We start from the raw sequence: 72089 nt of genomic DNA, 5'->3' as shown, positions 1-72089 counted from the left end.
TGATGTTGACAGAAGTTTTGCACACAATAAAGGATTTCAGATTTGGTTAAAATTGTGGCATTCACTCTTCTGTCAAGAACCAAAGTGCAAACTTAGTCTCCTGACGCATTTCTCACCTATCACGTACTGTAATACCTATTTTCTTCAGACAAAAGCCTGATAGTGGCACTGCAAAGTACTCCTGCCTGGAAGGATAAAGTGCAGTTCAGAAGTAAGAGATGATGAGAGGGAAATAAAGCATGGGATGGTTTGATGATAGCCATGGGGAGAGCACTGATGGGACGAAGAACTTGAAAAGCACATATCCTTGTTATTTAATAACATGGGGTTGTTAAATTGAAAGAAAATGGAAGGAAGGAAGGAAGGAAGGAAGGAAGGAAGGAAGGAAGGAAGGAAGGAAGGAAGGAAGGAAGGAAGGAAGGAACCTGAGCCAAAGATACCTCCAGATTGCACAGTGCAATGAGAAACTGTCCAGGGCCACAGAGTGGCTCCGCTTTCTGCCGTCAGTCCCTCGGTAGGGCTTGTTTTTCCCTACCCGTCTCTGAGCGAGCGGTGTATGGTGTCCACGCTGGGGCTGGTGGGCTCCAGCCAGTCCCGAGGCCAGGCACAGTGAGGCTGGGGCTGTCTGCACCCTCTTTTGCACGGAGCAGAAACATTTAAGCAGCGTGCTGCTCCGCTCTTCACATTTCCCACTGGGCCAGTGAAGCTTTGAGATACTTTTCAGCTCTCAGTCTCTTGGGAACCAGAGCCTGCTTGCTGCAACCACTTCTTCTGAGTCACTCTTTGCATCACCCTACAGCTGCTGGCAACTTCTCCCACTGAAAGATCTTTTCTTTTTTTTTCATTTCCCTATTCAGAAGCAGGGAAAAACAGCCCTGCCTGGAGCTGGGTGTCAGGAATCATGACTTCACACCTATCATGCTGACTTGACGTTTGGGAAGATGCTTTTTGTTGAAGCCATTGTCTTTACTTTTCTTGCCCTGGTGGCAGATGTTTCTGATTTACACCCGTACCACATACAACTTCAGAAATACGTGTCTCTTCAATTCCAAATGATATCACCATATTCATCAGGTTTTAGATTCACTATGAAACTATGCATTGTGTGTTCATTAAATGGAGTGTTTCTTTGCCCATTTGAGACTCCATGGATTTGGCTAATTGTCTTGTTGTTTGTTCATTTTTAATTGCTATTGCAACCCCCTGATTTCACCTACTAGAAAGAGTCTTGAAGCATGTTCTGGAAATCTGCAAGTTTTAGGACACTTTTTTCTTCACTGGCAGTTCTTCTCCCGGGAAATACCCTTTTCTCTGCTTTTCGTGCCAGTCATTGTCAACTGTTGCACTCAGAAAAGCAGAACAGGCAAGGGTAGGTAGTATGTGACACAAGTAATTCCTGTAAGCACCAGCAGCTCAAATTAGCACAAGAAATTACCTGGCAATTTGTGAGGGACAGGCTGCCTTGGTTTTATGTGTTTTTGACACATGGCAGTGTGTAACTTGAGTCACAGTGCGGGATGCTCTCCAGCATGGAAAGAAGGAGCAGAAGGAGTGTGTAACTGAATTCAGGCAAAAGACAGGAGCTGGGTTTCACTGTAAGATGGTGAAGTAATGTACCGTTGTCCCTAATTTTGTCGGAAGCCGAGAGTGCTCTCTATGTGGACAGTGAGAGTCTCTGGTGTTGAGGAACACCATATACTAACTTGATTTCTTTGTCAGTGTCATTCCCACCTGTGCAACAGCTCCTGTCCTGAAACACCTGAGCCACCATTTAAATCAGCCCAGCATGTAATCTATCTCTTCTTCTTCACTGTGTCTTTTTTTCTGAGACTGCTGAGAAGTACTGAAGTGGAAGACACACCGATGAGTACCTGGGACCACTGGTCTCAATATAGCGTGAGGTATCCCAGACCCTTGGCACAGATTTGTGAATGGGCTGAATGTAATTATGACTTTGTAGAAGATGAAAATAAGGGACTGATTGAAGTACACATTGAGGTTAGCATAACATAACAATGCTGATCCACCTACAGGATGCTTGGAAGAATCTGAAGGAGAATATTTAACCAAAATTTCCAAATTTATATTCCAAAAGTTTACGATGTCGATCTATTATCAGCATATGATTTGATTTCAAAGGCCCTCTTGTTGATGTTAATGGACAGGCTAATGCCCACCCTTAACCTCAATATATGGGAGAAAATCAATAGGATTAAAAATCCTTCTCTCCTGTTGCTGCTTTTGAGGAAGTCACAGACAGACATAAACAAAGAACTGTAATTCCCAGATTTGCAATAAAAGCCTAAGTGACATGAATCTCAGGGCTTGGGTCCAGTCTGTCACTGCTCCACCTGTAAGTTTTGCTCTGGGTTGAACTGGGGGATGTATGGCAGCAGTTGATGGCAGCTGCCCATCCTTAACTACAAGGAAAAGTCAGGTATGTAGTCATAGCTCACATGAATACTTTTGCTGAAAAAAACCCCCATGGTTCAAAGCTGCCATAACCAGACGTAAGTGTCAGGGAATATTTTGTTGTTGTTGTTGTTCTTTGACCTTTTCTAATCCAACATAGACTTCCGGCATTCCAAACAACATCCCTGAGGAAAGGAGTTTCCTAACATGCTTCCTCAGTGATCTGAGGAATATTTTTTGTCTTTAGTTTGTTTAGAAACTGGGCTGTCCTGGCTTCATGCTGGCATTGGACAAGACAGTGAACAATCAGTCCCAGGCACTACCCTTGGATGGCAAGCAGCAGCTCAGATCCCATCATGTAATTAAAGTCAGACTCTTCCTCCTGCTTATCACTTTACATTTAAATGTATTGAATTTTATTGGCTGTATTAAATCCTGGTCACTGTGAGTTATTTTGATAGTTCTTCACAGTCAGCTTTCCTCTTAACCGCTTTGAATAACTATAAATCAGCAGCAAACTTTGTCCCCTTAGTATTCAGCCCTCTAGTGTTTGCTTGCTTTTAGTAGCTTCCCATATTCTGTAGCTAGCTTCTTTCTTCATATTTTTAAAAGTCTTTCCTGATAAGAGCTTTGCTCTGAGACCCGATATCCTTTTGCACCAGAAACAGGTTTCTTTAGATACTTTCCAGTCTGCTTATAATGATTTTACTCCTTTGAATGTACTCCTAGTGTACTGTTAACAGGCGTCTACATTTTCCTGTAGTTCTTAAATTTTCTTTTTCAAATCTGCCTTGTTTTTTGGAGCTCCAGTGTGGACACTGAACAGAAGTATATTTTGGGCCCTATTACAGGGCATCTCTGCAAAAGTAGCATTTTGTCTGTAACGAGTAGGGCTGCAGCACTTCTCTTTTTCACTTATGGGTGCTTGCTTTCTGTAGCTGCTCAATCTTGGGCATCCAGTCTTCCCATCATTTATTATTTTATTAAATAAAAAGTGAAATAGTCCCACAGTTCCAGAACAAGCTTCATCCCTAACCCTAGTCCTTGTCTGGGGCTGAGGCCAAGCCTACTACTCCCAGCCATGGTCCAGAGGATAAACTCATTTGGGGACCTGTCTTTGGGCAGTGCGGCCTCTCCCTCGGTGGCCTCCAACCAGCAGCACTCCAACCCAGCGCCAGGCTTTGTCTGTCTCCCAGCCCCATCCCTAACCCTAATGGGATAAGGGCAATGAAGGCCCAGTGGGATCACGGCCGTCTCAGAAGGCAGCAGGCACGGCAGCCGGTATGGGGAAATCTGCACCTTTCTGTCCATGTCTCTTGTCTCACAGTCGAATTACCATCCCTCTCCCTAGGAGGAGGATGAGTAGAGCCATCCATCTGTTCATTTGCCTACCAGTCAGGCCTAACTCCAGCACGGCAGTTTTATTTTCTTCACTCCCACTGTCTTGCTCCTCTTGTTTACCAGAGAAGTCCTTTAGACCGGTCCAAGCTGTTGGGTTTTATTCAGTCAGACTTTATTTCTGCCCTTCACATTGTTCTGGATTTTTGCAGCCACAGTGGCAGGCTGAGCTGGCCCTCGGTTACTGGCTCTCCGAGGAGCAGAGACCCCATGCTGAGCGTAGCTGGCTCCTTGCCACCTGCTCCTGTGATAGAGGATGGGTGTCAGAACAAAGCTGGCGGCATGAATTGGCATGATGAGGTGAGAAAGTAGGGTGCACGGTGCTCCAGCTGATGCTTGCCAATGTAATTGCCCTTCAGGCAATAATTCTTGCCAGTGTGATGGCCTCCAGGGACCTTCTGCAAGCCAGCGTAAGCCAGAGTCGCTTCTGCTTCCCCATCACTCAGCTGCCATGAGTGTTAACCTTATATTAATTCAAGACTGAACCCCTAGATTCACATTAGCCAGTTTTTCATAATAGCAAATTGAAGGAAATTACCTCTTCTTTCAAAACCCTTAAAGTGGAAGGAAAAGAAAGCAGTAGCAACGTTTGGAAGCATGGTCTTGGGAGAAAAACCTTTTGTACTGGTGCACAGTATAAACACCACAAGGAAGGTGTACTCATCTGGTGCTTGCAGCCTGCCTGGCACTTGCTACAGTAACTTGGTTGCTCTTAAACCAGCAGAAGTAGCTCCCAAAGCCACTTTCCCAATGTGTCCCTAACAACATCTGGGAACGGCAGAGTCAGTTGTATGGCAACAAAAGGCGGAAAACAGGGACTACCATAAATTCAAGGCAGAAAACCAAAATGGGGACGAGACCTGAAAAGAGCTCCCTCAGTTTTCTGCAATGAAAACAACAAAAAACCAATCTTAAATCTTAGATTCCAAGAGACAGCCAGATCCTCACAGTAACTAAGTCAGCTCTAGCAGGTCGGAGCTGGTAGTATCCACAGGGACTTTTAAACCTTCCCTTCTTCAGAGCTTCATGTTTCCCAAGCGCTTGAGTCTTAGGGCACTGCAAAGACCTCATCCACTCCCTTCTTCTGAAGAGCTGGGGGTTGAATACCAAGGACTGGCTTGTCCCTACACTTACAAATTGCTCTCAAATAAGCTTCTCAATTGATTCTTGTTTGTGAGTGTTTTTATTTCACTTGTGTGGCAAATGTTCCTCAGCTGTGGATGACTGCTCTTATACAAACAAATTGGGTTGAGTCACAAAATGTACCTCCTCTCTTTGTGGAAGGTTGAAGTTGCCCCTCTAAATGGAAGTTTGAAGTTTCCCAAAGGCCAACCAGCAGATAGAAGGTCCACCACCCTGAGAGAGTGAGCAAGAAGGTCCCTCATGAAGTAGTAACTGCCTATAGGGAGCATCACTGTGATGGATGGGGCAGGTGAGTCAGGAAGTGCCTGGGCTGGGGGCTTAGTGCCATGGGAGCTCCCCATGATGCTTCACTGTGCCAAACTCCCAGCCTGAATCCTGGCCTGATTGGAAAAAAGCCTGGTCATTTTTAACCAGCTCTCCAAGCACTGCTGCTGACGTTTTAAATTGTTAAATGTTGAAATAGTCCACAGCAAGGAAGTGTTGGTTCCTCCCAATGCAGTCTGTGGGACTTGGCAGTAGTTTTGTAGGATTCCCAGCACATTTGCAGGTCTACAAAGCATAAATCTCAGCAATTTGCATGAACCATCCCTCTTTGCAGTTTATGGCTCTGTAAATGTCTTTAATAAAAACCCTACCATAGGAAACATCTTAAGATGACTGCTATTTCACAGCTTCACTACAGATTCCTAATGTAAGTTAATAAGGCAACCACAATACCTGACGTTTGCGATGGTAATTGCACAGGCTTCACTTTGAATGCTGGCTAAATCCGATTGTGTGTGACTTCCTTTGCAGAGCGTCTGAATTACAGCATAGGTTGAGGCCTGGAAAATCAATGGCTGCTTTAATCACTCAATTAAAGCCTTTGAAAATCATTAGCAATTTGGTACATTTAAAATATTTATCCATACGTCATTTTTCCGCAGACAGTACCAGACCGGCACAACTCCATTTGTTACACGGGGGAACTGCTGCTGGAGGGGTAAAAGGAGCAGCACTAGTGCACTGTGGCTGAGTGGGAAAATGTAGCACTGCAGCTGAAAGGCTGAGAAAGCCACAAGTCACCTCTGTCAGCTTTACCTGATTTACAGTGTTTAGCTGAGGTTGCCCTTCAAGTGGCCAAATCCAAGTTGAGGGCCAGAAGAAGCCTCGCTGGCTTACAGAGCAGTAGTCCCCCACAACTGCCCCACATTTGGATAAACTCCTCCGAGACCTGACCGGTGGAACAGACCGTGCCAAGGAGCAAAGGAAGCAGCGCCGTCGGAATCCTTTGTTACTGAAAGAAAACCAGCTGTCTGCGAGGCCAGTTTTCCGAGGGGGACTTGTGAATGAATATGGCCTATAAGAAGAGGAAAAAGAACGTTGTGATGCCAGGAGCCTAATATTTAATCTAATAAAGAAAACAGAAACTGAACATGATATTTCAGTCCATCTGGACTAAATCTACCCATCTGCAAAGATTTAACTTTGAATGATAGTTGAAAAAAATTCTCGCTTCTTAACTTGCATATTTATTTTCTTTAACTGCCTCTTCTTTGGAAGCTGTGGTGTCAAAGTGCAGCACCGCTATTCTAAATATATGGTCCCTCTGAGAGAAAAAAGTGACGCTCAGAGAGGAGAAACAAGCAGGCTGAGAGGCACTGACCAGCACACCAACGCTCCACGTCCCTCTCGGGCTCTTGGGCTTATGTAAATGACATTTAATTTTGTGGAGCCTAAGGCACCCCAGTGAACTTAGGAGAGATGCAGGACTGGGCTGGCAGTAGCTGATTTCAGATCATCTGTTGCAGTTTCTTATTTTTGACTATTTGGGGGTAAAAATACACTTTGAAGCGAATTGTCTGTCCTTAGAGTGCACCGCAGTGGCTGGAGGTAGAAGGCGGCAGCGAGGCACCCTGCTGGCATCCCCACGAGGAGGGGAACCCCAGGGCCACCCTCTCCTGTCCCGCAGCACCCTCGCTGCAGCCCCCGCTGCTCCGCCGGGTGAGGGGACGGTGGCCGGGGCTGTCCCACCTGCACCCGGCTCCCGGGAGGTGTCACCCACCTCGGGAGGACAACCCCAGGCCGTGGGAACCCCAGCGGGTGGCTGGCCGGCCCTGGCCGCAAGTCCCCTCATCGCCCTGTCGCCTGCCCCGTGTCCCCCCACCGCCGTCGCCGGCGGGGACGGGCGGTGGCGGTACCCGGTGCGGCAGCGACACCCAGCGGGCACCCTAAAGATCAGCTAGTCCAACCCCCTGCCATGGGCAGGGACCCCGGCCACTAGCCCGGGCTGCTCCAAGCCCCATCCAGCCTGGCCCTGGACACCTCCAGGGATGCTGCGCTCTGCCAAGGAGCAGGCGCCTGCAGAACGCTCCGCAGGGCTCGGGGGGAACCAGTGTCGCTACCGCTGGATTTAAAAAAGCCTGCGCAACCAAAAACTTCTCAAATGTTTTATTTGGCTATTTCCTCGGCTTGTATTTATCTGTCCATTTATTTTATTTTATTTTATTTCCTCATGGAAATGCAGGAAATTAGCTGAGACAAGAAGGCCAGTGTTTGGTTTGATTTGTCCTAACTTTAGTTTTTCTTTAATGCAAAGTTCAGACATTTAATGTTTTTCATACATGTGGCAGTTTCTATTTTCCTTCTCCCTCACTACAACAAAACTCCACAGTACTTCATCTTTTTCATTTATTCTGTCTGCTGGTTTATAAATGCTTGGATCAAATATTATGCAGTAGGCAAAGGAAAATTGTAGTAAAGTCCGTGATTTACCTATATAATGTACTGAACTAGGTAACAGACCTGCCAATAAACAGCATAATCTTCCAGAAGAACTTCTGTGTAATTTAATTCTTAACTCTCTTAATTTAAGAAGGATAATTCAGGTCATTTTGCAGTAAAATACCAACTAAATCAACAAATGAAGCCTAAATGATACCGTAATGTTTTTAGTTCTTCATTAACTCCATACTTGCGAAAAAAATCGGCCGGAAACAGCAACACTCAGAAGTGAATAGGATGAAAAAATGTTGCTTGTACATAATAACTAACCATTCCAGCAGTGAATAGACAGCACGTTAGATTCACAGCTAACAGGGAAACCCAGGCAATGGCAGACAAGTACAGAGCGTACTAATATTTCCCTTCAGAAACTGACAACAAGTTTAAAATAATTTGTCACTTTAATTCCACTGCCTGCCTATAAATTAGGAACCATAAGCACTGGTAACCTCTTTACTTAGCACGCAGTCAAGAGAGTCCCAGCTTGGTTCAAATTTTCACAAATTTACACAGATTTAAAGTGCTGGAATACATAAACATAACCACAGACTTCTATGCTTGCAAGAAGCTGCCTTCCTCGGTATAAGAAATGCCATCACGCACCACTGTACTTTAACAGCTTCATTCCGTTTCCTTTTATCACCTCTGCATTTCCAGCCCCACTGTTGCTGCCTGACGCCACGAGAGAACACTGGACTGCAGGTTTCCAACCCAACCGTATCCTTCAGAGATACATCCAGTCGCTAGGTTCAGAGGAATGGTCTCCCACAGGATTTGCGATTCACCCCTGTCTACCTATATGATATCCCAGAAAACTAATCTCCAGGATGACAGCTCATTCAGCGCTCTGGAAAATTTACCCACGCTGAGCTCCTCTTTAAATAATGACCTGACATTTGTTCTGTAGAGGGAGACAAAGCCCAGACTGATGAAAACAGTTGGCAGCTGCTTTCACTTGTGCCATTCAGAAGCCAGTTGATAATTTGTCCTCGGGGACCCATCCCTTCTTGGCAGACAGACCTGTCCGGTGCACTTTGCTGTTACTTTTGCTGTTACCTCCCACCCCCAGCGTATGCGGCACACACAGAAACAATATTCCAGGCAGGCTAAACTAAAACTGCCTGCCAAGAACCATAAAGGATGTCACGATCCTGAGAACTGGGAGATAACGTCACAGATGAATTAGGTGATGATAAATACAAAGCGGTGGATATCGGGAAAGACAAATTTGTTAGACCTACATAAAAGGTTAAAATAGCTATTGCTCAAAAAAGAGATTCCAGCACCTCTGAACACAGCTTAACAGAGGCAGTAGTTAAGCAATAAGCAACGGTCAAAAAGGCAGAATAGTACAAATTACCAGGCAAGCAGACCGAACCAGAAAACATTATTCCAGATGAATTGTGAGTTCACCTTTTGCATACAGTGTGCAGCTCTCATTCCTTTAAATTAGCTGGAGCAGAATTACAAAATGTACAGAGAAGCATGGCCAGCAAAATCAGAGCATCTTCCATACAGGCAGAGATTAAATAAATGAGGACCTCCCAGCCTGGTAAAGGAGGTTACTAGGGGCTGATAATAATGATGGTACATAAAATCATAAATGGGATCAAGAAGGAGAACAGATGCAATTATTCATTAATTCTGAGAGTACAAAACTAGGAGGCACAAAACGGAGCATTCACAAAGCAGGTTACATGAAATAATCATGTAACAAACAAAGTATTTTTTCACAGAGTCCATAATTAAACTGTAGCATTCGCTGCCAGAGGATGTTGTGGAGGGTAATGATTCAGGATGGTTCAGAGATGTTTATCTTGGACAACAAAGTTATAAAATGCTTCCCAATACTTGGAAACACAACATAAACAGATATGGCTGTCCGCACCTTACCTGCAGATGAGCAATAATGACAACGAATGAGACAAATATACACATTTGTCATCCATGCACGTGGTCCCACCACATCTTACATCCCTAGAGACGCAGAGCCTGTGCTCAGACATAGTCACCATGAGGGTGTGAGATACGTATATTGCTCATACATACTATGCCTCTTATTCTATCTATTCCTGGCAGTTTTTATTTTTAAGGATCCCCCAAATTGTTGCGAGTATGTTGCGTGCTTTCTGTTCTACCCAGCGACAGAGGCAGTCATAACTGCACTCCAGAGAGACCTGCATGCAGAGAGGTGGGGGAAGACAAGCTGAAGCAGGTTTCCCTCTTTAAGGATAAAAAAGCAAAAGCCCCTGCGTGCTGCAAATGTTCCAGCAATTATCTTCCAAGCGCATTATCTGCTCTTCCACCTAAGCTACAGTTGAACGTGTCTCATTATCATCGACATCAGCAAGGTCAGACAGCAGAACAAGCAGCTGCGCTGTCGTCTCACTTCTTCTCCCTTTAAAACACGTGCTGTATTACACGATCTCTCCTGTTGTCCTGGGATCCTCTCCAGCCACTTTCAGCCAGGGTGGTTAGGGAGGGAAAGGGAGAGGCGGTTTGGAAGTTACCGTGCAACACAACTGCAAGCGGTGCCACCATGCAGACGTTGAAGGGACACTGTACACGAAGCAGCGCCGAGTTCTCAAATGCATGTTTCCCTGGCTATAGCACGGGCTGCAGAAATACAATGCTGGTTTATGGCTGAATCAAATCTCATTTTAGTCATGCTACTGCCACCGTCCTTTGAAGCTGTTTTAGTTCAGGATGCCTGCATGAGCCTTCCTCCTTTCACAGCGCTGAGTTTTACTGAAGGAAGTGCGGGAAAGGTGAAATTCACTCTTCACCCTAGAGTCAGAAGTCCTTCCTTTGCTGCCTGTGCCCACGCAGATGAAACCCCAGGGGCAGAAGACCACAAGATCAATGTAGAAGCTACTGTGGTCTCCAGCTTCCTCCCCTGCGGTGCTGTGGTGACCCGGGCAGGGCTGCAAGGAAGCTGGGGCAGCAGCAGCAAAGGGGTGGCTGGGGTTGCCCTGCGGCTTGGAGCTGCACCCAGCCAGCGCGAAGCCCCTCGGCCCGAGCCCTGCAGCTCTCTCATCGTGGGGACACTGCTGCAAGGCCACAAATCTGCTTCCCATGCATGAACGCGAAAAAAGGGAGAAGCTTGGTCCCACTGTCTGCAATACCCATGGCCACAACTAAGCTGGTGCAGAGCAGGAACCGGTGTGCAGTAAAGCGTGGCAGAGTTTCCTTTTCCCCCAAGAGGCAGGGAGGTAGCAGAGCGTGAACCAGACCTGGTTCAGTTCCTGCTTTCCTTACGTGGCTGTGCAAGCCCGTCCCATCCCTCAGGCTACCTTGCAGTCTTGCCCCATATGGCTCCCTTCCCAGCTACAGACTTCAAGCAATTGCTGGTCAATACTGATCAGTAAGCGACACTGTCTCCCCATAAGGTGCCCCACACATCAGTAACACACCACAGAACCTGAAGCAGCTCAGCCAGAACGCGTTCGTACAGAAATAACAAGGCTGATCTCTATTTGCCTTACCATTGTATTTAATATATTTATATTTAATACATTTATATTTACCTATTCCTTCTCATTTGATATGACAAAGTATTTCCTCTGAATGTAGCCACCACCTCAGCTGAAAAGTGGAGAGATGCGACCAAGTTTGCCCGTTTGGTTTGGCCCTCTCTGTTCCTCAGCAGGGTCACAGCTCAAAGGCTGGGACAGCCAGTTCCCAGGCGAGTGCTCCTTATGCCTGGAGATCACAGAGCCCAGTTCAGGCACCTTCCCACCAGCCGCATGTGCTCCCCACCCAAATCCCAAAGACAACAGAACAAGAAAAGCCCATCCAAAATGGAGACAAGGAGGGGATGTGTGATGTCTTCAGCTGGTCTGTTCACAAAAATGTCATTTCGGTTCACTTTTTTCCCAAATACAGAGCCCCCTGATTGGCAATAAGAAGATGGAACTGAAAATTAAAACCGTAAAATAGGATCAGTGCTGTGCTTTGGTAGTGTCCGGTATTCACCCCAGCACAGCCAGGAAGGAAACAGTTTGAAAACACCAGATGCTCTTTGCAACTGGTATTTGGGATATATTTCCAGCAGGGATTTCTCCCTTCCCCATGAAAACAGACACACATTCTCATTTAACAACTAATTGATTTATTTAACAATACAAATTTCTTTCTACTGCATGGTTTAGCAGAGAGAACTTGAGAAACAAAATTAGCTTCTTTTCTTTTTTTTTTAAAGTTTAAATGTTTACACAAAAACAACCTTTACTTCAGTAATATAAAATTTACACACAAAAAAACTACATTAAAAAAGAACAGAATCATAACAAACCAACAGAAAAAAAAAAAGGATGGGAATTCAGTGTAAAGGATCCAATTGCAAGGAAGGCAAAATGGGGCAACACTAAAAGGCATCCCACTTGTACACCTAGGTATCTGAAGTTGTAGGTATAATACAAAACCAAAATACATTAAAATTAGGATTAAAACCTGTATTTTTATACCATAATATTTTTATGATATAAATATCTGTAAATTCTGTAGGCAACACAGTTAACGTGTGAAATTACATAGTTTGCTCCTGACTGGAAAGTCACTGGAGTGGTGTACGAGCACCGTGTCACCCACGAGTGCGCTAATGGTCAGCAGTGAGCAGACTTTAGACGTCCCGCCCGGATGTGATAGCCCCTTGTTTCTTTGCCAATCTGTGCTATTTCTCACATGTCCAATGACATAATGAGAAACTCTGGTCACCTTCAGCAGTGATTTCCAGCACTTCATCTCCTGGCATTAGTCTGTTACCTGACTTAGGCATATTCACCTGCCAGATCCCGTTTCTCATTCCCTTTTGCACTTTATAACCTGAACTCTAAAGCTATCTTGTAGCTACCGAGAGAGACTGGCTTCTAGGTTGAGATATTTGGGATACACAGTTCTTCAAGCCACCTTCAGGAATCTGTAGAAATACTTAAAGTAGGGTGGACAATTCGTGGTCAAAAGTTATGCGATACAAAAACCAGGGACTGATATAGCGACGGCTAACTTTAGATCTACATCTTTAACATTTTTTCTATTGCTTTAATATTTAAACTTAACATTCAGTTTTTATATATTAAATGAGCAGAGCATCTTATTGATGAAGTGCTACATTATCTCCAAAAACACCAGGTAGGAAGGGAGACTGTAAAGTTTAAAATTAACTGTAATTTTAAAAATCATTTAAAGGGATCTAGTCTCTTTTTTATAATCGATATTGTGACTGGCAACCTATAAAAGCTTAAATTATAAAACTATTAGTGACTCTACTTTTTAAACTGTATGTACTATAAAGCTGTATATCTTTGTTACTTACAGATGTTACAAAATTTCCAAGCCAGAAAGTGAAGGGGGGGAAAACATAGTCTAAAAGTTTTACAGATTTCATTTTCACTAACAAAGGTTCATTTCCCCCACAACTGGTTTTTATGTCATAAAAATCTGATTAAATTTATTCTACTCCTCTCTTTTCTGGACAGATGATATAGTGTTCAATCATGCTTTGGAAGACCATTTTCAATGGATAACTGTAATTCTCTAGATCAGCAAGTCCGACTTGCTTTACTCAGAAAGGAAAGCACCAGACTATCTCTAACTTGGCCCTCGTCCTGCAAAAAAAAAAAATACGTTGCAAGACCCAGGCAGTCTGTTACGAGAGCAGGACTGGCCCTGAAGCGACCAGCCCCATTAACTTCTGAAGTAAGCATAGGCAATGCTCTCATTCCAACTTGAGAAAGAGCCGAAACTGTATTAAATTTAAGGAAATCGTAAAAATGACATTTGTTCTCTTAAAAACAAAACAGGGAAAACTTAAACAATCCACAGGTGCGCATTAAACATTTAATAGCAAGCCTTTGCTTATGTATATTAATTTAAAGATTATCCACAGGGATCTGTGATACATCGGCCCTGCCTTGTTACTATAATTAAATTTATTCAAATATTAATTTAAAATAGGAAAACGAAGAAACTACTCCTTGGGGAACATGTTTATTGTGTTTGAGATGATACACTGGGTGCTCTCTGAGCTACAAAGGGAAAAAGGAAATCCTTTCATTACAAACTGACAAAGGTAAAAGTTAAAACAGTTTTCACAACAGCATGTACCACATATTGGAAATAGATCTGGGTTTAATACAAATGACATAATTCCTAGTAATCTACAGCTACCTTTAATAACTTCATACAGATAATGAATTAGGCTAAAATGCACTATAATATTTGGTTGACTTCAGGAACAGTATCCTTAGTACATCACAAAATACATTTTGATATCCCAAAGAAGCAAGACTTGCAAGTAGGCATTTTAAACATAACTAATCTACAGCTACAAATTTCTACTCTTGATAGCATTTACCTTTTTGGGGGGCAGTATCCCAGTCTTCAAAAGGATAAAAGCAGAGTAGAATCAGTATAACATATACACAGAAGTCCGTATTGTAAAGGCTATAAAGATTTGTTGCACACTGCAAAGTTGCCTTCTGCACCTTCACACTGCACAAGTAGTTTGTCATTTATGTTGCATATCTCTTGGTCCACTGTCTGGCTATCCTGTCATGTTCTGCTCTGTTGGTCAGGTACTGAGTGGCTATGCTTCCAACCAGAGGGTCAGCTGCAAAAGGCAGGAGAAGATGCATTAGAAACCATTCCACAATAAAAAAAACAAACCAAAACCAAACACACACATAATTTAAAATACAGAATCTATTCCAAACTATAGTTTTTGTTAGGCCAGAAAATGCTTTGAGATATAGCGGGGCTCTTATCATACAAGACATTTCCCAGAGAAAGCACATAAGGCACAATGAACAGAAAAAGAAAACAGAAAAATCTGTTGTGGTTGCCTGCACATGAACAAATCTCGCCCCAGCCAGGTGCCCTGCTTTCACCCCTTGGAAGGGCCGCCGGGCACAGGGGACGTTTGGCGAGCGCAGCCTGGCACGCTGCCGTCACAGAGCTGGGCAAGACATGGGTACATTGGGTATCAGGACTGTAGGACACACACATAGAGGGGATCCAGTTTGCCTCAAGAGTCATCAAACTTTTGTATCAAAGAGGCTAATCCATTTCTCCCTGATCGTTACCAGCCTTCTGTAAATGAACTGTCATCTTAGCACTACTGCTCAGTTCCTGCCCTGACCACAGGCAATTAGCATTCATTGCCTAATGACACTCGTCACACAGTTGTTGCTGCAGAAGTTGTTGCTGCTTCTGGTGGAGTTCCTCCTCTTCCAACAGCAACAAGGAACTCTCTTTGAAAAAAGCAAAAAAACTCTCTGAACATCGTCCCCCTCACATTTGCAAGATTAAACATTTCAATTGCTGCCTTAAGGGAAGGGACTTCCTGCGGCCCCTTACAACCTGCAGGATTTATGAGTGTATAACTCAAGAGAACTTTGTTGCTTTCCTGGATTGAGTACTCACTTGCTGGAGCTCCTGCAATACAGACCTTCAACGACATCAGCTTATTTTCTCCACCATACCTTGGGAAAAAAAGGGCTTAATGCTATTTACTTTCTGTTTTGCCACAGGAGTGAAAAGCGCCATTAAACGTGGGACCGCATCCAAGCAGGAGTGTTTCATCCTCCATTTTAAAGATACTAATTTTTATTTAATCTGCCTACGATCAAATATAAAAATTGCATTCCATGGCAACTAAGTCAAACGGCTAAGAGTGGACGTTCAGTAAACTATCAGCTCCTTACCCGGGTTGCAGTCTGTCAGAAGAGAACAAATAGACAGCAGAACCTTTGAAATAGTCAAAGCAGGGCTCCAGTTGTCTTTCAGGATATCCAGACAGATGACTCCCTGACTGTTGATGTTGCAGTGATAAATTCTGGTACGGAAAGTAACCTAGAATCACAGCACAAGGGACAGAAAGAGAGTCAATCAGCGTTGCCCAGGGATGCTGCCCCTCGTCTCCGAGCAGCGGCAGCGCCTGGGGCGCTCCCAGTTCTGCAGAGCTTCTGTGGAGGCAGCTCCTCTCTGCTTATTTGCTAAAACACCATTATTTAACAGAAGAGCATGTATTTACTCTAGTCATGGCTACTTTTAAGAAACCTACCATGGAGATCTTTGGTGCACCACACAGGCCCTCTGTCTGGCACCCACAAAAATTAGGAGCTACTTTGTAGTTCTATACGCTATTTAATGAGCATATGGCATGTCAAGAACAATCTAATCACAAATGTAACTTTACTGTGGTTTCTGAAGGTGAAGAAGTAGACAGAATTTGGCTGCACGTGCAGTGTTATTTCATCTTTTCCTTTCTTTTAAAAGTCTAAATATAGACAATGAAAATTAATATTTAAAATTGGAGTATTGTATTATTCTTGTTCGAATTAGCAATGAAATCTTTGCCTTACCCTTCATGAGGTAGGACATAATATACAGCCAAAACAATGCTAGCACGCTAACTAACACCATCCTTGTTTTTAAATTATTTCAGACTAATATTGCCAGAGCATGTGAGCATCATTCTGCACAAATAAGAAGTTAGAAATATTTAAGTGTTTTAATTATATAAAGCACAAGAAGATGATGAAAATTTTCTTATTTGTACTGATGCAGGGGGGAAAAACCCATGATGTTTTCTGAAACTATTGAAAATACAAAAATGATCATGTTCTAAAAAAAATCTACAAGATTTTCATGAGGAATTTGTCTAAAACTCCACATCACTTCATGATAACAGTCTTAACTCAGAATATTAAATTTTGTGGGTTTCAGAGGAATGTGAAGCACAAAGAGAGAATATTGTTCTTTATTCCTTCTGGGAATGAAAAAAGGTATTTGATTTATAACAACAATGTTATAGCCACAAGAGCCATAAGTTGTAGAAACGTTGTGTGGTAGAGTGTATTTAGTCTTTCTGAATGTCAGCAGTGTTCTTTCTGGTGACTTGGTCAAAGGCTGTAATTCGGCTTTAAGGGAGGGGAGAAAGGAATAACCTTTAACTTCTTTGATATCTGTTAGTAAGTTATAATTTCTTAAGTGTCCATACTACTTCTGAGCAAGGAATTGAAATCTTAGTTTAAGATTAGTTTCATTCAATAAAAAGAGCTTTTGCTTAAAAATATTATCAAACAAGGTTGCCTTGTTGCCAAGGTTGCCACTTGGCAAGGCTTGAAAATCAGTATTGACTGTGGTAGTCAGGAAATAAATTAGACACAGGATTTTTCTGAAACCGCAAGCCAAGATTTTGGACCTTGTAGTTTTCAGGACACCATGAGAAATTTGATATTCAGAAAGTGATGCGCACTCACTCACTGCCAAGTTCCTACATGTGAAAAATGATAAACACAATAAAAACCTTACCCTTACCTTTGGTGGCTTGAATGGATAGTCAGATGAAAATGTGATATCCAGGAAAAAAACGCCTCCTTCATATACAGAACCTGGAGGTCCAAGTATAGTAGATCTCCATTCATAAATGTTATCTCCTTTAGGACCGGCACTGTGTAAAAAAAGAAGAGAGAGAAAGAGTGAGTCAGGTGTACCTTTGAGAGAGGCATTTTATGGAGCTCCTTCTACATTCATTTTGTTTAATACAAATCACTTGCCTAACTTTAACACCTGCCTAATTTCCCACTGATTTCAGTGGGCTCAGTGTTTTAAACAGGCACGAAAGCTGGGCACTCCGCTGTTCCTTTGGAGATACAGCAATGAAACGGATTGACCATGAAGTACTGGACTGTCACTGTTGGAAACACCCCCCCAGATCTGCTCTCTCGAGTATGCGGTTGCTCTGGGCTTCTGCATCATGCCCTTCCAATGACATCACATCCATACACAAAAGGAGTTGTCTGTCTTGACCACATTCGTCTTCTCCAGGCATTAAACGAATCATACCTTCCTGAAAAAAAATGTGACTTACACGTATATCAATACACATTTATTGCCACTTGTTTCACAGGCTGGAGTGAAATGTTACACCCTTGGGAAGGAAAACTGGGGATGGGAGAGACAGAATCAAATAACCTGGAACTGAGCTTCTTACAGCACTGTCAATCCAAATAACTGCTTTCTTCAGCATATATTTGTGTTATGCCTCCAGGCAATCAGCATTGAGACTACTAGCCAAAAATAGTTTATTTTAAGAAGTACAATACTGAAAGCATTTCTCTCTAGGGGAAGGGTTATTGCATAATTAATTATTAAAGTAAAGCTTTGAAAGAAGGGATAATGAACAAGCATTTTCTCGACTTCTGAGCCATCAGACTTCATGCTATTATCACACAGCAATCGTCTAACCTCCTCACAAAAAATATCGAAGCACAACCTCATTTCTGTAAGCAAGTCTCAGGGTAAAAACTAACCTAACCTTCTGCAAAAGGTCCTGAATCTGAAGTGCCGAGATCTGAACCGACCGCTATGGAGAACAACCCCGCTGAGCTCATGCAGGCGGGGTGGATTCATCACGTCTATGCAGACAAGTCAATAATGCAGTGCTGTAAAAGATCCTTTCAATTCTCCCCACCTCGGCAGCCTCCCAGGCACCACCGACATCTTGCAGACACAAGGTCCCCATCCTTCTCCCTCTGCGGTCCCAAGGAACAGGCATTGAGGACTGTCACATGTGATTGCACGAGGCAAGCGACAGGGCAGGGCATCAAGCTGTAGCCTGGGAGTTTGTGGTTTCTGGCGTTGCTTGACACTCAAGAGGAGTCTCCCTACAAGCCCTCCAAGTGTTAAGACTCTTCCCACATCATGTCACCTCATGTATTTGTCATACATATGTCGGCAGTCTATAACGTGGCACGCTGGACATTCATCCTTACTACATAGCCAAACGCACAGAGACACTCATCAGAGACAAGGCACATGAACAGTCTGCGCTATGCATCTGCAATTCCCACACCAAAAAATTTAGCTATTTTTACATTAAGATCATATTTGAAAAACAACCAAAAGCTGATTTTGATTATGAATTCCCTTTCAATTCATAATTTCCCAACGTGCTTTTTATCTTGCGGATGTTTCATGTACCAAATGTTTAAACTGTTGCAGGCCTTTCATTAACAGGACAAAATAATCATGGATTTTGGCTGACATCCTATTTAATTAAAAACAAAAAATTATTTGATGAAGCTGTAGCTATTTTCCTGTTGCCAGAATGAAAGTAGGTAACAATGGCGTGCCAGCCTCCAGAGGACAGCTAAGAAAGAAAAACTAGAAGTGCTGTCAAAATAAAGTTTGGGTCTAAAATCACTGATCTTACCTTTCTATTTGCAATGCATGCATAAAAGTAGAAAAGACCCCAGCAGATAAATTTTAGTGAAAAAAGGGAAATCCAGAGGCAAGGAGGTCCATTTTCAATGATGTAATGAACCATTTGTACCCTCAGCCACTCCAGAAGGTAATTCCATTCATGCTCTCTAAAAAGCAATTAGTGTAAGAACTGAAAATATTGGGGCAATAACGACAATATTTAAAACCCACTCAGGCCACTGAAATGTTTTAATTAATTCTTGACATTCATCAAGCTTCCAGCTAATTAGTATTGTGCGCAGAAACCAAATTTCTATGGAGCAATTCAATTTCAACATTAGATGTCCTAATGACTGTTTTACAGTTTAATGCAGAGGTTAGTGCTCTTGCCTCCTGTGTCAGGTACCTTTCGTTCATACACCTCTAACAGCTGGATGCAATTCAATCAGATTAATGAAATAGCTGAATTAAATTAGTGACATATTTCAGCCCAATGAATCAGTCACAATTAAGCGTGGCACCAGTCCGGTGCCAAACTTGCTGGTAATCACTCACCAAGTCAGAGCAAGGGCATCCATCAGCCAGAAGCTAAAGTGCAATAAGTCTCTGCCTGTTACTATCTGCGATCCTCTTCTATGCTACCGCCACCAATACATAAAAGGATTGGGCTATAACGCAAGAAGGGGAATTCCTAACCTTGTAAGAGGAAGAAAACACAATTCGAAACCCCTCCTACTGCTGAGAAAAGATCGCTGCGATGTCAAAAGTAACACAAAGCTGTAACAACAGCTGCACTCAGATAAAGGAGAAAATTGTTAAATCAAACCATTTCATTACACCTGACTGAGGTTTGTGAAATTTCTATTTAACAGCTGAAGTGGTGTCTCACTTCCACTGGTGTAAAAGATACCCCTGCTTCATTAGCAGCCTGAAAATGACTGGTGTGAGGCGACACCAGAGTAAAGAGCAGAGACAAGACATCACACTTGGCTTCTACCACCTGTATATTTCCAATGGGGATCATCCTCAGACAGCCCTGCCCTACTTTGTCTTTTGTATACATACCAAGGTATTTTTTTTGGAAGTAAAAAAAAACCCACTCTCTAAGGCTCAGCAAAACATATCAGACCTATTCACGGCAGTCTTGGCCTCTCATTGATTTCCACAAGGACAGGACAAGTTTACACCCACTTGGACGACTGTAGAGAAGAGCAGAAGGCACAGTCCTGCCTCAGGCAACACCTCGGTTGTCTATCGAGCTGCCGGAGCCCCGCTGGAGTCACCGCAGAGCATCGTCTCGGTGCTGCACAGAGCCACGAGGGAACTGCCACTCCCCGGTGCAAATCTAACACCTCTGTTCCCACAGAAGACAGCAAAAATCCAGGGCTGAAAACTGGGAGTGATAAAGCTTTACTCTGCAATTTTCTATTTCATTGATATACCCAGAAGAAATACTCTCCTCCTTCTCTGGGGCACTAAAGAGGCTGGCACAGGAGGTGCTTCTAGAGGCTGTATTTGAGCTCTTTATTCACAGAAGTTCTCCTGCTGTTCAAGAGACTCACTCTCCTATTACAAGCACAGGTTTCAAGCATCTCACCTTGAACCTTGAGAGCTGTGGTGAGTGACAGCCCAGGAATCTTTCTCGCTGTCTGCCATGCTGGAGAGAATAACCCAGGCAGAGCGCCACAACAGGGAAGTGCCATGGTTTTCTTCCCTTCCCTTTTTTCATCACCAAAAGACCCATCTCCTTCTGACTTCCCCCATGGAATCCACATGGACACAAAATCCTCCTCTATTCTGTCCCTTAAAACACAAAAACCTGACGGAGCAACGGAACTGAAGACAACTTCAATGTTTTGGCTACACAGCATACGTGTGCAGTTCATTGCTACCAGCCTCCTGTCCTCAAAAATCAGCTTACAGAACATCACAAATTCAGTTAAGGCACCACCAGTATATTCTCAATAAAAGAACTACTTGATTCATTTTTTACAATATGGGCTAAAAAAATCTCAGGCAAAATAACACAGCAAATTAACTAAAGTGACAAAACATGCTTTGCAAAATTAAGAGGTTTTTACTCCGTACATAAAAGATGGATTGATTTTTTTTTAAAATAAATTAGATAAATTGGCAGAATAAAGTTAAATGGCTACATCTGCTTCCTACCTAAATATTCATTATGCCATTTCACTGATGGATATATACCTGATCCAGATAAGACAAAGGATTTATAACCACACTCTATCCATGCTAGCCCACTGAACAGATTTAATTTACAAGTGTGACTTCAGGTGGTGAATTTGAGAAGATGCGAGGTTAAAGTCTAGGGCCCATGGGGTCACACCAGGTCCTTTAAACCTAACTCAGCTGAACCTTGGCTCTCAGGTTTCACAAAGACAAAGAACAGGCTTTCCAGCACAGTGTTATGAGCACTGACGTGGATGCAGCGGCATTCACACCAGCAAGAAGTCTGTTAGACTCCTGACGCAGTGGTTACAGAAATCAGAATTCAGCATTTGTTACAATTCACTAAAGCAAAATGCATTAAAGCTGCCCCATATGGAACTAGCTGCAGGATGAGAAACTAGGACAAAAAATTTCCAATCTACATGATGCTGGTAGCATGCTGCTTTCTGCTCTTGCTAAATGTGCTTCTCCTGTCAACAACACTCCTCTGAAACATGGGGCTCTAAATTTGGTGACAGAATGCAACTTCATAGTACTGAGAGTGTGATAATTAAGAAAAAAAAGGGTGAAGGAAAATGTAATTTAGCTAGATTTGATGTTAACTCTGTGTTATGCTTTATTATGAAAAACAATTTGGGTCTGTAATAGGATATAACTGAGGGGGAAAAAATAATATCTGTTTTTTAGGAAGCTTCCCGACAGTGAAGTCTGTCAGACTCTAAAACAGTCTTATGAGAAATGTCACTGGTACCATAAAAGTAAAGGTACTGGTCTATACCCCAGGATGGCCATCGGGGGGTGCCTACATAGCACAGATTTAAGTGGTGGACTATTTTCCTACATTCACCTTTCAAAGGCCCCCCCCTTAGGTCTGATACCCAGGCAGGTATCACAAAGGCAGCAGCAAACAAACTGAACGGGGCACCTGAAGGGAGAGCTAGGTAAAGAAAGAGGCCCCTCCAACCTCCCCAAACTTTTGTCGCAAGATGAGACTCAGCAAAAGTAAAACTTCTGAAGCTCTTCACAGACTGCTCAGCCACAGGGAATTTGTCATAATGGTATAGCTATAATTTTTACAGCAATGTAAGTGAAGACAGCGTTTTAAGAAAGGAGTAAGGTATCTTTTTTTTTTTTATTTTCTTAATTCAACTGAAGGTACTAAGGAAAGGAAGAGTGAATGCCCTCATGTTGCACAACCTCGTGCTTGAAAAAGCCACTTTATAAAGCTACATAGTGAATTTTGCAAAATCCACAACACAGCTTCAGAAATAGAGTTTTACAAATCCTGATGTAAGAATGGCACCCAGCATGTTACCAGCATGAAAGGCTTTGCTTTGGACAGCAATGTCTCAGCTAAAGCTGTTGGATGATGTTCGAATTCAGTACCATGCCACTAGAGGCTGACGGGGCTGCAACAGATCCTACCGGCGCATACAATTCAGGCAAATACACAGATCCCATCTGTAGTGAGTCTGCCTGCCTCGCCATCTGAGCTTCTGAGCTTGAGGAACTCATCTCCAGTGGAAGGAGAAAGCCCCAGGCTCAGGTAACTTCAAGTTATCACAGAAGTGGGGATTCATATCTACCATGTAGGGTATCTAGTGTGGATACTGACATTCGCACCTCAGACTTCCCAGACAATCAGGGTACAGAGATCAGTGACTCTCTGCAGCACAAGGAGCATCTAAATACTCCCTAATACCAAGGTTCTCCATCTCCCTCTGGTGACACCTACTTTTCACTGATGGCATGGGGAGCTTGGCTCCTAACTCAAGCCTCTAAGCTCAGTACTTCAGAAAATCCTCCTCGCCCTCCCTGCAGCGAGAAAAGGTTGTCTAGCTCTGTATTCACACGCTACCTTGTAGCACACTAGCTTTTTATCTAGATACAGATACACACTGCCATGCTGCTGGTAATTAGAAAAAAAAATAATCTCACAAGGAACCAAAGAATCTCCGTCTGGTACAAGCTGTCTGAGAATCAATTCAGTGCTACTCTGTGAAGCCTGGAGAGAGCACAAATCACTCACCAGTAGTTGTATTTTCACGTTAAACATGGGAACGGAGAGATGCTCAGATTATTTTCCTGCTTTGATATTTTCAACGTTTTGAAGAAAATCTATTACCTTTTTTTCTTAATCCTCTTTTCCCAATTGTGGATGCTCTCTTGTATTATTGGTTACAGAGCACAAGAAAGGAAATGAACATTAATTAAAATACATACACTTGTGGCTCTCAGTCCCGAGACCTTTAAAAACTGACAAGCATGGACAGAAATTTCCATTTTCTTTATTTTTCAATGCCTCATTTACAGGGCTTTCTGGAGTACTTACTCATATTATCAGCGCCACTGCCTAAGCACCTCTACATACAGAATCTGGGTAGCACATCCCCTATATGCAGAAAGCAGAGACTGCTTTCACTGTCAGGAGCCTCAGGTATAGCCCTAATTTTTGGTTTACAGCATTTTTCACATGTGTATTGTCTACAGCAATATATGAAATCCGTGTTGAAAACGCTTTTTGATAAGGTACTCGCTATTATTAAGGTTTCCAGGTTATGTGCAATTTCTTACAAAGAAAAAGTTTCAGTCTGTTGTGTTCTTTATATAGCTACAACTGTTCTTTCTTATTTTACCTGCCACTGAACTATTTGCTACATCTGTTTGCTGAAAAAGGTTATTTGCTGCTTCTAGCAGATCCACAGAGGCTCTGTGTAACTGAGGATACACGGAGTCTGGTTCACTGTACAAACGTTAGCTTCTGTCACTTCCTTAAAGTCTATCATGCCCTTAAAACTGAAATCTAGAAATTACTGCTGAAAAAAAAAATAAAAATAAAAAGCCTATTTTTAACTTGTGGATCCCCTGCTAATTCAGCTGGTTGTAAAGCAGTGCAGGACTTGTGCCTGAGGCCACGGTTCGATGCAACAGTAAATCCAACTTGAGAGCTCCTCCTCCCAGATCAAAAGCAGCGTGGCTACTAAAAGCAAAGTGCTGATCCAACCTAAACGAACTTGGCCAAACGGTACATGTTCCAAAAACGTCAACGGATTAGCTTTGTAACACCACGCTTTATGCCTAATCAGGTATCATTTGTCCTCCTGCAGCCAGCGTAAAGAGGGCATAAACTTTGGATTGCACGGTCTGGCTTGGAAATGTAATCATGTGGCTGTATTTGGTTCACGTCAAATTGTACCATTAGGGGAATCTAACCGAGTGCCAGTCTGCTATTAATCACCCTAAAGATGGCAGATTGTAGTGTTTTAGACGATTAAAACCTCCAGCGCTAAACTTGCCATTAGAAGATTATAGACTGTTGTTACCAAAGGAAACCGAGTAACAAATCATTTGAAAATTCCATCAAAGCTGTAATATGTAGATAACCCAAGTAATGCGTTTTGGAAAGTTGATAGTTTTTCCACTGCCAAAAGCCCCATTAAATTAGTTCATTGCTACAATAGTTCAACTTTACTTTCCTCTTTGTATTCCTGCTAGCTCCTAGGACCTTTCTTGCTGCTGTTAGAAATCTGCTCAGGTTCTCTCCATCTTCCAGAACAACCGTAGCCAATTATGGAGGCAGAATTCCTGCAATTTTTCTTGTGAAAAATAACTAACCCCAGAACATAGTTTTCTAAATTACAACAGAAATGCTGAATTTAAACCAGGTAACAAAATATATCAGATTGCTTCTGTCTATGCTCTTGACAGAGGAGTTGTAAATACATATATTACCCAGGTAACACATAAAAAGTTAAACAAACATTGGATGTTTTTGAAAACAGAGAAATCACAGGAGTCACAGGCATGAAGAAAGTTCATGCTTAACATTTGGTTTGTTTTAAATTTTAAATATCTTGAAATCTGCATAGAAGTCCCTCTCACGTGCCTGCGCCAGAGGAATTATCCATACTCCCTATTAAAACACAGAGCAGGTCAGTCAGTAAAGGGAAACGTTTCCTGCTACTTCACCACGTGTTCACAATAACAAAGCCATAATTTAGCATAAAATGAAAGACCAGCTCAGTGTTGAAACACCGGTAGTACTAGTGGCAAAATGTGCGCTATTTTCTTGCTGTTAGTATAAAACTCAATTTGTACTAAGGCCAAATCACTTTGCTGAAGAAATTTGTGTACCAGGTATAGAGTTCACATTTTCCTTCCACTCAAAATTACTGATGAACCTGTATTTAGCAAACATGGCAAATTTTGCTTTTCTTCCATGAGAGATGATCCTTTTCAACTCCCTAACACAAACAAAACTCATTTGCGATACTGAAGAATACAATATGTATGTATGTTACAGCCTCCACACTGATGCTAGCAATCCATACTGAAAGAATCGCAGACACCTGAGAAATCATGTGGCCTTAATTTAAGGTGTCTGCCCACGAATACACAAAATGGAGGCACTCAGACACAAGTTCACCTAACATCATCCAAAAAACGTGTGCTGTGGAGTATGACTGCAATGTAAATCTCCCAAGTCCCAGGCTATCACCTTACCCACTGGACTGAGATGACACTATTTAGTAGCTCATTCAATAGTTCTGTGGCATCCACGTGTTTTAGACATCAGTCACCTCCATCATTCAGTGCAAAATCTTCATGTCAAAAAACTAAGTGACACTGAGAAATCCACTTTACGATTTCCTACCAATATTTTCAATGACATTTTTAACGTCAACAAAGAAAATCTACTATCCCCAATGTCTTTTACGCACACACTTCAGATGGAGGAAGAAAGAACAGTTAAAACAATTAATTTCACTAAAGGATCTAATTAATCTAAAAATACAACTGGCTTTAAAACGGTAGTAAACTTATAAAGATTCATGCCTAGGAACAGTAACTGGGCAATTTTCCACAAACTAGGCCTGCAAGTCGGCTAGAGCTGTTCAAATGAAGTCCCCAGCTATCAATCTACCCCAAATACCGAAACATTAGCCAATTTCAAATACTGATTGATGTATTAAAAAAATCTTCTACCACTCTGTGGATTATATTTTGGTTTTTGAGAAACGTATCTTCAGTCAAAAATTAAAATGAACTCCACCTACAAGCAGTGCTTTTTGAGACAGAAAGCACATTAGTGATTTAGTCTGACAATTCAAGCCTAAAGGCAGACTCCATGACTAAACTTGTGAATGGTGTTAATGTTGTGGAAAAGCTCTCTTCTAATATCGTAAAAGGAGAATGTGCAATTTAGTGAACACGATTTATTCAGGTACTTCATGAAGGCCCAAGAAAGACAGAATTGCTGGGAAGTCACCTTCACCGAAATGGGGGTGTATCCACCTGTCAAGAAGGCGAACATCCTACGTGCCTGGTGCTAGTGGAACCTCCTCCTTGTACGGGATGTCCAGGATTGGGCTTCTCTGTATCACTTCACAGCAATATAGCTAGAAGCTGCCACCCCCCCTCGCCTCTAAAAATCAGCTTTCAGCTTCAGCAACAAAATTACAGCTTACCCACACAAAGATGGAGAAAAGACAAAACCAGTCAGTCAGCCAGCCTGCCTCCATTGATCACATTAACACTCTGAACGAGAGGCATCTACTTAGGGATTTCATGATCTTTAATACATGCATATTAGCTTCATGCTTTTAGTTGCTTCATACTAACTTCCTGAATGTTGCCCTGTAGCAAGCACTGAATATTTTCCCCCAAAAGAAGTCTGTATTGTCATCATCCAAATCAGTTCTTGGTTCCGTCTTCCTAACCTTCGAGCATACACTTTCTTCCAAATGTAATTCTATTATTACTTGTAAATACTTCCTCCCTCTTGCCTCCATCCATTTCCACATCACACTGTCCAGCCTGACAAAACAGAAAGTGCTGTGCCACAGCTCCCTGGATTGGATGCCTAACTCGAAGTCATAAAAGTCTGATGGAAATCTCTGTAACTAGGAAAAGGCTATATTTCTCAAAAATAAAATTGACCTTTCACAGTTCATACACAGAGACTTTCCCCACCTCCCGCACAATAAGGGTGACTTCTCAAGTCTGGCTCATTTCGGAACATGGCTGGGGTCACTACGCGGCTTTTGTCACGAGCTACTTCATCTGAATTGAATGAAGTTAGCTGTTTTGAAGGGGCGTGAATCTGGTCATCTAAAAAACAAGAACCCTGTTCAATGCCACAGTCCAACGTTCAGAAGGCCTGTCTTTAGTCCTGTTCCGACAGTGGTTAACAAAATTTCTGACACTGAGGATTGATTAAATGAGTTTTTCACTTTTTTCACAAGATTCATGGTCTGGAATGATCATCAGAACTCTGGCTACAGGCTTTAAACTCTGCTTAAAGCAAAATGATGACAAGCTTCACATTCAGTGCAGGGCATGAGTTTATCATTGTTGACAATTTTTCTATATTTAATCTATTCTTTGGTATTACATTTTTTACCTTTGCACTTTTAACAAAACCAGTTCTGCCAAATAAGCTTTTGCCAATCTGAACATAGAAAGCAAACCCGCGGGGTATAACACATTCCAGCAGACCTGAGCGCAAGGAGACTGGTGCTGTGCCAGCAAAACCAGCCCCATGCCTCCTCTTACTCCTTCCCCTCCCTTGACACCCACAGCGGTGCTGGCGAAATCCCACACTGAATTGCTCCGTGGTGCTGGGGGGGTTGAGAAGTAAGTGCCAGGCTGCCTGGGCTCCTGGAAGCCGCAGCTGGCTGCAGACCAGCAGGGATGCGATGCCGGCGCCAGCACAAGAAGGCAAGAAGGGGAGCGGGAAGCTGCGGTGGGCAGTAGGGCAGAGGCAGGGGGCTGCAGCAGCTCAACCTGCATTGGCTTAAAACACACTGGAATCATACTCCGCGAGGGCAAGCCTGGATCTGCAGTGTCCTGTTTATCAAAGTAGAGGCTCAGGATCCTCTCCCTGTTTCTTCGCCATTCCACTCTCTCCATTAAGTCCAGAAGCTGTAGAGTGACCCAGCATTATGAGCAGCAACTGTCCTGCACCGAGCATAAGGCAGACTCAATTTGGGTGCTAAAACATTAGCCCAGCAATGTACATTTCACTAGTTGAACAGGAATATTTAGAGAGTTTCAAAACAAAAGCAGTTGAGGATAGGAATCTGTTTTGTATAATGCAGAATTGAAGACAGCTGAAGCAACACTTGGTACAGAGTAGATATAAATGTAACTGGTGTATTAAAAGCATTAAAAAACCCTGTGAATACCAGCTTTAGTTCCAAAAGCACAGCAATTCAAAGGAATGGAGAAAGCATCATGCATACAAATACACAGAAATCAATGTCTGATATGAGTTCATTTTAGTCCATAAAAGTGTACTACACTAAAGAAAAATGTGAAAATAATAATCATTTCAGGGGAAAAAAAGTCAATAAACATTTAAGTGAAACAAGTCTCACTCAGTAAAATCTGTTTATTGGAAAGCCAGCTCCATCCCAACTATTGCTCCCTCTAACAATGCTAATTTAACGACTAACTCTTTCAAACAAACACTCTCTGTGAAGACAGCTGTAGCCTATGGAGCAGAAGCTGTTTGGGTCAGCCTTGGGAGCCGGGGCTTTGTAGCCCTCCTCTAAGACAGCTGCCGCCACCCAGGATGGGCCAAGAAATTTGTGACCCGCACAGAGCTTTGCTGTAGAGCTTGGACCACTGGTACCAGTGGACTAAGATACGCTGCAACTTCATTCCACCTTTTTACACATCTGTCTGTTCAGAACTATGATTAAAAAGGAACGTAGTTTCCCCCCACAGCCCAGATTCAAGGCAGCTGTTGGGAAAGTGGGACTTTACCGCCTGCAGAAGGATACATCAACTCAGACCTCGGGCAAAGCAAAAGCACATGGGCAGCACCCACCTCTTCTGGGGCGCCAAATCCTTCTCTGCAATAGATCAGGTTGCAGCACCAGATGTACTGTGTTCAGGAAACAGATAACGCTACAACACAGACACAGAACGGCTGTAGCCTCAAGAAGAAAAGGCTCAGACTGCGTATGGTTTTTATTTCAGACTATAAGCATGATTTATCAGTGGAAAGAATACGCCTAGTGGCTGCCATTGCAAAATTCATCAGGTTACATACAAATTAAGTATAATGACTTCCAACATGTCCTAATATTATATGTTGATACACAACTCTACTTCCTTCATATTCTCAGTCAGTCATAATTTAGTGAACCCCATTAACCACACATTTGCTTACATTTGCAATTTAAGAAAAATAATGTTCTTTCTGATAACTAATCTCAATAAAGCTCTTTCTTGCTGCAAATGCCTGATTTTAAAGTACAGCACTGCTAGAAAAATTAGCTTAAGACAGGCTGCCTGCCCATTGTACTTAATAGCTTCAGAACTAAAAGGATAAACATTTTTACTAGTAGTTAGCCTGCTGGGATTGATTACCACTGATGTTTAGATGATTAAATATTTGTACCAAAAAAAAAATAAATAAAAGAGGTAGTAGTAAACATATCATTTTGATCGTAACCATTTTTACTGCAAGTGTCTAAGACAATATCAATATTTTGTTTTACAGACAGAGTAATAAATGGGACAGGGCAATGACTTCCTACGAGTGACTCTTCCACCGCACCAAGCAAATGCCTGCAGAGGAGAAAATCCTGCAAAGGGTAAGATGCCGGGTATTTTTTTTTTTGTAGGGGGTAGTTTTCCAAAGAGGTACCCAGAGACTCTTCAATAGCCCACTGATAATTTGTGAACACAGACACCTTGTTTTTCAGGGTTACGCTTCAACTCCCTCCTGCTCCCCCTCCAGTGTGAGCAGCAGCAGCTTTCACAGGGCGGGACTCCATAGGAGCTGGAAACTAATTACCAGATGTCTTGTAAATCTTTCCAATCTGCGCAACTTCATCCAGTTTGCAATGTTTAACATCATCTCTTTTGGAAACTTTTCATCCTTATTTTTGTGTAACAAATTTTCAACAAGCCAGGAGTTCTTTGTTCTCTCCTAATAAAACAATCTAAAATGTTAACGGTTCAGCATGAAACTAATGAACTAAATGCACTTTTCTGGAGATCTGAGCAGAAGTACAGACATTTCCAAATTTACGTGAAAATTTATTAATTTTGCAAAAAGTGCTTCAGGCTGTTTCTTTAAAATAACTTTAGAACTACAAAAATGAATGCAAACAACGGTTGTAAATTCTTTATGTGTTTTGCAAAATACATGGCTGCTCAAATGCTGCCCTTATTGAGGGCAACTTATATGAAAATCTTAAAGGGGGCTGAAAAGAGAAGTGGACCCAAGTCGGAGGTTTGCTCAGATGCAACTGTACTTAGCAGAAACTCTGTCAGCAAAATTTTACTCTGAATAACTGCTAGTGGCAATGCAGAGAGATTCTGCAGAGCATTGAGTGTTCAAGTCTACAATTTACATGAATGGATATGATTTTCAATTGCCTCCTCTTGGGGAATAAAGTGAAAAGATGAAGAGTGAAGAGTTAGTTGAGTATTTCTGCTCCTGCAGTACTGCTGACACAGGGGACTGTCAGTTCTCCTTAACCTATTTCAGTGGGATCCGTACCACGGAACCGCATGGATTTAGTATGAAGCAGGAATATAGACCCCCACTCACATGATTCTTCCGGTTGGCAGAGTTGGGAGGGGTCTGCACCACCACAAGAGAAGTCTGGTAACATCTCCAGAGCTGCAGCTGACTGCGAAGCGAATGCCTGACCATGCTGTGACTGTGCTATGGAAGGAAAGATGACTCTGAACTACCTAGGAAACGTTTTCTATGCCCAGAGCCAAGAGAAATCGGTGACATATGGCTTTTTGCGAGCTGTATAGCTGGAATGCCCCGATTAACCACAAAGATGCTTTATTTAAACCTCTTTGGCCAAAAGAAACAAAGCAAGAACTTCCACCTCAGGCAAAACACCCAGGCTGCTGGATGCCACCTGCTCTGGAAAGACTCTGTCATGACTAAAACTGGAAGCAGTACCTTCGCTCTTATTTTGTACAAATTCTACCCTGTGGATGCTGCAGATTACATGGTGTAAAAATAATATTAAATGTATTTAGATACATGCATGATGATAAGCCTAAAACACACTGTACTTCTTTCCCTCTCAAACATACTAACTTAAGTACCTAAAATATTGTTCTCAGCAAATTATATTCACAAAAGCATTCAGGAAACATCAAGTTTATAGGAACTGCCACTGTAGAAGGAGCAGCTATGCCCCAAACCAAGTGACACTTAAATCACAATCTTCATTTGAGCTGCTGTTGCAAACAACCTCTAGTATTAACTACAAAACCTCTGTTGCTAAAAAGAAAAACTGCAAACATAGTATTAGAAACATAGAATCATAGAATAGTTTGGGTTGGAAGGGACCTTTAAAGGTCATCTAATCCAACCCCCCTGCAACGAGCAGGGACATCTTCCACTAGATCAGGTTACTCAGAGCCCCGTCCAACCTGACCTTGAATGTTGCCAGGGATGGGGCATCTACCACCTCTCTGGGCAACCTGTGCCAGAGTTTCACCACCCTCAGTGTAAAATGTTTCTTCTTTATATCTGGTCTAAACCTACCCTCTTCTAGTTTAAAACCATTACCCCTTGTCCTATCACAACAGGCCCTGAAATTAGTGGCTGTGTTCAGATGTGCACAACTATCCAGGAGGATTAGGGTTACATGAAGCTCCCATTTTGGCAGGCATAGAATGACATGATCCCTCCATCATCAATAGGCCACAGCTCCCAAGCAGCAGAATTCAGTGAGTAAGGACTGGATCCTTCTACCACATGTTACATCCCTTGTGCCTTCGGAAGAAAGGAAGCAAGAGGCCTCGTTCATTCAAAAGGATTCAGGACAACACGTAGAAGAGTTGTCCCCATTTACAGAATTGCAACTGCAGTACCTGAAAGACAGTGATGCTTCTGAACTACATGGCTGTGAGGAACTCGAGGCCCACGTGAGTATGCCATACGGGAGCCAAAAGCGTAACGTTAAGGCAGCAACAGTTTTTTTCCAATCAGACTAAAAGCAATAAACTGTTCAAAATATATTCTAGGAAGGGAAGTACTGCAAAATCTGGTATTATTCTCCTGCTGAGAGTCGATGCTGAAGTGATGACACCAGTAATTTCTATCTGGCTTTTTCCATATGCTGCTTTTGCATTCAACGGGAACAGTCACTCTTGTCAGCTCTAAAGAGCCCACCCTGAGTTTTTGTGTATTAAAGATTAAAAAAAAAGATTTATACTGTTTTCCTCTGGGCACTTGGGTCCCCGTGCTATCCTGAATGCCTTAAACACTTGTGAGCGCTTCTTTTCTTTAAACATTAACAAATTTCAGTCATTATTACAGCAATTTTATGAGCATGGTTTTGTGAACAGATAAATCTCCTAACATGTTCTGAAACTGTCAATCTACAACAATTCCATGTGCCTCTCAAACACTTCAGAGCAGGCACCTCCCTTTAAAGATCTGCCCCGGAGACACCCCCAGCAGCCAGCACAACCTCATTAACCACTGACTTGTCTGAGCCATGGAAGCAGCAGCAGCCCACCTTTAATACAAGGCACTAAACCACTGAAGGTATAAAGACAGTGATTAGCGATATGAAGTGGAGCATATCATGATGATATGTTCTTGACGATGCTTTCTTCTTTCCTTTTTAAAAGCTTTATATACGCTCTGCAGATTGTCGTTTCTGTGCTTCTCAGATCAATGAAGTGGCTACGCCAACCCTTCCTACAAACAAGAATTACATTAGTTGCTTAAACATCAACTGCCTACACAGCCATAAACTAATCCACTCAGCTCAATTATATTGCAGTTACACATCCTGACCAGACCTCCAGTCCGATGGCGGAGAACTTTGTGGAGCACTGAAAAGGATGAACTCACTGGGAAGCCGGTGCCATGGGGATGCACCTTGGAAACCCGCGCATCCTCCCCAGACGGCAGGTACGGAGCAGAGAGGAGCCATCTCTCAAATACCAGGACCTTGAAAATCTCAAGTGCTCTGAAGGTCAAGCTCCACCTTGAATCCGTCTAAAAGACAGGAGGCAATTTTATTGTCACTCCCAAACAGGAGTACAAACCTGTACAAACAGGTACAGGCTGTGTTTTAGCTTCTGAACAGCCTCTAGGCACAGCTCCGAGCAGCGTATCATGGAGTTAAGGCACAAGGTGAAGCAGGTACAGATAAGGGCCGCATTCAAAACAACATGGTACACTCAATATACAAAGCACAAACAAACTAAACATAGCTGACTATTTGGCATCAGAAAGCACACAACAGAAAAATAAATCCCAACTTTCAAACACTGACTTCCCCTTACCTTTATCTACTTGATCTTTCATTAATTTTGACATTAGGTCCACAAAACTAATGTACTACTTCTGCAGACTGTACGTTTCCAGCCCCCTCAGAGTTCAAATTTTCAATCTCTACTACACCTTCCCACTTCACAGTCTTCACAGCCTTCTCAACCTGCCTTCAGAAATGCAAGGAAAGTATGTCTTCCGCTAAAATCTCATCCAGCAGAAGCCGACCGCGGTTCTCCCAGAATGCGCCTACGTTTGCTCTGCCTCTCTCCCTCCATCTGGCGCAGCCAAACGCCTCCCATCCAGTCTGAAAGACATCTTCTTCTTCCCTTGAATATGCCCCTAAGTACTCCTTCAAACTGCTACTCTTCTTACAATGAAGCCAATCTTCATCTCATGAAAGACAGAATTCTCCTTGACAATCTAATAGACTCAAGGAAGAAATATTCATTATAAATGGCGTAGTTACCTGCTTCATATCTATTGAAAATATCCATCAGATAGACAGCCAGCAATACCCAAGTATCTTTCACCACCGCTGGTCCTAACACAGATTGAATTATTCACCTTAGACTCATATTCAAACTGGAGAAGTTTTGTTTATAAAGCTCTTGTTCTGAGCATGCCTGAGATAACCACATAACAACCAGAAAACTACTGAAAACTAGAGTATTTTTTCTCCCTGAATTTCTAGTCAAACGAATGCAATGATCCTCTTTGTGCACGGTAAAATACTTCTTAATTGGTTTATGCCTGTTGCATAATAATATAGAAATAATCTATCATGTTTTTACTATAAACTAAGTCTAAAGAGGATGATACTCTGCCTCTAGCTGTTTGCATGTTAATCTCAAACAACTATATTGATGCAAATCTGCTGTGCTTATATTTCTATTGTCAACATTTATTTCTCCTTAAAAAATCTTCCTTTTTAATCTAAAAATGTTTCAACAGAGAAGAATAGAAATAGAAAAGGAAAATGACAAGGACATATTAGAGGAGATTGATTAAATATTCATAAACTAAGAAACGTTAGCTAAATTTGAAGTTACACATGGCAACCTTAATTCTAAACTGTCTGACAAGTTCCTCAAGTTCCCTTTAACTACCTGACTGTGCGCTCTATCTTAAGTAATTTTTCAGAACTTTAGAAACACCACCTTTTAGTAAGACAAATATTTTGCATCTATAACCTCTAGAGCAAACTGTCTACACCCAGCTTCCTGCCAGTCAAAAATACCAAAATACCAGAGAACACCTATGGCTCATACGCTGAGCCAAGTTCTCCACTAACATATTCCCTGCAACCACTACGAGGAAGACTGTTCCACTGCTAAAGTGAATTATGTTATATGATTACGAACCTTGATAGGAAAGAAAAAAGTTTTGGAGAATAGCGTATTTTTTCCAGAAAAGACATCAAAATAATATCAGTATTATAACATAAAAATGATGCAAATATCTAAGAAAGAAAATATTACAGGATGTATTAAGTGTGTATGAAAACACAGGCAAAAGTAGCACCATCAATTTGAGAAACAAACAGGAATTTAAAGGGACTGTACAGCATAGAACAGTTGTACGTTCAATTTTAGAGATTCTGCAAGAAGTCTGCTTAACATAAAAAATGCATATGTATAAACATTCAGATTTGCAATTGTTTTACGCTTGGGCATTTGTGAAGTTATCCAAGCAGCAGCAGCAGCTGCATTCCTTCTGAGCTTAGCACTCTGAATCCTCGTTTTTTGTAGGAAAGACGAAAAATGGTAAGGCATTAAAAAAACCTCAGACTTTGCAGTAAATTCTCAGCCAAACGCTCTGAGAGTTTGCTTGCTCTCAGTCCCCTGACCATTACATTTTATACACTTGTCAAGCACAAGACTGTTTCGCTGCCGCCTCCTTCATTTCAGTAACATGACACTGCTGTTACTTTTCTGCAACTTGTAGCTAAATCAGAGCTTGAGACAATACATGTCAATACTCAAATATCCACGAAAAGGACATAGGATTGAATAATTTACTCTGCAGACCCCCAAGAGTGAGAAGGACTTTCATCTGTAACGAAATCGTCTTATCTTCCCTCTATCTCAATAAATAAAACCACCCTCTTTTTTTTTTTTTAATTTGGAACACGTAAACAACAAACATTTGCTTTCTTTGGATTTAGTTTTCTCAAACACTTTATTTTCACTTTATCCGAGGACCCAAATTCAAAATCTATCTGTATTACTGAAGAAGACAAAAAGTGATCCCAGAGGCAGCACGTCTAACACTAAACCAGGTCTCCCTGATGGACAAAGAAAGTTCTTCATCATCCTGAGGCCAGATATCCCAGTCTTACAGGACAGAAACACCCACAGAAGACACACTGGCAAAAGCACTCCAAAACCAATTAAAACCTACAAAAACGTTCTCAGGGATTTCTGCACAGCTACCCAGTCATGACCGAATCCTTCAAGAATGACCAGGCTCCAGCAGTAGAAACAAGCAACTAGTAAGAAGCAAGAGCAGCAGAAAACACCCCACCAGCATGTGGTGCGTGCAAATAATATGGACAAATATTAAAGTTGCTTTTCTCAAACTCACCTCAGTGCCACCACGCTGCCCTGCCCTGGGAACATATGCCACACCAGAGGCTCAGGCACAAGCTGGCTTTGTCCATGGTGACTCCATGGATGAGGTCTGGAAACAAGCCACCTTGCATCTACGTGTGGCATCAATCCATTTTTCCCTGCCCGGCATTAAGACAGGTAACGCTGAGGAGAAGTTAAAGCTCTCTATGTGGCATTTAATGATCCAGGCCCCTACCAGTGCCTGGGCTGTGCCTCACTCCCTAACTGAGAGGAGTTTTCAAAGCCAAACACCACCTCCAGACTTCAATGTGCCTTGTAACAACAAAAACCCAAGAACAAACCATAAAGACCCAACCCCCAAAAACTAAACCCCCAAACTCTATGTCGTTCTTTTGAATAAAAAATAGAAAAATCACACTTTCCTCAGAAACACCAAAAATAAGCTCTGCTGAGGTAGGCAGTAATTTGCTCATTAGACCAAGTAAATGGGACTGTGGTCAGCAGACTCACTGCATCCCAAGGAACCGTAAACAAATGAAGGTGCGCGCACAGGATTTTAAAGATAAATGTGTCTGGAAAGAGATCAGTACTGTTCCCTCAGCCCTGGCGGCCTGCACCCATATGTCCCGTGCCAAAACGAGGGACAGTGTGCCCCATACTAGACCCATTACTGGTCTTAGATGGGTGATACCTGTTGGAGAAGAGGTCACGGATGTCTTTGTTTTGGCAGAAGAACCACACGCACAGCAACAAGCGATACCAAGTCTGAAATTTGACTCCAAGACAACATTCAACTTCTCTCCTGCATGCTGACGCAAGGTTAACTTTTGAAGTCTAATTATGATCATTGAAATTTCAATAAACTCACTCCACTGTTGAACAACAAACTGAAACATGTTATCAGGCAGGGATTTGTTCAGAGCCACCAAGGATACACTTGGCACATCCCACTTCTCTGTTCATTTCAGCAGGGCCGTTCCAGAACAAACACACATTCAGAAAAATTTAAATAATCTGGAGCAGCTGGATGCAATCTTGAGTCTTACTTCAGAGAGCAGTGTTCAAAAGCATATCCAAGAATGAACCAAAAGCTGCGTGCCCAGGTACAAACTCGGAGGGGGAATTCACACGACTGCTGAGGAGCTGGCAGCAGTGGGTCAGTGGGAACTGGTGGAGAGGAGCAGAGAGGAGAAGACCACTCTCCTGATGGTTACGGAAAGTCAGACAGCAGCTCAGTTTTATTATCTAGGAAATGTTATAAATGTCAGCAGCAAGTGGTCAACTAAAAGGAGCCTTAAAATGATAAATGAGATCAGCATAATACACAATATTACCTTCTGTTCCTAAAGAGACAGAGCTTATGTTGGCTGCAACAATTTTAGAAACATCCCATGCAGAACATATTACAGGAGGATTTTCTGTTCTCCCCTTTCCTGAAGATTTACCAGAGACCTGGGAAGAGTTGGTTTCTCACAACCGGCCACTGCCTTTGTCAGCTGATGAGCAGCTTTAGCTCTTGAGCTGTTAAAGGCAAATCCAAGAAAACATGCCACACGGCAGGAGGGAGGGAGGTAACGAAGACCGATGAAGACACAAAACTCGGGACGTTTTTCTATTTAAATGCTTTCTGGATAGATGCTCCCCCAACATTTAATGGAGGAGGTAGAAAAAATACCAGCAAAGCTATTTTAATCTGTAGCTTTTCACAAGATGTACGCAGGGTATATACTCGTTAGTATATTTAGTTGGTATAGGAAATATTTTGCTAGCGTTAGCTATGGAGAGCATTATTGAAATGACCAAGTGTACTTAGTCCCTTTGACTGAATTCTGTTCTCAGTCTCGTCTGAGGCTTGACTAATGTCACTGAAGTTAATGGAGTTGCTTTATACCAACACAATATTATATTTTAGATGCTAAGAAATGCTAGTAAGAATTAATTTACTTAATTCAAAATTCATAAAAAGACAGCAACTAGTGCTTTTATCTATAGATGCATAGTAAAAGTATAAAGAATAATGCATAGCTAATGATTTAACATTAATAATTAAAATTTAACAATTAACAATAATTAACATTAATAATGTATAGATAATGAATTATTATAGCTAATGAATTAATAAACAGTGTAAAAAGAGGCAATAAAACTGAAAATGAAACAGACCTCCTGTGTTTTGGACAAAAATTGATTTATAATTTCTTCAGATTTAATATTTGCTTCACAGAAAAATCTCTTTCTCAGAACCTCTGCAATCTCTCCAAATAAAATACAAAATCTCTTAGAATAAGATACAATCTCTTAGCATAAAATACAAAATCTCTTCAGGTTAATTCACAGTTCTTTTGAGCAAAGGCAAAACCCACCATCTTATTATTTGGGTTTCTTGGTAAACAGATGAGATCCACAGATGCAGCCGCTGCGTTACATATGCATGTGACAACCACTGGCATATTGCTCTAGCAGTGCTCAAGCACACATTTCTCTACCAGTTAAACAATCTTTCCTGAAATAAACACATCTTTGCCGTTATCACAAGCTATAAAGCAGTTCAAGAGCCCTGAAATTATCTTTTCATTAGTTTGAGATGCTTAAGTATCCCTGTACTGAAACACCCATATAACCCATATAAGCCTTATGAGACAGGAAGAGTATAAATCCTGCTCTCCTATTCCCTTAATGAGAATGCCTAATAAAAATGTAAACTAATTCTCTTGGCTGCCACTATCCTGTCTACTGAATGAAATCTTCCTTTTCACCCTCATATATTTATATAACTTTAAAGCTACAATATCAGTATGGTTGGTTGAGATTACTTATCCAATGCCACAAGCTGGCACTAGTTTCTTAATTTCCGCCATTTCTCTTTTTTTTTTTCTTTTGCCTTGTCTGAGACCAGACAGGATCACCCACCCCGTTAGCAAATCCATCCTCGTCAAGCCAATACTGTAACAGCCTCACCAAAGTCCAGCCTCCATCAATAAAGCAATTACAAACCCCTTAGCCAGCAACATTTCCTTGTTGAAGGCATACTTTAGTAAATATGAATTATCTATTTGATTATAAACATTTACGTGCTTTTAAACCCAAAAACATACTAAACATGCTTAAACTGTGCCTTCCTTTCTCTCTCTGTAAATGCCTCCTTGTCCTCCTACCTCAAACAAATACAGACAGCGCTCCTCCTGCGATATTTGTCACCATGATTAGCTGGGTGGACACTTCTATCTCCTGTTCTACTTACACAGCCGACCTCGCTCAGCCCTTGCCCTGCATCCCTGGGGTCTCTCCAGGGAAACGAGTTTCAGGCAGGTAACAATCTGACTGTCCGGCAGCAAAAGGAAGAGAGTGGAGATTTCAGCTTGTTTTCATGCCTGACCTGGAAGTCAGGCAAGAATGCCAGCAGTACCCCTGGACAATTGGAAAAGCTATAAAATTAAAAAAGAATCCTGAAGCTTCCAGCTAAAAGCCAGGGGTTATAAAAGAGATCCCACAAGCCCTGGGATGACGCAGAAGAGCGAGTTGCCTGGAGAACGGGTCAGGAAATGAGTTGAAGCACAGGCCATTCTCGGACGTGGCCAGCAATTGCAGCTAACGGCAGAACAGAGCCATGCCACCCGCACCCGCCTGCTTTTACTACGACCTGGCCAAAAGCAGGACCACAAGACGCTTTTCAAGGCAAAGAGGTACCAGGGTGGAAGCTGACAGAAAGTATACATAGAAGATGAGACTGTTGGAGAGATGGGCCGCCTTTCACCATACAAAGCTGGAAGTGAAAGCATCCTCATTTGGTCCTGACATGCCACTGAAATAGCCTACTGTCAAGGAAGCATTTCTCCCAGCTCTCTCCCAAAGGCACACCTCTTGCCAGGGACCAAAAAGGGAGAAGACTGCAAATTTGCCCTTCCCTTCTGCTGTAGACTGCTGCTCTCATAGCATGGTTAGCATATGAAAAGAAGCACTTGGGCCCCAGCTAGCCCAAGGTACCCCCAGGGAACACAGCTAGACAAACTGGTCTTTAGGTGGGCTTCTCCGTGCTCTTGCTGGGTGCCCTCCCTCCTACTGCCCCACATTTGCCAAATCACAGCTTTGGAATGGACTGGCAACCCAAGCTTATTTCTGGCTCTCCCAGGTAAATGCTCACTGCCAAAGAAATAAACTTTCCCGGGAAACAGCAATCCTCCCCCTCCTTGTCTCACATCCAACAGGGCCAACCCTGGCCAGAGAGCAGGCTTTCAGGCAGAGAAGAGCCGATGCTCAGGAGGCGAAGCATCTGTGAACATCAAGAGAAAGCAGGAACTGAACACCATTACTCCTTTGTGGGTTTGTACAACAGGAATTAGACCACTTAGGAGACAGCCTCCAGCTCATTTGTTTATTATAAGGTACCTAACACATAATTAGGCAGGGGGCCCTGCCCTTCAAAGTCCCTCTTCTTTCAGCCTGTGCTCTAACCTTTTGATGAAAAGCAGACAGAAGAAAGGAACTGAGTGTGTTTAGTACACGTAATATAAGCAGGTCTGGTGGCATGCTGATACTTCCCAGTCTCCAAGGAGAGGATAACAGCTGTCTTGCTGCTTCAACCTCCTGCTCCTGAGTTGATTCATGCAGTGTCTGAAAAAAATAAAGCCACGCCACAGAGCCTGCGAGCTGGGGGACCGGCAGAGGAGAGCCTCTCACGCAAGCCTCCTTACACAGCCCTACGCACAAAACGTCCCACACCAACCGCTCCGTCTCCGCACGAATCATGAGTGTTTCCTCCCAGCAATCTCCAGTTAAACCTTCTGGTTTTTCTAATGCTTTGTTTTTAGGCAAAAAAAATCCCTTTTTTCTTATTATGTCAGTATTGCCATTTTCCTGGAGCACTAGAAGATACAAGGCCAGGGAAGAGCTTCTCCTGCCAGCCTTCCTGCCCCAGGCCGCTCCTGTCATCTTCTCCACACTGGTGCAGGACATGGAGGTGGTCCCTCTCAGGGGCACCAGCCACCTTGCCCTGGGTGCGTTGGTCTCTGGTGTATTCAAACAGCTCCTCGCAGGATCCAGTGAGGTTTCTGTACCGAGCAGGCAGCCTTCCAGATGAAGTTAGGCCAGCTGGTTTTCCCTTGCAGTATTCATCCCTCTGGGAAGCTCTGCCTTTCAGCGGTCTCTGCAGCCTGTGCTGCCAGGCCTGGCAGCTCACCTGCGCCTCAGGCTCCTCGCCATCCCTCCCTCCATCGCAGGAAGGGGACCTCACTGCCGCCTCCATCCCACTATGCGTTTCCCACTGCTGGTGGCCACGCACCCCAGTTCACACAGAGAGCAGCTCCCAGAGGAGACGGCGAATCGAGACAGACCCTCTGGCAGCTGCCTGCAAGCCTGGTCTACGCTTTTGAAATGCACACACAACTCCACGTAAGAGCTCTCTCACGCCACGGTGCCCCGCACCACAGCCCTGCTCTTCTCAGCTCCCAGCTTCCAGCATTGAACACAACTTTCTTCCATGTTCACAGAGCAGACCCGACGAATGTGACCCAAGCTGTTTCGTTCTGAAACAACAGAACTGGGATGAAACCACCTGCGGTCTCATAAAGGTGTGTTTCAGGCACTGAAGGCAAGCCAAAGTGTTGGGGTTTTTTATTGCAACTGATTCAAAGCAGAGACATTCACATGCCTGCCACTGAGGCCAATATCAGATCCACTTTAGATGATCTCCTGCAATGCTGACATTACACTGGGCAGCTCAGCTCTGCAGAGAGGAAGACGACTTCTGCCCTGATGGCAGTCACTTGTAACACAGATCCTCAAACCTGCTTCTCACAACCACTAAAAACTACATTTGCTTCCATTTGGCATTTTTCCCACTCTCCTGGAAACGCCATGGTGAAACAGTTTTGGGTTGAGGTTTGGGGTTTTTATCAAAAAGTTTTGACTTAAAATAAACACACCAAGTTTCCTTTGAAAATGAGAACTTAATCACAATGTCAGTGATCACGCAACTGCTAGAGGAGAAGCGCTGCTCAGCACCCGGGCCAGGCGGCTCAGCCACCGACGGGCAGACAGACACACAGAGCACTGGCAGCCACCTCCAGACACCCAATTCCTCCTGGTGCCTGAAAGGGACCGGTCTTCTGGGGTGAAGCACCCTAAAGCTCATCTCCTCTCATCACCATGGATATGCAGACATCGCCTATTCAAACAGGAGCTGCCAAGGAAGGGAGTGAATGAGGAGGACCTGCAGCAGCAGTTGCTAGGGGTTAAACGCTGCTCTTGCGACACAAGAGGACAGTTCAGAAAGACACTCTGACTCCAGATCGGACTTTTTATTCCACTACCCACCCAGATTACAGCCCAAAGCCTTCACGGGGTACTACTCCGCCCCATTTGGGCCATTGCCCATTTATGTGCACCGCTAATGAATCCAACAGCTGCAAATCAGGCAGGGGAAAAGGGGTTTTGAGATCTACAACTGCTTCATCTGGCTTACATCTGCATTTCTGGCATACGTGCAAAAAGCATCCAGATTATGTTTTCTTCACTGTAGATAAGGACCACAGGAATTGCCCGTGTCGTGTGGAAAATGCACTTGTCCTTCTACCAAGGACCAAGATCCTCTGTAAGACATTCTGAAAGGGGTAAGTGCTGCTTCCCTATGTGGGGTAACAGCCTGAGCTCTATTTCCTAATTACATCTGACCTGGAGGTCATCAAGACAAGCCATCCAGCCCTCTTTTTCAACCAACCAGGAGAACCATTTGCTATAGTGGGTAAACTCTTCAGAGCAAAAACTGTCCTTCTGAACGTTTTTGTGTTAGGATTAGCACAACAGGGTCCCCTAACAAGCATCCCCCCCACCCGCCAAAAAAAAAAAGAAAGAAAACCAGAGATATTTGCAGTGGTGAGGAGGCCTGTACAAACAGAGAGTGCAAATGAAGAAAAGCCCACGTTACCTTTCAACCCTCTTACTGGGTAGAGCTAGGGGTTGCCCACCCTTTTCCCACACGTGAGCCCAGAGACACTCCTGCCCTGAGCTTTACGCCCTTCAGCACTTACTGGTGACAAAAGAAGGTGCAGTTTACACTTACTTTTACAGCTCCATTAAAAGGTGACCTGCAAATAAAAAAAAAAATCAAGCGCATTTAGTATTATGTGCTGAATGCCCCCAAATAAACAGGATTAGATGAGCATTCAGCCCTAATTTAAAAATTAGGTGAAAAAACTGGCACTGAACGTGTACTTTGATTTTACACTCCTGAAACAGAGCCCTTCCTAACAGCAATGCGGTGAGCAGCTCCTGACAACTACTGGCTTCACATTTCCGCCCCTTGCTGCTTGTAGACAGCATACTGGGATGGAGGAGTGGCAGAAATATTATTCCCTTGAATGGCTTATTTCTGAAACCACCACAAGAAAGCTGACAAAGGCGAGGGGACAGCAGGCAGGTCCCATTTCCCCTGCTTTCCCTCTCCTCACCCTGCTCGGGCGCCAAAGGCTATGCTTTCCAAAGGCACTGACCTGACACTGGGCTAAACCCCATATGGAGCCACTGGTGGATCAGACATCTTTGACGACGAGGCTCTGAGATCTGCTACAAATATTAGCAGTGTATTGCACAGCTACAGGTAGAGCTTTCTTCTGTAAATATTGGACACAATAGCTATTTCTGACTCAGCAGCACCACAATGCTTTCTGTGTTTGGCCCCGTTTAACTGCCCTCGGACCCAGCTCAGGAAAGCGTTTCTGCATGTGCTTAAAACCCACCGACTTCAGCGGGAGATAAGCACATGCTTCAGTACTTTACTAAATGGGATGTTTAAATGAATGTAGATCTCTCCCACCAATGCTCTTTTGTACCAAATTTTGTACCTTTATTATCAATTACACTGTATAAAGTGATAAAAAACTAGCCATAAGTGATTTGATTACTTCATAGCTACTCCCATTCATTCCAACTTACAAACACACGGACATGTGAAAGAAGATTAAGGGTTTTTCTGTCATGGTATTCTTATACCGCTCCCCTGGCACACAAGAGCAGGCTGTTAAGCATCGTGCTGCAGTTCTCAAACCACCTTGATCTCCTCCCAATTCTTATTTGCCATTTCTCTAAAGTGCAGCATGACAAAAAACTACATTAACCTACAGAAATACACTGCGGTGGTGTTCAGAAAGTTGTTCAAATAAGGCCTAGCACCTAGTTTCAAATTTCTTAAGTAAACAGTAGCTTTGGTGACCTACTGTCATCAAAATACATTCTGGTACATGCTTACTGTTTGTTGGTTTCTTTAATTTCGCTTTTTTTTTTTCACATTCTTTTACAAAATCTGATACTGCTTTACAGGCATCCAAGCTATTAATGTATATCAGCAAGATTATACTACAACTAGGACTACACTAGAAAAACTTCAGAAATACTGTTTTGAAAATACAAGTGTTAGAGCAACCAGAGGTGTGCACACTCTCTACATCTAAATGCAGAATTTCAGGCAAATTGACTGACATACGAGAACCGTTATTTAAGTTATGAAACCAAACAAGCGAGTTATATCAATTCCTGCCAACATCAATTCTTCCGTTTTCAGTAGACTGATAAAGACATCTGCAATGGATTAAGAAAGAATTTAAAAATAACTATAATTTTAGGCGGGAGATCTTTTAAATTAGAAATGCTGGTGAACCAAGAAAAGGGAGTAGCTTATGCCAAATTCGCACTTACATTTTAGAAGAGGCAGATGATGAAGTTGAACAGAGAGCACCGGACACAAGCTGCTTGGGGTCATCATTTCTCCCTGCCAGTCTCCCTGAATAAACCCACCTACCTGACGTCTTTCTGCTTCCAGCTAAATATGCTGCTGACATGAAAGGCACGTTTCCTCTTGCCTTGCCTGGGACAAAGCACACCAGAGAAGAGTGTGCAGCCATGGTCGTGCCCCACACGCAGGAACGGGGCCATCATGCCAGTGCTGCGGCCAGAAGCATGACTGACCACTAACAAAACAGAGGAAACCAGCCAGAAAAAAAAATATGCACAGAATAAACAAGCAGAATGAAAACGCCAGACAGCACTTTTGTTGATTTCACATTGCCTGTAATGACAGCGGACATCATACTTCAGAAAACCATGCCATCCCAGGAGCTTTCCATAAAGTAACACTGGCATGGCTTTTTGTTGTGTGTCTGTCTGATCCAGCATCCTCCAAGCTAATTTTTCAGCATACAATTAAAAGGGGCTAATTGTGTAGAGAGCGAACCACGCATGAAACAGTGGCACGGGGTCTGGCTGAGCCTCAGTCCCTCAGCAAGTGACTTCAAGAAGTTTCCAAGCAAGCCAATGAAGAGAGCGGAACCACCCTGGAGACTACAGCAGACTGCTTGCCTAAGAGCTATATGTGCAAAAATAACACTTAAATGAGACGCCCTCGCTTGAAGAATTAGAAGCATGATTCAAAGGGAAAAAAAAATCCTGAGACATACACACTGAAAGATTTAAATATTTTTTAATTACTCTAGCGATTTACATTAATTTCAGCTTTTTCAAACTAATGCTCAACTGTTAGACTACTAGGCAACGCCACCTAGTGATGCTAGTTGAAAAAAATCATGCTCCATCCTTTATTAAAAAGGTTCACTCTTGCAGATTCTTGTTAGTGGATTACAGTTTCAATGGGTGCAAGATTTTCAGTACCTATGAGCATTTTCAATCTACAGCTTTAATGTAGAAAAAAAGGTCTGGACCATTTTATTTACCCTGAAGTAATTTACAGAACTGACAACACAGAAAGCAAGCTGGGTTAATCACAGCAGAATTTAAACATGCACACCATGTAGTCGTGAAATGATACAGGGGTACAGTGCAAAGCCCAATAAATTACCTTCCAATTTTGGGAATAGCTACAGATATTCTTTGTTTGATAAAATAATTTAGCTAATTTTTCAAGATTTCTGTTCGCATGTGTAAAATACTTGCTTAAAAAATTTTACCCCAGTCTTTCAACCCCAAGGGAAAAGAAACCCTGTGCAGGTTTAAACTCTCTTCTTTAAGATGTGGAACCACTCAGTCATCTGCTGGCGGTAGCTGCTAGCTGTAATTAGCTTCTGGTGGAAATTGCCAGCAGACACAACTAGAAGTTTAAATCAATTTGCTCTGCTTCCTCCTTACAAGAAAATTGGCATTTCAGGGCTGCATTCCAGCGTGATGGATCTAAGAAACCAAAGCCAATTTGACAAGAAAGGGAAGTGTCCCTTTTCATGGCCTGCTTTAACCCTGAACACGCTGCATGCTCCTGAAGAGGATGTCTTATTTTTTTTTTTGAATCCCCAAAGAAAGTAACAACAAATATACAACAGATATTCCACTGAAAAAAACAGTCCAGGGTTCAGCCCCAATCATTTTCCCTTCACAGCTGTGAAGATGGGAGAGGGAGGGACAAGATGTGAAAAGTTAGAAACTGCGAATAAATGTAGCACGTGAAACAGGACTTGCAAGAGGAAGCGGAGCCCAGTGCCTGGAAAGCCGAGGAAAACCCTCCAGCACCAGCACAACAGCTGGTTCACACTCGCCCCACAGGCCACGGGCTCACCACAGCTCTCCATTTCGGCTGCACCATATCGCACCTTTCAATAGTACCACAGCAACGGCTGCATGGGTACCTGCTCTCACCCTGCTCTGCCACACACCCTGCTTCCCCCCCTGTTTTCTGCGTTTGATCAGTATTTCATTATTTCAACACTCAAGGCTTCCTCAGCCTGTAGCGGCGTACGGGCTGTGCATTCTTGTGACCCATCCTGATCTTGTCCTCATCCATGCAAACTTTGTCAAGCAGATACTGAATGTTCAGCCGTGATGAGTAAGTAGCATCATTGCTTTGCCAGCGCCGGGATGTGTGTCTTGCTGGGATTTAACTTCCTTGTATCTAAACTCCTGGGGCTACCCAAAGACCTCAAATTGTAAAGAAACACTTCACTTCCCCAAGGCCACCATTAATTCGCAATGAACATGTCTAACATGCGAGCAATTCTTTTCAACGAGATGGTATCTATAACTGGGTGTTGTAACTACTCTTGAGAAATAACAACTTAACAAATCTTGTAAACATCTACATCAGGGGGCTGCCTAAATTCTCCATGTCAACGGCACACATGCACTCCTGCCTTATCAAACCAGGCGGCACGTACGCAGTAAGGATTTCTGTCGGGCTACTTTTCAGCACCCACTTTCGCTGTATATTAAAAAAACTTGGTCCATGGTGTCTTCATCCTCACCAGAAAGTAATGTGATTTGAGATCTGTGAGAAACTCACGTGCAAAATACACTACATACAGCACTTACACGAAAGCTTAATGGAACAGGGAAGAGTTTAGTCAAGCAGAAAGTCAAGCATGGCAAAGCGGCCTATTTTTGACACTAGATAGACTGGTCACATTGTAAACTACTGGAATTACGTAGATCCTGCGCGAGCAACTGTTTTGATGCATTTCCTGAAAAGACATGCAGTGACAGCACAGCAGGACTGCCACAGCCACTCACGCTCCCACTGCCCCATATATGCACAACTCTCCTAAATATCCTTTAATACCTACTTTGTAACCCTACTTGAACGGGTCAGCCTCTGAAAAACGTGGGGGGGGGGGGCTGTGTGTGTGTTATTTACCTGAACTTTTCTAGCAGATTAACCAGGAAAAAACATGCGTGCACATACTTGACTATATTACTCACACAATATTACATTTTTCAGAAAGCAGGTTTAAGAGCACTCTAACAATTTTACTTCCTTTTGAAAAAGCCCATTTTAATATCAAACCTCTTCCAGCATGCTAGATAGCTTTAGCTAGATGGGATCTTTTCCCCTCCAACTAAGAAGAAAAAATACTCTAGATCTAATCCTGCCTACAGGCTATCTATTCCTTTCCATTTTAAAAAGCCAGAACTTACTACTTAATTATAAATCTGGTGTTTTGCACAAAAAATGGGATCTTTCTTAAGTTCTCTTCTGCTCTGCGTTCCTCTGACCTAAAATTGCAAAGCTGTTTCCCAAGACTTTATGATGTCTTTCTTGTTAAACAGTTATTCTTCTTATTAAACAAGCAATAGAACAAATCCTGATTTTTTTCTTTAAGCAGTGGAAAAGCAAAGTTTCTGCCAAAAAAATCTACATAGCCAAGAATGTTAGCTAATGTGCATTCATTGCTTTCAAGGCTAAAAGCAGTTTGCACCAGACAGGAATCTCACCCAGGAGCTGAAACTCTCCAAGACATATGCTCTTCAGAGAGCGAGTGAGCAAGAGACCAATAGCTGTACAAAGAGGAGCAGGGAAAACTGGATTCATGCTTAGGCCAAGGATTCCCCGCACACTCGGGCGCTGGGGAGTGCTTAGCCCTCCGATATCCTGGTTTCACACCGCGTGGCTCCATCCCCCAGGCGGTGTGGGGCTGTGGGACACAAATCGGTAGTTCAGCTCTGCCAGGAGTAACATGAGCCTGGAGTCTTTCCTGATGGAAAGCAGGCGGCTGCCAAACCGAACGTGCTGCCTACAGCGCCTGCATCATTCTCTGCCTCACTACGACACCATTCACTCAAAACCCGACGTCGCCTTCACCCCAAGTATCTGTCTGAGCAGAAATATGGCCCATAGGCTTTACTACTCCCATTGAGATCTCAGCTCGGTTTCTGCATGCTTGCTCTTTTCTAAAGGGCAGAACAAAGACAATATTTGGCTTTAAAAATGCCTTGGAAACTACAAATGAAAAATTACATGAAAAGTGTACAGCTTTAATTACATCTCTCAAGGGGACAAGATAGCATTTTTGCATCCCCATCTTGTCTTCTCTCTGCCCTGGAAACTCACGAGATGATCAGAGGTACAAATGGTCATATTTGTAGGGGAAAGAATGACTTACATTACATCCTCAGCAGTTCATGTAAATAACAGGACGTAAAGTCTCACAGAATTAGTTTACATTTGAAACATTTTCAAAATATTGTTTTAGCTGGGTATAATAGACCACCATAAGATGTGACACACAGCAAACACAGGGCTGCAATTAAACAGCTGGCAAACAGCCAGGACGAGATAAAGGCCCAGGCTGTCACTTGCTAGACAATATATATGGCTATTTTGGCAGCCAAAAACGAATGTGATAATTGAGCCATGACACATTAAAAAGGCACACAATTTCCAAGGCAAGAGTTCCCGGGCACTAAACGGGGAGCATCTATAGTGTGCTTATGGCGAACCAAGATTTAGGAGTAATAATGAGATCGAACTGATTACAATTCAGTGGTGCAAAGCCAACCTTGTTTAACGCACTGCACCACTGTAAGGAGTTACATACAACCCGACAGAAAAATACATGTGTGAAGCCCACAAAGCCTGTCAGAAACAACCGGAATCTGAGGATTGTGTGGCTCTGTCTTGAATTGTTTCTCTGCCTATTTTTTTGTATTAATTAGGATTTTATACAGTAGCATTCTTGTCTCCAGAAATTACAGTGCACTCAATTTGACTTCCAAAACCGGGAAAAGCCCCAATCTATATAAATCAGTTTTAAAATAAAAACATATAGTAATACACGGAGAGTAAATAATTCTTCAGAATCACACTTGCTGTAAAGAAAAATGACTGTTAAGATGCGAAGAACCTTAACGCTGCCAGCAATAGCTATTTGGAAGACAAAGTCCAGGAGCTTTTTCTAATGGTTCACTGCATGTTTTATTAAATAACCTAAGGACACAACAAACGAACAAACGTACCAAATGAAGACACGGTTCTAAGTTAACACCCAACAGCTATATAAAGCCTCCTATAAATGCACTCCATCAAATTAACATGCTGACATCAATTGCATTCCCTTCTTGAGTAAAGGACTTGAAAGCCTATACATTGTCAGCCCCCGGTCCGTTCATTCACTAACCTCCCACAAAGTGGATGTACTTCATGATCTAAAATTGCGCTTATATAAAAGAGAAGCTAAATTTAGGCTCCGTAATAGGAAAAATCCCTATGAGTTTACTTCCTAATCTTATTCTAAACTTAACCACATTAAAGATGTATTCAAGTAAAGAAATTGCCATGTGTACCTTCCCTAACCAAAAGTTGCAGTGTATCAAGAGAGCTTAAAAAAATTTCTAAGAATCCACTTTTAGGCCCACTAGCACCAGTGATATTACGACGACACTTGCACAGCTCTTCACAATGTCAATACCAGTGACTCAGAATGGAGTCCATGACTGGCAAAACTTTTGGAAATGATCTCCTGCACTGAGCATCAAAGAAAAAGGGGAAAATACAGAGACATTAGGAAGGGTTCCCTTCAATTTAACCAAATTCCTTATCTCCAATAAAAACATCAAGGTGCTCTAAATCATGCAGATTTCCCCAACACAAACTCCTTACCCACCTCAAACTCAAACATCCAACACACACTTCACATCTAACAACCACAGCAAACCGGCATTGCCACGCTGGGCCAAAATGAAGAATCAGCATCGATGCCTGACTTCGTACTAAAAACAGTACAAGAAACAGTAATTATTACATAATCTACTTTCACAAAATTATCTTTAATGGCTGTGATAGTAACTTCATTAAGTGTCAGTAAAGGAAATGAAAAAGCTTAAAGATGAGGTCAGAACATGCACTTTTGGCTGCTTCCTCAGGAGATGTATCAAATGTGTTATTTCTGTCTGAGGAACAGCAGGCTCCTGAGGGTAGCTGTTACCCAGCCCCGAAAAGATAAATGAAATCATGATACAAATTTTTCTGACCCCCAAATTAAAAGGAGCATAAGGGGACAACTGCAAGAATAAATGAGTTGATCTTCATCTGAAAAATTCATACTATTGCATGTATAAATGTCATATTATAATAGTAAGATATATTAGAAAAGCATAGTCTGTATTTTTTTTGGTCCCCAATACTGCAGCAGACACGCTGGCATATTATTCCATAGGGTCTGCCAAGTGATGTTTGGTGGCAGCTGAAACGGGGCCAATTCACACTCCCTTCAGAAAAGCATTTAAACACACACACATAAGTTTTCCTGAAAAAGGTGAGAAAGGTATGGTGTGCTTTTTCTGACTCAGGGCCATGAAGCAGAAAGGCAGTAATTAAAACAGCAGAAACAAAAGAGGAATGAAGAGATGTAAACCCAAGTTAATTAACATAGCTCATACACTTGCCCCCTGCCCAAATATCCTATGAAATCTTAGTAAAAAAATAATTTTTTCATGGATTTTGTATTCCGGCCCGACAGTGAATAGCCAGTTATGAAAAGAGCTCTCATGGAATTAAATGTCATACAAAAAATAAATTTTCATACAGATTAAGGGAAAGTGATGGAAAACTGTTTTAGGACAAGAAACAAACAAACATAAATAAGTAGCTTTGCAGGATGAGAACACTCGAGGACTGTGAATAAAACTGTGCCAGGCAGAAAAGGAAAGACTAAGTAACACAGATGAAGAGGAATAATACTACAAGCAGGTAGTTTATTTACACCTACCAGGGAATCAGGGAGTGTTTCTTGTTATGACTATGTTAAACTCCATTCAACCTTTGGCCACTAGTAATCGGCTGTAATTGCAAAAGAAACTTTGTCTGAAAATACAAGGAATTATAGGTAAAAGTTTTTAGCCTTCTGCTGCATAGGGCAGTAGCTCTAAACAGGTGTTTCCCAGTAAAACGCAGAGCACTAACCCTCCCCACAAAGCAGAATACCCTGGAGTAGATAATAACATTCTCTGCAAAGTAAATCCTCTCTTTATTTATACTCTGGCACAGTTTCCCGATGTTTACATTCATTCAACAAGCCAAAAAATTACTCAGACTTATTTTTTCTTTATATTTCACGTTTAGAAGTACAGCAAAGCTCTGAGCACCTGGACCATAATTAAATCTATAATTCATCCAGCAGCATGAAGACTAACACACAAATAAATTAACTCCACCTGCCAGGAGAATTAATAATACCGGGAACAACTTACTGCAGATACCAAAAATGAGAAGAGAAAGGTTTTACAGTAAAGCTTCTGTCTTTCAAACTTCACTTAGGAAGATCTTTTTCCCCAAGTTCCTATTCCAATGGCGATCCAGACTCCAACACTGAAACTTTAGAGGCTAGGGAAAAAAATCAGAGAAACTACTAACTGATGGATTAACAATACCCGTTAGCACAGTCATTTTGAGTCATGCCACAAGCAGAGCAGGGCTACACCTCTATTATCACTGTGGGCCAAAACTGTTCCTCCCCGGGAGAAAGGGGTGCCCTTGGCTGGCGCTGCTGGCTCTGGAGCTGACCCAGGGCCCCCCAGAAATGCCTTCGCTCCCAAGAGAGGTTTCAGCCTCTTGGGACCACATGCAGCTGGTGCAATTTCAAACAGCACTCAGGATATGGTGGTTTATACACCCACCCAGGACAGAAGAGCACAAAGGTGTGTGTCTTTGCCCTGTTCCCCACTGTTTCTCTGCCCTGTTCTGTGTACAGACCAGAAAAACGCCAGGGTCTGGCTTGCACCTGGCTTAGAGACTGTCGTTACGCACCCCAGCAGTGCCAGGATGACTCACGGTGCTTTGCACGCTGCCAGCTGCCTTTGTACCGAGCACAGATGTTGCATATGGAAAGCACAAGCAGTTGCAGCACAGCATCTCAGAGACGCTCCTCGTCAAGCATTCACTGCTAATGACATCTACTGCAAAACGAACCAGAACTGACCCCTCAAGTTTCGTGATCAGCGACCGACTTCAGAAAAAGATCAGCAGAATTACTTTCAGAAATAACATTCAGTGCACTGTACGAACTACTCACTGCACAATTCGGTGGTGCCTTTTTTTTTTCCCCCCTTCAGGCTTCAAAAGTTAATGGCTCTTTCAAAGTTAACAAACCTGGAACGCTTCTGGGCATAAATGGATTTGGACTAAGACCCGGGGCAATGCCGTCTCTCATAACTACCTGTTCTTCTTCCCACACTTTCGAGAAGCAGAAAACAACCCAAGTGATATTTCTATTGGTGCAGCAGTATTTTTCAAACAGCTCTCTAATCTCCCCACCTCCTGAAACTAGCTGCTATCACACGGGTGGGCACATGTCGTCTTTACGGGAAAGTTGCCCAGCCTGGATGGAGGAATTCAGAGGGGAGGCATCCAGCTGGTCTCAGGTGCAGGAAGGTACGCTCACTGTCGCTCCTGTCTCTTGACTCCCATGTTTAAAAACAAGCACAACTGAGTCTGACAATCCAGACAAGAGATTCTATTTACATTTACTCTTCAAAGGTCATAATCTGAATACAGGAGTAAAGAAAAATTAAGCACACCAAAACCAAAGCAGAGAGTTACCAAAACCTCTCTTACAGTCCTGCCCGAATGAAAAGTAGGCTGTAGCCATTTACAGCACAAATACCAAGCAGGGCCGGCTCCCCAGCTAACACCGCAGAGCAGCACACAGAGCAACTCAGGGGCGATACAAATGGCCTAAAGAGCATCCCAGCAGGACGAGGAGTCACATTCATTCCCTGAATGGCACAATCCTGTACTTCAGCAGCCCGCAGAAAGCAGAGGTACCCGTTAGAGGGGAACAACTTGCCAGCAGACAGCCCTACCAACCTGCTGGGACTCAGGCTATTTCAGCCGGCAGCGCCGTACCGGGGAGCTCAGCAATGCCATGTGCCCACAGCCACGAGAACCGAGCAGCCAAGAAATCCAGAAAGCTGCGTCCATCCCAAGTTCAAAGATTTATTTTTCCAATGTTACATACAGCCTAGGTATTTGCGAGGACAGATTAATTTTGCCTTATGATTTCTAGGCTAGCAAATCTTTGTCTGCTTCAGGCTACAGAACTCCGCCCCTCCCCCCCCATGCTTAAATGGGTAAGGACGCAGGAAATTTGGAATTTTCTAATAAAATCTCAGTGTGAGAGTTAAAATGTCATCATCACGTAACTCTTTCACTAGTGATCACCCAAACAAGAGCTAATTTGTTGCGACCGCCAATCCCTCTTAGGAAAGGGATAGAAAGAAACTTTAATAAGATCTGAAAAAACCTGATAACTGTATTAACAAGCCAACAGTAATGTGATTTCTCACTGGTTGTGTCTGAAGGGATAGAAGGCTAAATGTGAAGGTGGCGAGCTAAAGCAGAAGAAACTTTTTCCATCTCTCCAGCCAACAATTGCCTAATGGAAAGCGCCTAAAGTAGCAACCCTTTTAACTGTTACAAAAGAAAAAAGACAAACTTTGGGGTTTTTTTCCCCTCAAATTTCTAGTATCTTTTTAAAGAATCTACTACTGAAAACAGCTTTACGTACTTGGTAACTACAGCTTCAGAGCAACAAACTTGTGGTTCCACAGAAAAAGCTCAAAACTTCTCACAAGTGCTTCTGCACCTTGGCTTCAACTTGCAGAACCAGCTCCTGCTTTTCACTTCCATCAAAACACTACAGAGAACAGCAGTACGGATCACCATCGCACAACGCCAGGCCAAATTAAGTTTATTAGACCTTCAGCAAATAATTATTTCTAGCTTTATTTAGACTTTGTATGTAAAGCATAGGGAAAAAAAAACAACACACAAAAGACAAACAAATGCAATTCACAGGAAGTAAAAGTTCCCAGTTCCTTCTGCCCAGATCAGAATTATCAAAGCCTAACTGAAGGCATATTTTTACAAAGCTTGCTTTCTGTACAGAAAGAAAATCAAGCAATAACAAAACATTTATCTGATCAGTACAGCTCACATCTCCCTATTTTTTCCATCCCTGACCCCACCTTCACTAATTTCTAGTGAGGCACACTTGTCATTTTGTGGGAACTTTGCCAAGAATTCCCTTTATATCTAGGAGAACCACATGGTGCTCAGCCTACAATAGTTGGTTTAGTGTCGACAACCGCTACTGTTAGCTTGCCTTCTAACTGATAAGATTTTTTTTTATTTCTTCTATTCCTAAGAAATGCAAGCAGGCTTAACAAAACACAAAGACTTCAAATAATGCAAGTCTGGGGTATTACCATGAAAAATAAATAGCCAACCAAAACATTTGAAAGAAAAGTGCTTTCACTGTATTTGTTCTCAGAGAATCTAGATGATTTCTCCACATGCTGATCTATTTAAGGTGCGGTACTGTATATTATCAAACAAATCACTACTCTCTTACTACTCTGTTTTGGTGATGTCCCTTCTATTTTAATAACTTGTGTCTTTTTTAAAAAAATAAGTAATGGTGTGTTTGCTCTGGCATACATAAGTACACCGGCTGTAATTCTGGCTTTCACTTACTTAAAAAAAGGCAAACCAAACTCAAAAAAAGAGGTATTGAGGTTGCTAGTGTAACTCTTCACATACCCCCAGCAATCCCAGCACTCTGCGGAGGCAGAGGAACGTGGAGCTAGGCACTACCTGTCTGTCTACAATATGTATGGGTATCATACAAAATATCTACTCCAGACAAGCAAACACTTTTGCAGCCATAGACTGTGCTTCAAATAGTTTATCATGTGAAGATCACGCTCTCAGATTTGATTACTGTTTAATCATGCTTATAGAATATTAGGTTGTAGAGTATTTCCACCTTTTGCATAAGAAGTTTGTTTAATCACTCAGACTATGCTTAATATGCAGTAGGTTGTGCTGTGTAACTTAGATCACTTAAATTTGCTTCCATGGGAATATAGTGTTTGTTACAGTGTTCATTACAAGTTGATTTTACTCTCTTAAGACCTCTCTTTGCTTTTGCTTTATAGGCTAGAAATTAAACCAAATCTTCCCCCCCCCCCCCAAGACGTTGAAGTCTAAACTCTAAACACAAGACTGGGTTTTGGCATAGTGGGTTTGGTTCACTGGGCCCTTAAGGTGTTTGTAGAGGGAGGTGTTGCTAAATCTGTAATGTACCACTACAGCTTCTGCAATCGATAATAATGAAGTAGATCTAGATATGCCCTAGGTATCTATGAACAAGTTAGGACGAGCACCGACATACAATGAAGACACAGAGCTCAATGTCAGCTAACCATCCCAGCACCACTTCACTTGTCCCATGGATCCTCCAGCCTGGATGAGGTCTCTGATGTTGAGATACCAGGGAGAAGGACAAAAGCTAGTTAAAGCATGAGCATATCCCAGGTGGTGACTGCACAGCAGACAAGTCCTTTGTTTGTTAGAAAAGGTGCCTATGTGCGGGGAGGAATCTGGCTGTCCATTGTCTGCTACAATGGCTGCGGCTTCACAGCAAGAATCACCATCAGATGAACATATATCTTATTGCATAGCTCCTCATCTATTGTAATACTTTTTTTTCCCCTCCAAAGTCACTCTGCTAAAAGCATTTACTTAAATTGAAAAAAAAAAAAAAAAAAAAGCAGCTTTCTGCTGCTAACTTTCCCTTACAGAAAGGAAACCACCAATGCTTCTCTGTCATTCATTTTCCATTTGTCCCATGGAATCCAGCCTGCTGGTGCTCTACTGATTTACTCTTGTCTTCAATACTTTGGTGACTTCCATGTCTAGGCTTCAGAATTAATTGATAACCTGAGTTCAAACTTAAACCCGCTGCTTCAGGCCCAGTGAACTGAGCTGGCATGCTTGAGAACCCCCAGCTTTCTGCAGCCCTGTACTGCTAATCCAGCCATGTGGTGGCCTGAGTGCTGGGCATAGCTCCCTTCGCTCAAGCTACGCCCATCAAGCTTCCACAAGTCAGGCTGGCTTCGTCACACTGAATGCATACCTTAATTTGCTTACTGATTTCCAGCCCTGCCACTGAAGATACATTAAGGGTTTCCGGCAAGGGAGGAACCCACCTCAAAGACAATCGTGTTGTGAATCCTTGAGGCTGGCCTTTAGCTTTGCCGTCTGCTCTTTGCCTTCGTTGGCTACCTTCCCAGCGCCTGCACCCTTCTGCATGCCTCAGAGAGGAACTACCGAAGTTTATAGCAGCATTAACTCATCAGCTGGAAAGCTGCCAGGCTGCTTACATTTTCACTACAACCTTCTGAGCCCTGACTCCAGAGGGTGCTTAGAGATAGGATCCATGGTCAGTGGCAGTATGCTGCTACACAACTGTTTCCTTATGTGCCTGGATCCATTTGGGGTGTTGTGCACAGATGCATTAAGGCTTGAATATCTACTGCAAACTGCCTCTATGAAGCAGGAAAAAAAATATCCTTTGCTTTTTTTTTATCTCAGTCTTAGCGGTACTTACGTGCCTGCAGAACAAAAGCAGAGAATCCAGAATCCACCAAGCAAATGAAGTATCAAAAGTCAAGATCTACTGCACAACCGGTGCTATTAGTTTCTCACAAAGATGACACACCTCTGGAGAATTGGTGACAGGTGCCTAGCTTATTTCTAGTTAGCAGGACGTGACAACTTTGTGCAAGGAAAGTAGGATTGGACCCAAAATGAAAACAAAACCAAAAGGGGGTGGGGGGGCAGGGAGTGGAATAATAAATCAGCAGAAAAATCACTAGACATCTGCTTTTTTTTCAATTGACAACAGGACAAAACCTGTGCACTTCCAGTGACTTTTTAAATAATTCCTGTTACTGTTGTTGCTTGAAATTACAGAACCTGTATATTTTCCAGGATGATTATACTACAAAACCCTGATTAAAATACAGTTTTTTAAAGGAGAGGAAAATCACTTCCTAATGAGCTTTCCTTTAACATTGTCATTTAAATCCACTATCACAGATAGCTTGGTCAAACTGATCCTTAAGAGGTCACTTAGTCCATTTCCTGCCTATAGATACAATCAACTGTATCTAAACTGCTCCTGCCAGTCCTTTGTCTAAACTTTGTTCTTAAAAACCTCTGGCAATGCAGATCCACGACCTCCTTACACATACTTTCTTTATAGCTAGGTACTCCTCATGTCTAAATTAGGCCTTCATTATGGCAATTTAAGTTGCTCTCCATAACCACCAGACAGGACGGGCAACAATTGCCTTATTTCCTTTGCAGCAACTATCTTTACATCCAAAGATTATTCTTGCTTGCTTGCTTGCTTTCCTCTAATCTGTATTCTTTCCAGCTAGCCTGTGTCACTTTGCAGCGTTATGCTTAAAACTGGATAAGGTACTTCAGCTGGCCTTTAATAGTGCTGAACTGAAAGGGATGGCTTTACATACCATGTCTCCAACACTTGAGGTTTTGGGGGTTTTTTTCTTTTTTTAAATACATCCCCTCATTGTGACTGCCGTTCTATTTATTTCTCTTGCTGGGGCCTCGTATTGTTGATTCCTGGAAAGCACAAGATCCTCAGAGCGGCTACACCTTTTCTGAAGAACTGCTCCCCATCCAGTCTTTTTTTCCCCTATGGATTTGTGCAGCTGATTATGCCTACTGAAGTGCTGTGCCTTGCAGTTCTCATTATTAAATTACATGCTATTTTTAAGGTCGCTTCCTATATTTGCCCACATCACTTTGCATTCTAGTCCTGTCCTCCAATGTGCCTACAACCCCCTCCTGCAAATGCAATATTTATATGCTCTACTCCAGTATCCACGTCAATAATGAAAACATCAATTACTAACGACTGCAGGATGGTCCTCTACAGACCCTCTCTACAAATCCCTCCAACCTTAAAGTGACCCACTGATAACTACAGGTCACAGTGGTGTTTCATCAAGGCAATCTCTCCCCTCATTTGTTTCTGAAATTGATGCTTAGAACTGTAGTTTCAACACAGTCAACTAAATCTGTATCTGAGTTCCTAAAAGATCTGGCCAGTCTGTTTTACAGTAAGTGCTGTAAAATTAACAACTGCTTCAGCCACAGTTCTGAACTAGATAACAGTATAGTGCACCCTCCGCATGGGGAAAATTAATCCAAATTAATGCACGCAGGCTAGGACTCGTTTATCACTAGCAGTTACTGGCTCAAAGTAAGGCATCAATTTAAAGTTACAGCATAGTTCCTGGCTAGGTTAATGTTACGCACGCTCTTGTCCTAGAAGGCAGCTGGATATCCTTGCTCCTGCCTACCTAGCCCTGAACTCAGAAAACATGCTCAAGGTATTTTTCATGATGTCTGTAGTGCCTGTTCTGAAATGTTCCACATCTATGCAAACCCTAGTTACACCAGCTCCAGGAAATCTCCACACATCAGTTTTATACAAAGTAGTCAACTCATTTTAGATAAAGGGTTTAATGTAGTTCAGATGATTCTCTTATAGTTAGACTTTATTAATTTGAATTAAAATTAGGTGTCCCAAGTCTGTAAAAGTAAAGATGAAATCAAAGAAGAGTAACTGACAGACGCAGACAAATCAGGCTGATGGGGAAGCACTCAGCGTGCCAGGACCTTGCCATACATACTGTTCATCACAAACTAAATATGACAGGCTGGCAGTGGTGAGCAATGCACAGTTTGAGTGTAATAAAAATACATATATAGAGAGATACATGGCATATTTTAATCAGTTTTATCACAGACCCCGAAGGGCCTTTGTAGAGTTATACAAACGGAGATTTGAAAAGCAGATTTGTCCTTAAGTCTAAGGACACATTACTTTGCGGTTTTCACAAATTTTTACACAACAATGCTTGAATAATTGCTTAAAAAACTGGTCCGGCTTAGGCTCTTCTATTGTTTCCAGATAAAACTTAGACATAATGAGGGTCCGCTCTCTAACGCCAGTAGCTGTGTGAAAAGTGTTTGAACTGTTTCTACGACTCTAGAGTAGACAGACAGCCATGAATTTTTTTTTTCTTTTCATTTTGACAGTAATGCTAATGAAAACTGGTGAAAGATTTATACGACCTTTTGACTAACACACAGACATTTAAGAGCGTGTACGACAGCACTGCGGCCACTGCTTACACAAGTGCCTAACCTGCAAATCTACAGGCATGAAAACCTACTCCCGTGAGTAGATCTGTTGATTTGTGTTGCATAACCCTGTCATTAATTATGCCACTGAGATTACTTGCATGAGAAATTCACTATGTGGGGGTTGGTAAAACACCTTGGTTTATAGCTTGCAAGAGAGGTCGATACTAGCACAGGAAAAAAAAAAGACTTGAGGCATTTTGAGTTAGTGGATCTGTCATCTACTCTCAACTGAAAAGAAAATAATTTAAATATTCTCACAATTCAAAACATTCAGGAGTTACACAATCTTCCAGTGTTGCATTTTTTTAATAAAAGCACGTTAAATAACAGTGCACTCTAGCTGTACTTCACACTTAAAAGTTTTACTGAAATGCCTTTCTAAATTTGTTTCATCCCCACTCCTTAAGCAGCTTCACTGACTACTGGCAAATAAAGTAAAAGGCACTCTGCACACATAAAGATGGCAGAATCAGGCTGTCACTACAAACGGACAGAAATACAAAAATATCTGACTTCTAATTGCTGTGCTAAATTATATCACTCCTTCCTACTCTCACCTAGACTATGCTCTCCTGGTAAGAAAGAGGGAGGGGAGAAAGAGAATGGAAGAAAATGCTTAGTAGAAATAATTCTAGATAAATCAAGGCTATCACTAGATAAATATATCTTTAAATCACTGGGAGCCACTGATTTACATTCAGCAACTAAAAATGAAGGAATTGCTTTAGAAGGAACCACAGAACTATTCAGAGCTGGACAATACTAAAAAGTAGTATTTCAATATTCACTTGAGAGCTACTTCAAACATGTTCTTACAGGAGTTGTGAATCCTCTTCACTGTATTTTTGAAACTGCAAATGCAAACTTCTGGATAGGGAAGGAAGCGTTCTAACATAATAATCGTGTGGGCTTGTGTTCTCAGAACCATTCTGCAAACTCCAGCTTTCTTTTCTCGTCACATACATTTATTGCACTCGCTGGTGAGAAAGCGCTGGGCAGGGAGAGACAATAAAAAGTATATACTAACTATGAGAAGATATATTATCAAGTAGAGTTTGAATGACATTTTTTAAATTTTGCTCATTCAGCTTCAGCACATGCATTTTTGCACATAATCCTAATACACTGTTGCTTACATACCTTAATCAACTTCTCCTTCTATAGGGAACTATTTAGTGTTCACAGTTGGGGTTTTCACTGCAGAGGTGAAAACAAGCAAAACTGACATCTTTTTTATCTCAGTAAGACTCATTATTCAGCAACATGAAGACTTTTGCCCAGTAAGAAATTAACAGAGTAAACACAAAACTGGGGGTCTGCCATAGATCTGAAAAGTCAACAGGTTGGCTGGAAAATAAAAAAGTATATGTGAAGACTTGGGCACACGTTCGTGCTACTGTACAAGGGCCTGGTATTTGACTGCATTCAGAATATACTTCCCCCTACTGATTTCAAAAAAGCAACAGAACTAATGCCTGGCTTTGACAAAGGAGAGATGGAAACTTATTACATTTGAGAGACAAAGGAATGGATTGACTTATTCATATCCTGGTGTGTCTGACAAAATGCTTTGTGTGAACAATGCCTGCTCTGAAGGGAGGGAGGAAAAATCCAGCAGAGTTAGTTTGAATCACCTATTTAAACCGTTTAAGCAAACTTGGATGATTTTTTTTTTTTTTCTCCCCTTTCCCCCCGGGGAGCACTATGGAGTAATCACATAAATCTGCCTCACTCAGTGACTGGAGTAGTCACCTCCACAGCAGAACCGGAGCAAACCACCGCTGTGCAGTAACATCTTCAACAGGCACAACTGTTTGCAGAGTAAACATTTGCCTATAACCTTACCGCAGATAGAGTACGTTAACAAAAGGGAGGCTTCTACCAGCTTAGCTGCGGCACCTTCCTCGCTAACACAAGGACTGCGTTAGCTCAAATCCAGCGCTACCTCTGCGCGTGGAAGAGCCTGCACCACCAGCACAATCGTTCACTGCTCCTCATTGTTTCAGACAGCTCAATTGAAAGAGCTTAAATTGCTGGTCTGAAGAATACCTTCGCAATATTGCTTTAAATACATACTGCAATGCTTCCCCACTGATGGGGTAATAACCACAGCAAGACAGTTACAAACATCTGGATTCATGGGTCCATAACTAAACCAGTAATAGCATTCGTCTGCCAGGGTTTTGCAGGCATTTTTCTTTGTGTCAAACTCCAGACCGTGGGGTTGGGTTGGCAACACTCTGCAGCATAGAATTAGCCCAAGATGTGGCAGTAATGAAAGGGACAAATGCAGTCCTTAGGAAAAAGAAGAATCCTGTATTAAAACAAAACCCCTACATGCCTTGCTCCCATTGTGGTCAGTGCACATACTTTGGAGTGTTATTTTAAAATAAGTAATTTTAAAATTAACTACTCATAAATTATCAACCTACTTGCAAGCCTAGGAGAGGCTACAAACAGCAAAATCATCAACTGCTACCTTTTGTAGTATTGCTCAAGAAATCGCATTAGTATATACTAGCATATAAGGCCTGAAAAGAAATAGTAATTAAGATAATAATCCCTGTTAAGGAAAATCTTTTCAACAGACCTATCAGGTCAGGAGCTCACTAGCTAGAGGATGTGACAGAGCAAGGAGCCTTTGGGACGATCCAAGCAGCTCTCCCTCGTTAAGAGTTGCCATTTCCCAGCAGTTCTGAAGGAAGAAAGTTGTCTCTGACCAGTGCTCTAAGGCACGTGTTTTGTCTGGCCTTTTTTCTTTTTTTCTTTTTTTTTTTTTTTTTAACCACTTGCTTTCAGATGTCTGATCTTTAATTTTACAAAGAGAAGAGATTAAAGCCAACTGACAGAACAGACTATAAAATGCTTAAATTCTCCCATTTGCATGGGAAAGATGCACTATCTTAACTCACCTCCTTTTAAACCACATGAATTAAGCTCTGAGTGGATACACTGATTTTGGTGTATCCAAAAGGAATACAGGAAGAATGTCAGGCACCAGTATAGGTTAGGGGTGGACCTGCTGGAAAGCAGCTCTGAAGAAAAGGATCTGGGGGTCTTGGTAGACAGTAAATTATCCATGAGCAAGCAATGTGCCCTTGTTGCCAAGAAGACTCCCCAGTTCAAAAGAGACAGGAAACTGCTGGAGAGAGTCCAGCATAGGGCAACAAAGATGACTGAGGGACTGGAGCATCTCCCTTATGAGGAAAGGCTGAGAGAGCTGGGACTCTTTAGCCTGGAGAAGAGAAGGCTGGGGGAGACCTTATTATGGCATACAAGTATCTAAAGGGTGGGTTTAAGGAGGATGGAGCCAGCCTCTTTTCAGTGGTTCCCACTAACAGGACGAGGGGTAACGGGCACAAGATGGAACATAGGAAGTTCCGATCAAATATGAGAAAAAACTTCTTTACGGTGAGGGTGAGAGAGCACTGGAACAGGCTGCCCAGGGAGGCTGTGGAGTCCCCTTCTCTGGAGACTTTCAAGACCCGCCTGGATGCAGTCCTGAGTAACGTGCTCTACGCAATCCTGCTTTAGCAGGGGAGCTGGACTAGATGATCTCTAGAGGTCCCTTCCAACTCTGAAAAATTCCGTGATTCCGTGGTGTTTGCCTTCATTTCCTACAAAGTTTATACCAAACAGGATTTGTTGTAAAACGGATTGGAAACTATAAACTAAGCTAGCACGGGTATTATTAAATTTACTTAATAATGGGTTAAACTTCAAAAACTTTCCCATGAAGATGAGCAATGATTAATTTTGGAGTGGAAACGAGGAGGAACGAGGAAAGAAGACAGGGAATATATGTTTTTACTATTGTGGATCAGCAGGGCAGCCAGGAACAGCTAAAGGAAGCGGCTATAAATCATGCTACCCCAGGGAACGGCCTCATTTGTGCCAGCCCTAAAATCCAGGAAGCACAATGAGCGTCGGAGCTGGCTGTGCCCTGCTCCACCTGAGCTCCAGCCTCCAACTTGGGCAGGTCAGAACAGCAGCCTCAGATATAACCTGAGCTACAGAGCGGTGACCTCTTGTCCAAACAGTTTTATGCCATGAACTGAAAACAGTTATTCCAGATATGTCAAACCTATTTAAGAGCATCTCTGCAGCCCAGATTTACGACACATTACGTGCAAGATCTTTGCAGGTTTTTCCTGAGAACGTATAACGGTGGGGTTTGGCACACTTCCATACCTTGAAGTATGTATAAGCACTTTGCCATGGTTTGAAATTGAGCTGCCTAGAAGCAATAGGGCCAAGACCTTTTTAGCTTTGCTTTATGCTATTAAAAGCACAAAAGAAATTAAATACAGCACACTGCACCAAGTAGCACAGCTTTGAGTTAAGCCAGTAAAAGCAAGAAAAAATAGTATCAGATACCTGTGTCCTCAGTTTACCTATCTGTCCTAGTGCTACGGAGCATGTTGGACAGTAACTGACTCATTTCAGGCTCTTCTGTTGGACAGGAGAAAACATGAGGATAAAGCAGTACTTAATTTCCCTCCAACATCTTTAGTGGCTTAAGACCAAATCTAATTTTATTGTTTTCTCTGTTTTATCTTTCCTGGAAATCACACCCAAATCACAGGAACTTAACGGATTACTGTATGTTCAAGAGTAAAGCTATCAGCATAAAAATATTAAGTTTTATATTTGGTACCCCCAAGATGCAGTTCATATTCACTGCTCACAGACATGACAACGTGATGCATGACAACAGGCTTTTTCTAACAGTTCATTGTCCAATTAACAGAATCAGAAATCAATCTCTGCTGTTGAGACAAGCAAGCAGAAAACTGCTATTTAGACATTTTTACTGTGCCTGTCATTCCGCCTAAATTCTGCCTAAAATAGAAATCAATGTGCAGCCCAGGCCTGCGCAGCACACCCAGGAACGGGGCTCTCTTGGGGCTCTGGCATTTTTATAAAACAGATGTTATAGGAACAAATGCGGCAGGGGGAAATCTCACTGCTGAGGAAACCTACACCTCTTCTGCGTGAAAATCACAGTGCACCTAGTCAGTGTCTTTTTCAAGTAGCTAAATTGGCCTCAGATCACTCCAATGGAGCGACTCCACGTGCAGTTACGCTGGCAGGTGAGAAGAGGCAGCAGCCATCAGTGTTTAACGCGATACAGGAGAGTTCAACATAGTCTTCAGTACTTGTACTATATCCTGTTAAAGTAACATTTAATGTTTTATATATGCCATTATCATATTTTTAAAATTGCTATTTTTTTATCACTCATGTAACTGAGTAGCCAGAAGGACTGCCAACATCTAAGAGCATCGGTCGGCGGTTGAATTCTTGTGAAGCCTGTAACATGTGGACTGCAAATGATAAGGGTGTGCTCTACAACTGGAGGAGAAACAACTTCACATGAAGAAATCTCTTTGGGTGAACTTATGACACGAGGGGTTTTATTTTTAAAGCACAAGTGAATATGCCCAAGTTATATAGGGTTTTAAATGTTTTTTTACAAATTCTTTTTCTTTTACAAGAAATGTAGTAAGTAGCATTCTGCTGCTTGTTGCATGACGAGCAATGAAGAGGTGTCACATGCCTGCTGTCAGTCTGTTGCCTAATCTGTGCTGCTACAACCTGTAGGATTGTAAGCGTGTTACAAGCTTCAACCGCCCTGCACATAACACACAGCTGCATTTACCTCCTCATACCACAAAGGCTCCTTCTAACAAGTCGATTCCAACGCAACAGTAATCCTTTGGGCACTGAAACTCTGTTCAAATTGTTCATCCTGAAAACCCAGAATCGCTGTTAGAGAAGCGAATATCTCTCGTAAATATTTTTTATTTTGCAAGAGGTAAATATGCACTCATCATACAGTTACTACTGAGTAAAAGGGTTATATTCCTCTTGAAAAATACTTATGGGAACTGAAGCACTGAATTCCTTACTGACAAAAAAATAAGCTTTTCCCTTGCACTCTGCAGGAGAGAAACTTGAATAATTTTGGACACATTGTGGGGGGTGTTCATCATTCTCAACAGCATTCCTGGGCATCTTGTAGCACCAGCTCACAAGAAAAACTCTCTGCAATACTCTTGTGCTAGTATGAGAGGAACATACTTTCCCAAGGAGCTAAATATCAGATGGTATTGGAGAGTGTGAGGGGGGAGGCTGCTCTTTCTAAAAGCCAAGTTGTAACTCACTGTACCCGAAACTGCTACAGTTATCTTTTTAGCAACTATAAGGTAAAGTGTTGGCGTTCTCTTTCATTTAAATACTTTCCTGCGCCCTTGGAGCCGCCTTTGAGGCTCCAAGTACAAAGTGCGTGACCAGCACAGAACTAGATCCCAGTAATTTGCTAAAAGTTATTTAAAACAGTTATTTCAAAACAAAACAAAACCACCACTCCCAAAAAACCCCAAACCCAACAGAAATTTGCTCTCTCGACAGAGCTTGCCTCTATTGAAAAGAGAGAGTCGCCGACCCTGCATGCAGATACATCCGACTGCCCGAGCAATCCACAGCACAGTCCTCAGGGTAAGACACCTTTACCACAAATTCAATAAAACACAGCACCGGTTAGTCTCTCCTCTCACGGACTAGTCAGACAGGAGAACAACTCACATTTTACTGAATTCGCAAGACCTGCACCAAACCTTTCCAACTATTCAAAAAGCCAAACAATTCCAACATAAAACCAGAAAGCATTTCCAGCATGTTTTCAAACATGCACAGGGCTCGCTGTTACACATGAGCTATTAATCTGAAGACACCTTGCAGTCAGAAATCTCACTGAGACGCATCAAATGAAAGCAACGTTATTTAAATGTAGCTTTACGGCAAATCTGAACACTAGATGCTCACAGCTAACAAGAATTTTTACGCATCCTTTAAGCAAAAGTAAAACATGCAGAAGATTTAAAGAAATTAGCTAGCTATGCTACTATTTAGCTTTCCTACAGATCAAGTGCTCCAGTCACATCACTTTATCTAAGAGTAAATCACTCAATCTTCCAAGCTCACAATATCATTTTCTAAAACCTAACAGAAGTGTCTCCCAAGTGGGAAACTTCCTTAAAAATATTCTCTATCAAGGCACTACAACTTTGACCAACAGACACATAAATTTAAAGGCAATGCTTCAGCTTATCTAACTGTTAAGCAACATACTAAGAGAAAGCACATAAAAATCACATATGGTTCTTTACTTCAGAATGAAGTGATAACTCTATAAACCTGGCACTCAAAAAGCCAGTTCAAACTACGTGCAGACATTAAGTTGAAAGCCTCAGCATATTTTGAAGTTCATATAATTAATGTTTCACGAAGGTAGTGACCAGCTACGGAAAACAAACCGAATACACTCTGCTATGTACATCAATCACTAATAGCTACGCCTCCAACGTGCAGACAAAATAGCAAACTTCGATATCAAACGTTCCCTACGCTTGTTCAACCTGCCATACGCAATTTTTGTCTAACAGTCACCAGTTGTAAACACTAAGTTTCCCATTTGTTAGCCTGAGCACATTAATCTCCTACCACCGTCCACAATTTAAGAAGCCGTTACATACCTGCAGTTAGGAGGAGGATCAAGGGTTATTTCAGCTAGCTCCTTCTGGATTCTGTTGGCGAAATGAGAACAGACACAAAGCATTTGAGATAGTCTATAGAATAAATCAGGGAATTACACTGCCCTCTACCACCATGCAGTTAAATGCAAGATTGGCTTTGCCTTCAGTAATGCTAACATGGCTGCTTCCTCTTTGTTCTCAGAGGCATAACCCAAATCCCACAGCTGAGAAACTTTGCAGCTTTTTTCCTGCTCCGCGCGGCATGTAAACAGAACACTTAGAACCGAGTTGGGTAGAAATTTCCCACAAGTATTCAGAAAAGTAACTCTTTTCCACATCCGAGCACTTTTTACCAGAGAGATTTTCTTTTCAAGCTAATATGCAAATGAGGCGCGGGGGGGGGCGGCACAGGCAGATTTGACAATGACTTTAAACCAGCGATGCAGACCTGTGACCCAGGCTGAAGAAGTGAACCACGCTGGCAGCAGACACACTCTTTTGACAATATTTTACCTACTACTTTGCAGTGTGTTTAAAAAGTGGATTTGCAGATCTGCCAGGCTGTCTCTGTTACTGGAATAATCTCTCGGCATCAACTTTGCTTCTCTCCACACCTTCTGCTGCCTTTCCTCCCCCAACCTTATACAGTAGCTGCACTTACACGATTAAAAGTGATATAATAACTTGAAATAAGCTGTGCTTAGCTTTACTGCAACCGTTCCCAAGGTGTTAAGGTCCGGAAGAGGAATACTGAAAACTTTTTGCCAATTTAATAGTTTATTCAGGTACATAAGAGGTGTAATTTCAAAAGATGCACAGTAAATTCCTCTTTAAAATATCAAATAAGTATTCCCTTCAGAAGAGGACGCATACAAGCAAGACCATGAATTTCACGTGAATAGCAAGTGTTAAAATATGATCTAACAGAAACTGCTCTGCAGGCCCTTGCACTAGTACCACTAAATTCAGTCAGACTACTGAACTATTCGAGATGTACGGAATTAGGCTTGCAACAATTTAGTGAAATAAAGGCAACAGGGGAAAACTCAGTCTTGAAAGCCTGCATCTCAGGCTTTTCAAAAAGGGTAAGCAACAACAAATTACAAAGCCTACACAGTAGTTACAGAACTTTTTTTTCTTTAGCCAACCCTCTTTCAAAGGGTCTCTTTAACAAGCTCAAAAGTCATCAAAGCCACCCAGTCATACTCTGCAGCAATTTTGAGACATTTCAAAAACTATTTACTGAACTTAAGTCCAATACAAAATTACTGAAGTGTTCCTAAAAGTTACAAGTACAGTGTTCATGCTGTATAAGCAAAACTTGAAGCTACTACAGCTACTGCACAGCTTTTCCTGCTGAAGGAGATTTGTAACTGTTTGCAAAGAAAAGCAACTCCGGGGAAAGGACTGGAAAGTTACGTTTCATCTCCAAAGACCACTAGAATCAAGGGATTTGAAGTTCGCTTATTTCATACAGCTGAATTCACAGAAAATTATAAGAGTGCACGTCTTGCGAGCTAGACTGCCAGTAACCCTATATGCAAATAAAAATGCAACAGATATAACTAGACAAGGTTCCCAAAGATTTTCATATTTAAAGGTAAAGGCTACCTGTAGAACCCCATGGTTTGAGTCTGCAGATCCTAGGGGAAAAAAATCACCTAAGTTTCTCCTGAAAGAACTGCAGAATAAACCCATTACTTCAAGGTGTGTACAGCTCTCCCATGCATTGACATGAAAAGCTAGTCATAAAGCCCACAGAAGCCACTGGGGTTTCATGACTTCTTTAATTAAAGAGCATTGCTCATCATCAGTCTACAGATGATAATAGAATACACCAGGAGGACTCCACCCTATACCAACCAGGCATGGAAACCTAACTCTGAGAAAGATAGCCAAAGCCGACAGTCTCTCACGCATTTTTGCAAATACAAAACGCATATAAGTTACCAAGTTCTCAAACAAGTCTTCAAAAGACGTATGACAAGTCAGTGTAATTATTACCCCAGTAAGACACGGATTAATGAAGATATTGCCCGGCAGGCCCCTGTACTACAACAGTTGGTACTTCGCTCTTTCCCACAGAGCTTTACAAGAACTCCTCTGCCTTGAAAAGCGCAATGCAAATACTGTAACTCAAAATACTGTGCAAAAATACTACAGGACATTTTACTGTCCCCTTTACCTTTTAGCACTAGTAGATAGCTTAGCAGTAGTTTTGCTGGATAGTTTGGTGTTCTTCTTCTGCTGGGTGGCAGAGGGTTTTCGTTCTTCTTGCTCTTCGGGTTCAGGTGCAGGTGGATCCCTCTGATCGGCATCTGAACTACCACTGCTGGTACTCGGACTTTCATCGTCTGACCTCTGCCTATCACTGGACATCGTGGGGAACTTTTTTGGGGAAGGAGAAGACAAGAGGGAGAGTTAACACAACCGGCAGGACTCTCTCTTGGCATCCCCCAAGTTCCAGAGAACACCTGAATCTCCGTTTCACTGAGAAATTAACTGAAATATACTTCTTTGTCTCATCCCCAAGGGCTGCAGTTTGACAGCTACAAAGCAATATTTACACTTCTGAAAATACAGATATTTCCAATTTTTAAACCCACTCGCATTTTTTTCATACTTTAAACAATATGCCAATTGTCGACTTTGTTCTAAGGCATGAGACAGATTTAGCAGGGTACTTAGGCAATGAACATTAATAACTTATGACACATTGTAAATAACAGACCTCACTGAAAATGTTTTTTAAAAAGTCACTAATACCCTGTAAATATTTACACTGGAGCAGAGCATTTTATTGGGTCCAAACGCCAGATCCCCCCCTCTCCCCCTCTCTCCGAGAAAATATATTGCCAATAACACTTGGGCTGATTTCAGATGGAAATGTACACTTGCTCTGTGCATTTAAAGGGCTGGGCTGGGAAGGGCGGGGGGGGAGAACGAGGGGTTTTTTTGATGTTGTTGTTGTGGGTTTGTTGCTTTTTATTTTTTTAAAAAAAGGGAAAAACCCCAAGATGCATTTAAAGCAACTCGGGCAGCAGCAGCCCCGGTTATTTACATGGCCAGCAGCGAGAACTGCATTTGGCCACCACCGAGCTGCCGGAGGGGGGAAGAAGAAGCATAATTCAAACTGCACCTTCTGCACAGCTCTCCCCGCCGCCGCTCCCCGCGCAGCTCCACCAGGCAGACCGACATTTTTCCGCCGACCGGGGAAGAAAGGGGGGGGCCGGGGGGGGAAGGAGGGGGAGGAGGGGGGGGGGGGGGGGGCTGCCCCGGCGGCCGGGGAAGGCGGGGTGGGGGGGAAGCCTAGGAGGAGCGCGGCGGGGAGCTGCGGCAGGGCTGGAGGCGGCCGCCCGCCCGGCCGCGCTTTGTGGGGAGAGCCCGGCTAGGCTCGGCGGGCGGCGGCGGCGGCTCGCCCGGCCCCGCACCGCACCGTGCGTGTGCACCAAGTGAGGCGTGAACTCGGGCCGGCTCCGCGCCCCCCCGGCCGCCGCCAGGCAGCGAGCGCCGAAAACAAGAACAAAGCTCCTCTACCAGCCCCCCCCCCCCCCGCCTCCTCCCCGCCTCCCCCCACCGCGCTCGCCCAGCCGCCGCGGCAGCCGCCTCGCCCGCCTCTCCCTTACCTTCGCCGGCGTCCTGTCCCGCTGCTGGGTCGGAGGGGCGGGATGGCGGGGGGCCGGGCCGGGCCCGCGGCGCCCGAGGAGGGGACGGAGGCGGCCGGGGGGCTATACGGCGGCGGCGGCGGCTCTGTGGCCGGGCAGTGTGGAACATTGAGAGCCGGAGCAGGGGGGGACGGGGGGAGGCGCGGTGCGGCCCCGCGGCCGGCGGGTGGCGCTGGCGGGCCCCGCTCTGCGGCGCGGGCTCCCGCGGCGGGCCGGGGGGCCGGGGCGGGGGGGCGGCGGCGGGTGCGCGCCGGCGGGGGCGGGGGAGTTGGGGGGCGGGGGGGGGGGCCCGGCCGCCTCCGACCGACCGACCGACCGACCGCCCCCGCCCGCCGCTGCCGCTGCCGGCGGGCGGGGGGAGGGGAGAAGGGGGCGCTCGCTCCCGCCTGGCGGCCGCCGGAGCGCGCCCCCCTCCGGGCCGGGTGCGCGCAGGCGCTCTCCCGTCGCGGCCGGGGGCGCGCGTGCTCCGGGCCGGGCAAGGACAAAGCGGCGGCGCGGGGGGGGGGGGCGGCCCTCGACGGACCCTCAGCCCGGCCGGGCCCGGCCCGAGGCCTCCCGTCGCCACAGCCGCCCGCCTAGCCCGGGTCCCGGCTGGCTTCTGCCTCCGGCCCGCCGGCGCCTGCCGGGCACCACTGCGGGCTTGGCCAGGCCGGTGCCCACCGACGGCTGTGGCCCGGTGGAGGCCGTGGGGCCTCTGCAACCCCCGGCCTCCTCCTCCACTGCCGCCCTGGCCTCGCACCTCACAGCTTGCCTCGTGCCTTGGGCCCAGTGTCAGGGTAGGGGTAGACACGCGCCATTGGCATGCAACAGGGACCGCGGGTGGTTTTTCATCCAGCCATTGCCTCCCTCACGTGTTCCCCTCCAAAAAATATCTCTATTTTTGGCACATCTTCACGTGTGGGGACTGGAGAAACTCCCGTGTCCATGGGAGCCCCAGCACGTCGTGGCGGCAGCCCTGGCTGTCCCACCAGCCAAGGCCTGCACGGGGCTGGGGAGACCCAAGGCCCTGCGGCATCAGCACAGTGCTGCAGCTGGAGTGCCGCCCTGCAGCCTCACTGCTCCCCGTAGGAGTATTCAGGATTAACAACGGGATTAGGAGTTGTTGCGTGAGCAGCCTGCCTGCCGAATTCTGAA

The 72089-nt window shown here is 43.1% G+C and overlaps 1 protein-coding gene across 4 annotated transcripts; it reads right to left on the bottom strand.

The window, feature by feature from the left end:
* Positions 1-11804: 11804 nt before the first annotated feature.
* UBE2E3 (ubiquitin conjugating enzyme E2 E3) lies at positions 11805-71084 on the bottom strand. Of its 4 annotated transcripts, none has more exons than XM_054209120.1 (7): positions 70917-71084; positions 69476-69678; positions 67291-67341; positions 65415-65504; positions 17038-17170; positions 15420-15567; positions 11805-14326 (listed from the first exon to the last, which is right to left on the bottom strand). In XM_054209120.1, exons 2-7 carry the CDS (start codon positions 69667-69669, stop codon positions 14229-14231), a joined length of 714 nt encoding a protein of 237 aa, XP_054065095.1. In that variant the 5' UTR covers positions 69670-69678; positions 70917-71084; the 3' UTR covers positions 11805-14228. The 4 variants fall into 4 exon arrangements, with proteins under 4 accessions (XP_054065095.1, XP_054065096.1, XP_054065097.1 ...); XM_054209121.1 differs by lacking the exon at positions 70917-71084 and adding an exon at positions 70430-70508; XM_054209122.1 differs by lacking the exon at positions 65415-65504 and having other exon boundaries at positions 70917-71082.
* Between the last annotated feature and the right edge of the window lie 1005 nt (positions 71085-72089).

The sequence above is a fragment of the Rissa tridactyla genome, chromosome 7 (genome assembly GCF_028500815.1).
Source record: "Rissa tridactyla isolate bRisTri1 chromosome 7, bRisTri1.patW.cur.20221130, whole genome shotgun sequence".
Classification (NCBI taxonomy): Eukaryota; Metazoa; Chordata; class Aves; order Charadriiformes; family Laridae; genus Rissa; species Rissa tridactyla.
The sequence above is the reverse complement of the archived record's forward strand: the minus strand, read 5'-3'. Positions and strand labels throughout refer to the sequence as shown.

Coding starts and splice junctions, on each gene's coding strand:
- UBE2E3 (XM_054209120.1), bottom strand. CDS start 69,669: ATGTCCAGTGATAGGCAGAGGTCAGACGATGAAAGTCCGAGTACCAGC. Junction 65,505..67,290: donor GATCCTCCTCCTAACTGCAG/GTATGTAACGGC, acceptor CTGGGTTTTCAG/GATGAACAATTTGAACAGAG. Junction 17,171..65,414: donor AGCCTTTGTGGTATGAGGAG/GTAAATGCAGCT, acceptor TTTTTTACACAG/TGCCGGTCCTAAAGGAGATA.